Source organism: Equus przewalskii, chromosome 3 (genome assembly GCF_037783145.1).
Source record: "Equus przewalskii isolate Varuska chromosome 3, EquPr2, whole genome shotgun sequence".
NCBI lineage: Eukaryota > Metazoa > Chordata > Mammalia > Perissodactyla > Equidae > Equus > Equus przewalskii.
Genome location: NC_091833.1, coordinates 78,044,975 through 78,115,972, shown reverse-complemented (window position 1 = coordinate 78,115,972; position 70,998 = coordinate 78,044,975). Strand labels below are relative to the sequence as shown.

Genomic DNA, 70,998 nt, shown 5'->3' with positions numbered 1-70,998 from the left:
AAATGCACACGCCATGGAGGATGAATGCCTCCCAATTATCTGGAAAGTTAATATGGCATTTCAAATGAAAATGGCAATAAATCCTGCTCTTGTTCTCATTTGAATACTTGGTACTTTTCTATTCTGCTCACACACGGAGGATGCTTCCCCTCTCTAGTCCGGTAGGAAAGATATAGTAACGGTTGTCAGATGGGTGCTATTTGATGGAATAGACAATAGAAGGAAATCAGGTCAGCACAAGAGAGGCTGAACATATTTAAGAAAAGAACAAAATTACCAACTTACAATTAATGTATTCTCAAATTTCTTGCCAAGAACACTATTTCTCACATTATCAAATTCTGTCCCTATTGTTACTGAAATGTGAGAATATTTGAAGCATATTCTTTCTCACACTGAATTTACTGGCTTTAGGATCTGAGCCAGCTGATCCTTACCAATCTAAATAATGAGGTAAACTGAGGCAAGCCCAAATGACCAGAAATTGAGTTTATTCAGGAATAGCAGAAGAATTGCAGTTCCAGAAATGCACACTCTAGTAAGCTATAGGCGAGTCTGTAGGGGGTTTGGAGTGAGCTATATTTATGGGTAAAGAGTGCAAAGTCCAACCAGAGTTGAAGCGGTAAGTGTATTAGCTTGAGGGTGGGGAGAGACTCTTGGCGGATGTTCATTGGTCAGGAGATAAGTCTCGGTCTTCTGTAACTCAGGCATTTACGGGAACTCAGTTTCTCAGATCTTAAATTCCATTCTCCTGAGGGTGCACGCTGAGATTCTCCATTACATAACCTCCAGTTCCATTTTATTGTATTTTTTAAGATTGGCACCTGCACTAACCACTGTTATTAATCTTTTCTTCTTCTTCTTCTCCCCAAAGCCCCCCAGTACATAGTTGTGTATTCTAGTTGTAGGTCCCTCTGGTTGTGCTATGTGGGACACAGCCTCAGCATGGCTCGATGAGTGGTGCCACATCCTTGTGAAATTAACCATTCAGCCACAGGGCTGGCCCCCTCCAGTTCCATTTTAAACTTTTTGTTTGTTTGAGGAAGATTATCCCTGAGCTAACATCTGCTGTCAATCCTCCTCTTTTTGGGGAGAAAGACTGGCCCTGAGTTCATATCCTTGTCCATCTTCCTCTACTTTATATGTGGGACACCTACCACAGCATGGCTTGCTAAGCGGTGCCATGTCCGCACCTGGGATTCGAACTGGCAAACCTCGGGCCGCTGAAACAGAATGTGCGCACTTAACCGCTGTGTCACTGGGCCGGCCCCTCCAGTTCCATTTAAGAATGAAATGCATTCACATTCCTAAAGCCTAAACTACTCCCTAGGAATAATTTGACCCTTAGAAAAGGGCATGCCTTCTTGAAGACACGGGTGCTTCCTGGGGATATGAAGGGCTATTTGATTTTTTTTTTTTTTTAAGTATTTCCAGGAATACCCAAACCTTCCCCCAAGGACGAACTCATTTCCCCCTTCTTTAGGAAACCTCTTTGGATTAACCCCAACTCTGATTTTTCCCGAGATTCCTTGCTCATGGACAAGCCCTGGGCTGCTTGTCTGAGTGTTGCTGGTTCATCGCTCAGGCCCACTCCACGTCCACTTTTGGCCATGTTTTTTCTGCGCACCCAGGCATAGCCTCCTTCTTTCAGTGGATGTCAAAACTCCACACTCAAAGATAATATAAGCATTATTTTACTCATAGTCTGAAATAGACTGGATCCATTCACTTGTTCTTTCAATAAACATTTGATGAGTGCCCAGTACATGCCAAGCACTGTGTGCCAGGCACAGAAGCTAGAGAGGTTCCCTGTCTTCATGAACTTTATAGTTTAATGGGAGAGACCAACAGAAAGGAAATAGGTAAATATGTAACCACAAACTGTGGGAGTGCTATGTGATTAGTTCTGTGAAGGGAAGAACGGGAGGGAGTGGTCAGGGGCCTCCTGAGGACAGACTCTACATCTGAGATCTGAAGGGTAGGAAGGAAGCTTGTGAAGAGGGTGAGAGAAAGAGTGGGATGGCTTGAAGTCTTCCAGGCTGAGGGAGAGCTGTGTGCAGGCCCAGAGTAGGAAAGAGATTGATAGAGTTGAAGAAGGAAAGGCCAGGGTAGAAAGAGGGAAAGAGAGTGATATGGGGGTGACACTGGAGAGGTAGGCATGGCCACATTTAAGAGTCAGTCTGGATTTTGTTTTAAATTCAATGAGAAGGCATTAAAGGTCATTTAGTAGGTAGTGACATTGATTAGATTTATGAAAGAGCACACTGCTCATAAGAATGGCTAAAATTAAAAAGACAGATAAACATCAAGAGTTGGCAAAGATACAAAACAAATGGAAAGCTCATACATTGCTAACGAGAGCATAAATTGGTACAAGGACTTGGGAAATTGGCAGTATCTACTAAAGTACTCACACCCCATGACCCAGCAGTTCCACTCTGAGGTATATTCCCAACAGAAATGCGTACATAGGGTCACCAAAAGTCAGGCACGAGATTGTTCATGGCAGTATTAGTCTTGATAGCTAAAAACTGGAAACTACTCAAGTATCCATCAACAGTAGAGAGGGTAAATAAATTGTGGTGAATTCATGCAATGGAATACTTCCCAGAAATGAGAATAAACAAACTACAACTACAAGCAAGAACATGGGTGAATTTCATTAACAGAATGTTGAGTGAAAGGAGCCAGACACAGAAGAGGACACACTGTATGATTCCATTTACATAAAGTTTTAAAGCAGCCAAACCAATCTCAGTGTTGGAAGTTGGGATGGAAGGGACACTCAGAAAGGGGGTAGGGTGGAAGGAGTGTGAGGGGATTTTTGAGATACTGTTGTGTTCATTTTATGGAAAATTGCTGTTATACATTTTATGTAAAATCACTGAGTTACCCACTATGGTTTGTGTTCTTTGTGTATACATGTTATATTTCAATAACATATTTAACTTGCATAAAAGATAAGAGTTTATATCTTAAAAAGAGTACCCTTTTGCTGCAAGGAGAATGGATTGATAAAAGGCACAAATAGATGTAGATAAGCAATTGGAAGGTGATTCCTGGTGAGAGGAATCTCTTGGGACTGAGTGGATGCCATGGAGACATAGAGGAATGGACAGAGTTGAGATACCCTTAGAAGGTAAAATAAAACAAATTCACTAATGGCCTCAATATGGGGCATAAGGGGGAATGAAGGACAAAGTAAACGCCTAGATTTGGGATTTGGGCAACTGGGTGCATGGTGGTGTCATTACCTGAGATGGGAGAGACTAGGGGAGAATCAAGTTTGGGTGAAAATCCATAGTTTGTGAATCAAGACTTCCTACCACCTCTCTAGCGCAAGGTTGATCCGGGGGAAAAGGAGAAGGTCAGTACGACTTAGGCCTCCTAGGCCTTGCCAGTCCTGAAATGGCCTCTCTGGACAGAAGAAGGGGGAACATTTCCATTCACAATGAGATTTTCTCTTCCTAGGATTCCATAGTCTCTCTTTGAATTCCTTTTCACTCCCTTAGCTTTGAATTCTAACAAGCAAACTCCAGCCACCAGAAAGTCAGCACAGATAACCTTATATTCCTCTCTCTTGGCTAGGAAGTAGAAAATTCCCATCTCTTCCCCTTAGGTCATAGATAGAAGCAATTTAAGAAATCACTTTCACTCGGAAAAAAAGGAAAGAACTCCAATACCAATCAAAGAACACAAATGGGAAGGAAAAGTAAAAGAGTGTTTCCTGAGCGTTTTCTAGGTTCTGACCGAGACAACAGTCTGCTGAGAGAGCTGCATGCTGGAGCTGCTGGGTGCAGGCAGAGATGTCCAGGGCAATCCTAGAGAGGCAGTCAGGGACCCTTTATGGTGGGCTTTGTAGCTGTGCCAAGGATTCTGGAAGCTGATCTTATAGTCATTCGGGGACCATTGAAGAGCTTTAAGTGATGGTCCGATTTGCATTTTGGATGGACCACTCTGGCAGTATTGTGGAGAGTGATAAGAAGGGGCGAAGATTACAGTTGGGCAAAGCGCTGAGGAGGCTGTGACCATTCTGCAGGAGAGATACTGAGGACTTGAAATCAGGCCCTGGAGGCAAGAAGGAAGGAAAGGAAAATAAGGTGCCAAGGAAGATTTGGGAGGTCAATCTGGAGGTCTTGGGGACTAACAGATTCAGATGGGGAACGAGATGGGCTAGTCAAAAATAATGTCCAGATTGGAGGGACCATTGGAATTGTGATATCAATAACTGAGAGAATACAGGAGAAGGAGCAGGTTTAGAGTAGCTTGAATTGGATCAATTGTATCCTGACCTGATGAAAGCCAAAATCCTGCTTCCCGAAAAAATCCTTATGGTTCAGGCCATATCTGAGCCCTATCCCCAGTCAGGAAATCACCAACTGCGTGCATTTGTTCATATGCTAATGGTTTGTTTCCTAATGACTAGACTTTAAACTTTTGGAAAATAGCTTTCTATCTCTTGTAATTTCTGTGATGTGTCTTCCTGGTCATCTAGCACTCAGCCTTGCACATAGAAGTATTCAATATGCCTTTTGAGTTTAGTGGCATTTATATAGTGTGAACCATAATAATAGAAAAAAGGCACAGGAGCAGAAAAACCTACCTCACTCAGATTAAAGGAGGAAAAGCACATTTTACTTCTGAGTTTCTTGACTAGCAATTCTATTCCCATTATGTCCACATGAATTATTTCTAATTGCAAAGAGCATGAGGATGGTTGTGGGGAGACCCTTGCTGGAAGCCAGGAGGGTCCCCGTTCTTTCTCTATCTGAGAATGACGCTTGGATACATCAGCAACCTCTCCCGTTCAGTTTCTGTGTCTTCAGGTGGTGATGAACCCCTATGCTTTCAGCCCGTGGCTGTGAAGGGCATCAGATAAGCTTGCATATTCAGAAATGCTTTTGGAAGGAATAAAATGGCTTGGGAGTATGGGGTCATCTAAAATGGGACAGAAAAACTGAAATTAAAGTGACCTGTACTTCCAGTGGTCTGTCTGGATTTTGAAAGTTCAAGATAATTGAAGTATTTATTTTCGCCCAACTTTCAGGTAATATGTAGATCCAGCGGACGTTTCTCCTCTGGATGGTATATGTGACTGCGATATAAGGATGAGCTATTTGTCACGCAGCTTTAGAATGAAGATTGCAACAGCCATGGAGAGGGCTGTGCATTTCAACCAGTCTTCTCGGCATATGACTGTGCTCAAAGACCCAGCACCCATCACACAAGCTCTTCCTCTGTCATCCAGGTGAGGTGGGGGCAGGGAACTCTTGACTGGACAATTCCACTTTCTCAGGTTTTGTTGGTGGCTGGAGGGAAAGCAAACAGCACTCAGACAAGCCGATAAGATAACCACTATCTCAAGTGCGGAGCCTGCGGTTCTAAATTGTCTTTTATTTGGAAATACATCCAATCTCATTTAAATCCCAGGACAAAACTCAAATATTGAAGGGCATAGCTATAGACAATTCATTTATTAAGTGTGCAGAATAAATATATGACATGAATTTCTACCTGCAATAACCGGCTAGTTTAGTAAGCTTGGTATTAGGTTAAACCATATGAATTGCTGACTTTCAACTGTTTTTGGACCTACAGAAACCGCAGTTACATATGGCAGAGTTGTCGAATCTAATCCACATTCTGTCACTGGCAAATTCAGGTGACCCACAGGAATCTTTGACAGAATTTCTCTTAGCCATTCTTTACTTTTTGTGTGTGTGATAGACTGGTGTGTCTCTAATTGTCTCAAGGGGTATTAAAATATATCTTAGATCAAATTTACTTTCACGTGTTTTTCAAATAAAATCATGCATTGCACCTTTATTTAGTAGAATATGGGTTAGTGGTAGAGAATTAAATGTGAAGACCGGACGTCATCACAATCATGCTTGATTTCCACAAGGTTGGGAATAGGTATTAGATCTGAATGATCAAGATTCTTCTTAAAGATGCGCGCATGTGTCAGTCAAATGTTGTGTCTGTTGTACCATGACTTAACCATAAAAACATGAGTCTTTTAGTTGGATAAATCACTGGTTCAATTGGCCTTAATGTTCTCGAGTGGACATAAAGGGGCCGACCCACAGTAATAACATCAGGTTTTCACAGGGCTGCCATGGAAAATTATTTGATGAGAAATATTTTCCATGATGCCTGCTGATTTTAGGGTGCGATTTTAGTGGGAGAGCCTCAGAACGTTAAATCTTGTAGCTCCACCATGCAGCACAGTCTGTCAAAATACTGTTTTTGTGGTAATAAAGGTAAAATTTACTACAACATTCCTTACCAGCAGCTAAGATTTTTGTTTTAATGTTTGGAATTCCAGCAATTGATGCAGACCGAACGTTATGAGGCACTGATAGTCGTTACAGGAGCCAATTTTGGCCATTTTAATTTGAGTTGAACTTAAGTTCAGGTCCTGAGTTCTCTCTTTGAAGTCCCTGGGGCCTGTTGGATTCAAATCTGCTCTAGAGGTTCCTGCAAAGCAGGGCAGCCGGTCCCAGGCCCTGATGGAGCGCATGGCCTCCCTCCCCACTCCGGCCTGGATGCCTTGGCTCCAGCCGGTCCCTCTGCCACGAACTCATCTCCCACCTTTCTCCCCTGGTTATTTCTACTCACTTTTCAAGTCTTAGTCTAGACACTGCCCCTGGAAGCCTTTCCCAACCTCTGAGGTTTGGTAAAGCACCCCAATTCTGTGCTTTCATGGCTTTATATTTGTACCTCTATGTTATCACTGACCTTTTTATGTTGAAATTACCTGTCTACCCAGCACACAGCCTGACAGTTGATTGAGGCTGGAAACCGGCTGTAGTTTTAATTGCATCCTGCGCCCTCCTCCACTCCCCATCGCACTGACACACAAACCTTAGCGTTCTAAGGATGACTCCAGACACAGAGCTTCAAGTGGAACCTGAGGCTTGTTGAGAGCTGGACTGGAACTGAACCAGTTTCTAGGGGTGGCTGGGGAGTCTTAGGGAAGGGAGGGGCCCTGACCTGGTTCCTCTCCAGAACATTTGGGAACACTTGGCTTCGTTTCAGGCGCTAATTGTGGACTCGCCCACGGTGGACTTGGGTTCTGAGCTGGCCTCTCGCGCCCTCTAGTGGTTTAAAATCACAGCGGGGCAGAGATGCAACTCACCAGACAGGTCAGGTTTTCTCCAAGGAGGAACTGGCATTAATCATTTAGACATCCACCACTCAGTGAAGTAATTTCATAAATACACTTAGGGAGAAATAAAATAATTAACCAAATGCACACACGAAAAGGAACTTGGAACATCTTGTGGTATCCTTGAAGAGCCTTGGGTTCCTTATTTTGTAGTGCAAACTCTAATAGGCTGTATGCACCCTGCGGACAATTGAAAATGCGCCTTAATCAAAAGCAGTTACTCTGTCATTGTCAGCCTGTGAAACATTAGCTCAGGACACTGGATGACAGCACATGTTCCTCTTATCTCCTCAAGACGACTCCACCCCCCAGGATGACAGAAGAACTAGATTTGGGGATGTTGGGAGTTTTGGTTACATTCAAATTTCATGATAGCCAATCCCAGGGGACCTGAATTGTCCCTTTTGAACAAGGACAGTTCCTCAGTTGAGTGTGTTCCATCATTTCGTGATTCAGTATCAGAAAATTACAGTTACTTTCGGGCACTAAAAACTGTCATTTCCAGAAACAGGAGAGTGCATTTTGCTATCTTTGCAACTACCCAAGACATGCACTTCTTGTGGGACCTAACTTTCTGAATGACTTAAAAATAATAGCAGAATATAGCTACTTTCCTCAGAATTGTACACAGCTTTAAGTATCACCTCCTCTAGGAAGATTCCTCAAGGCCCTGGACCAGCTCTGGCTTCCCAGGACAGCCTCTCACAGCACCAGATGACAGCAGAGCACTTGTCACCCCAGCCATTTAATCTGGGTTTGTTTTCCGTCTGTCTCCCCCACCAGCAGCTAAGCCCCCTAGTGCAGTGGTCTTGTTTGTTTCTCCACCACAGCTTCCCAGAGTCTAGCACACAGCCTGGCAATGGGTGCTGAATAAACATTGTCGACTGCCTGACACACCCTGTGGGGTAGATGCTGAGGGGGCAGGCCACAGAGGGAAGTTGCTTTTGACTCATTTTAGAGCTATGAGGGACCCCTTCATTCAAATTATGAGCAGAAGAATTGTACGATTACAGACCCAGTGATAGCTGGGTTGGAGAGTTAAGATTAGCACCCAGATACCAACGCACATCTGTAGCTGCATTAGAGCTGAGGGAGGAGAAACTCAGAGTTCTCTCGTGAAGTTCCTGACTCAATCAGGAATCATCATCTCCTCGTCTCGTGGGGCTGCATTTTCCGGCCAAGGGCTGGGGGGAAGTTGGCCTAAACTCCGTGGATGGTTTATCAGCTGGATGGTTTTATTACTTTAAAATGTGGCTGTGAAGTTTACCTTTCTGAAGGTTTTTAAATTTTCTTTTTTAAGCATTAAAAATTAAACAGGAAGGTAAATACGTTGAGGATCTGGTAACAGCAAAGAGAGAAGGCCAGAAGTGTGTGGACGATAAATATAATGAAGGGTAAGAACAAGAACATAATGAAGAAAGAAAATATGAGACCAGGAGGAAGGATATGGAAAAGAGAACTAATGTGCACTTTCTTTTCTCTCCTTCAGATTTCCTTTTGTGTCACAGACTATCCAAAGACAAATTAAGTCGAACGAGCAGCATGTCTGAATCGAGGGTTGTAAAACACACACACACACTCAGAATCCCACAGGAACATCGTAAATGTGAGCACGTCAGTAGAGAGACATCCAGTCTCGGTAGGCTTAATGGGGATGTCACACAGCTGTGTATGTGTTTTCAGCCCTGCTGTCCCCAGACAGTTTTCATTTGTGAGCGAGGGTGGTTGTGTTTGTAGTTAGAACGAGCAAACTCTTTTTGACTTTATGAGTTAGAATCAAGCTTGGCTGTAAGTAACAGAAAAATTCAAAATAAGAGGCTTAAGGAGATAGAGTTTTATTTCTCCTACATTTTCAAGAAGATAGTAAGTAGTTTATCAGCATTTGTTTGGAGCTTCACGGGTCAGGAATCTTCCGTTTTTTTGCACCATCGTGCATGGTTTTCATTTTCAAGGTTACCTCACAGTCTCAGATGGCTGCTGAAGCTCCAGTCATACATCTGCTTTCCATCCAGCAAAAAGATTGAGAAGGATGTGCCCTTTACTATTAAGGACACTTCTTGGTAATTGGACCCACAACTTCCGCTTACATCCCATTGGCCAGAACTTTCCTTCATGACCACATCTAGCTGCAAGAAAGACTATGAAAGGAAGATTTTGTCCTAGGAAGCAAAAAAATCAGAGGCTCAATTACAGAGAAGGAAGGTAGAAGGATTACTGGAGGACAGTATGCAATCTTTGTCACTGGAATCATACATATTGTCCCTGAATGTGAGCCCTGCCTCAGTCTCTCCAGGGCATGGTGAGGGCTGGGAGCGGGGATAGAGAGCTAGTACTGAGTATCCTTGAGACCAGGATGTGGCTTCACCCCTGCTTGGGTCCCTGGGTGATCTGAAATCCAAATGTGGATACAAATGCATATTCGAGAGTATGAATAAGGGAAAAAATAATCTAGTATTATAATATAATCAGATAATCATATAATAATTAAGTTCTCATGTTTTCATAGAACGTTCATAATCACTCATAAAGACTCATAAAGTCATCAGATATGTCTGGCCACAATTTATACTGCTGAATTTAGATGTTAAGTGTAGACAGCTCTTTAAATTCAACCAACTCCCATTGTGTGGATTCAGAGACAATAGCTGAATATGTAGGAGATAAAGCTCCTGGCTCTTCTTTCTCAGCATCTTCTCTGCCCGCAGGAAATGCTGGAGTTACCCAAGATTCTGTTCTGGATTTTCTCCTCATTTTAATCCTCCTCTTCCTGAGCTTTTCCAAATGTATCATGTTTAAGACTGTGCTCATCAATTTCTTTCCCAAATCTATTCCTATTGTTTCTCAACTGACTAAATGGCATCAGCTAGGGCCCAAGCCATGGACCCTACTCTCCCTCACAGCTCACAGTCAATCAGAAGTGCTGTGCAGTCTACTTCCTTCTCTCTGATTCTCTCGCTTTCTCCAAACCCCCTCCCATCAGCCCGGGGCCAGGGAAGCATCCTCTCTTGCTAGATTACAGCAGTAGCTCCCTGCCTCCTGGAACCATCCAGACTGATCTTGCCTAGAATTCAACTCTGCTCTACTCCTGCCCCTCCTTAAACCAATCTTAGTCCTTCCACAGAATTCAGTCCAGACCCTTACATGGCCTGCAAGACCTCCATGATCTGGCCTCCTTCTTGCTTCTGCCCATCTGGACCTTTCCAGGTCCCAGCCATTTCAGACTTTTTTCACTTCTTCTGATGACCTCGTGCTCTCTCTCACCTCCAAGCCCATGCTCGTGAGATTTTTCCCCAACTAGATTCTTATTCCTCTTAGGTTTGCAGAGATGTCCCTTCCCTCTGAGAGGTCCTCTCTGATCCCCAGGTTGGGGTTAGGCTCCTCCGCTGTGCTCTGTCATCACTCTGTACCTCTAACATTTGCTGATAGCACTATAGGAAACTTTATGATTGATTGATCGTTCGCTCAACCAATCTATAAACCCTGTGCAGGCAGCACTGCATGCTTGGCACTTGGCACAGAGTCTTGGGCGTGTGAGGCTCAGTAAGTATTTATTGTCTGGAACTGGATCAAGACAAGCTCCTTCCTGCCCAGCCTGGAGGTCCCAGTTGTGCACATTTCGGAGGGTTGGGGGAGGTCCTGTGGCCCACGATTCAAGACTTTGCCTGGTCTGCCTTCTCCAGCGATCTTCATCACAGTCTCATGAAGAAATGAGTGCAGTCTGGACGGGTGCTCCCTCAGTACTCAGCAGTGAGACTGCAATGGGGGAAACCCTGGTGGTTAGCTGAGAGCAAGAGTCTTCTGGCAAGTTCCTTGAAGTCAAGGACCACATCCATTCTGCCTACTACTGTTCCCTAATACCTAGTACTGAGCCAGACTCAAGGCAGATGCTCCACGAATGTTTCTAGAATCAATGAATCAACTCTCCAAAGCTGAGGAGAAACTCTGGCCCCTGCCCTAAGTTTTTGATGAATTAAAAAATGGAGGCAGAAACTCTTCCAAAACCAAGGTTGGGGGCAAGTCTGTGTGGAGGAAGGTGGCTGTGTGTGAGATGTATGGGACACCTTGCCCTACCAAGGGCATCCTCTCGAAGTCAGGGCGTCTGGTGCACAACCCCAGTGAGACACTCGCAGGGTTCCCTCGCTGGTCTTCGCCCTAGGTTCTCCGAGGCTGAGGCCCTCCTTCCTGGCTTCCTTACAGCCCCCCTGGGTAGTGATGCCAGACCTGTCTTCTGATTTCCATTGCTTTCTCCGATCCTTCCTGCCTGGGGTTCATTTTTTGGGAGGGCCTGAGACATTGAGGGTAATAGCTGGGAACCAAGATGCACCCCATGCACCGTTAATTGACAATATGAAAGAGAAAACTAGACTGGCCTTCACGCAGCTCTTGAGGCCAATTCAAGGGAGCTGGGGATGAGTGTGACAGTGATTGTGCCTGTGGAAAAGCCTGAAGAAGGAAGAGAAAGTGAACATTTATTCAGCTCCTTCCTGGGCTTCATATACATAATCTCATTTAATCTTCACGATCCAGGGACATAATGTAGACATTTGTACAGATGAGGAAACTGAGGCTCAGAGACAGGGCCTGTCTTGACGAGGTCACACAGTAACTGGAACCAGGACATGGTCAGGCAGACCCAGGCAGTGCTGTAGGCAAATTGCTTAACGCCTCTGACTTGGTTTGCTCATCTGTTAAATGGGAGTAATCACGCACAACCCACAGCGTTGTCTCGGGGATTACATAAGATGATATCCTGATTAAATAATGTGGCTCATATTCAGGCTTACGTGCTGTAGTTAACGTAATTGTGGAACCCAGCTTCCGCTGGCTTTCCACTCCACAACACCTTTCTGCTGGAAGCTTTTCTTTCTTTCTCTTTTTTTTTGACATCACAGGGCCCTGCTGTACTCCTGGGACTTCCAGAGGACAAGGCCCTTTCTTCAGTCAGGCTGACCTAAACAGAGCAAGCCCTCCCTCCCCTCCCAAGCCACAGCTGTGTGTTGGAAAGCGGGATGGCTGAGGCCCCTAATAGAGAGCAGACCTCCAATCTCACATTCCCTCCCCCTCCCCTCACATGGGTTTTCAAATTAAAAGTAACTAAAAGCTAAGGCCTAAAGAGAAGGAGGGGAGTAGGAGGCACAGAAATACCCCCAGACCGAGGAAGCAGTGCAGTCTTGCTCTCTCTCTCTCTTTCTCTCTCTCCCCCCCTTTGTTGGAAAAGGGCATCAAAAAATCCAGACCCTGAGGAGGTCCACCTGGACCACATCTTTGCCAGCTCTGAGAGGTGGAGGCCCACCCGGGCTGGGCTGGGCCACGAAACAGGGCTCACAATCTCTGGTCCTCTGTCAGGTCAGTGAGCAGTCTGCGGGGTTAGAAACCCTTGGAGCGGGTGCAGCTGGTCACCAGTCACAGGGGACTACTTTCCACTTCTCTCTGGAGACGCATCTCTGGAGAGAGAGCCTCAAAGAACCCAGAGTAGACGCAGCACCCTTAGATTCATCCAGCAACAGGGAGGAAGAGGAGGTGTTCCAGGAGTCCTGGAGAGAGAACTGTCACCCTAAGGTACCCACGCGGGTCCGGATGGACCCTTCTGGAGAAGGTTTTCTCCTCCTTTTCCAAGACTTGGGCCTCTTTGCATCCTGAGCGTGCGAAGAGGCTCGAGCCTCTTCCAAACCTCAGCTGGGGCAGACCCGAGGCAAGGGCGGAGTCCTCGCCGGTCTCCGCACGGGGACCCCAGGTCTGTGCGCCACATCCACAAGCGTCCTCCGAGCCTTCCCCACGAAGGTCCCTTCGCGGGGCGCAGGGAGGGGGCTCCTGCAGGCGCGGTCAGGAACTGAAGGGGGTGGGGGAAAGGGCAGTAGCGCCGTTTTCTTTTGCAGACCACCAAAAGGCCCTTCATTTTCAAATCAGGAAGCTAGAAATGCGCCCCCACCCCATCAACTTCTCGCAAGTTTGTTTACATGTGATTTTCACAACTAACGGCTTTGATAACTGCTACAACCATAAGTCTTCTAAAGCAAAAAACCTTCTGAATTCTCCGAGGAAAGTAGAATTGGGGGGTGGTGCTGGAGAGCAGGGGAGGAGTAGAGAAGAAACAAAAAGCCAACTCAGCGGGAACGCCCACCGAAGCCGAAGGTGTGACGCCCGGAGCGGCAGAAGCGGTTACGGAGGAGTGGGGGCCAAGGAGGCAGCCCAAGGAGCCAGGCCGCGCGGCGGGGCAGGGGCAGACTTTGTTTGTTTGTTTGTTTCAGACCGTTTTGATTCGGTTGTAACAAATTTGCGGGGCCCTCTTTTGGATGGCTGGCTCTACACATCCCTTTATACCCTTGCACCCAATTTTATGTCTCCTGCGGGCCTAGACGCGCGAGGCCACGCCAGAACCGCCGCTTTCCCCAAACGGCCCGGCCCAACCCCATTCCGGAGTTGGACTTCCTTCCCAGAGGGTTGCAGCCGCCCAGACTCCCGGTTTGGGGAGAAAACTCTCATTCTTAACCCCGTGACGATCCCTCAAGGAAAAACATAAGAGGCTGAAAAACTCAAAACCCGAGTGCAGACTGGGATGCTCGCACAGCTGCCCAGGCCGGCAAAGGTCGCTCCTCGGGGCGCACAGGGCAGCCTGGTCCCCCGCAGTGCCCCGGGCAGGAGCCGAGGAAGACGAGAAAAGACCAGGCGGCGCTTCTCGCCCGCTGCTGCTCCGGGACCACCCAGGACCCCGGGCGTCGGGGGAGCAATCTGGAAGGATCTTAGAACAACACGGGAAGAGCGCGGCTCGGCCCGGCCCACCTCCCCCCGACGCCCGGGCTGACTGATGCGCGCAGACCCGACCGCTCTGGAAGCCGGGGACCAGCGGAGGAGGGCGGACAGCACGATTCAAACCCGCCTATGAGCAGTGGGAGGGGCGGGTGGGTGGGGGCGGCGGGGGGCAGGACTCGTTTTCAGGAACGAACCGCCTCTTTTCTAGGGCCTCCAGCCCCGAGGTTGCTCCTGACCACTGGATTTATTTTGCTTTTGCACGGGAGGAAGATGTTGACCTCTCTCCATCTTTGCTCTGCCCAGACTCGGAGAAATCTTCCCCAACCATTTGCTTCCCTACGCCACCCCCCACCGGTGCGCTTTCCCGGGAGTCAGCTCCCCAGGCCTTTAAACCTTCTGGAATGTCACACATGGAAACCTTTAGCAAATGTTTGTTAATGATCATAACAAAGGCATCATTCAAATTAGGCAGGTAATTACTACCAGAAGGACAACTGGGTGCTCCCTGGCTCATCCATTCCCTCTGCTTTAAACTCGCGAGGAGTTAGGGCTCGAAGACACCCCCGCCCAGCCAGCTCTTCGGGCCCCTTTAAGTGTCTCTGAAATGAACTGTGAAGTTACCATTTGTGGGCGGGGTGCGCTGGGGCCTTGCGTTCGGGAGATCCCAGCGCGACCCGGCTGGCCTTTTCCCGGCAGGAAAGCAGGTCTTCCTGGGTAGGCTCCCTGCCTCGCCTCCTACCCTCTTGGGTACTTGGTATAAAAACTTAGGTCTCACTTGTCTTTATTAACAGCATGAAAGCCCCATCCGCTTTTTCCTATTATTCCGCATTCTGATTTTTTGGGGGGGGTCTTTAGTCCCCGTTCATTATCTACAAACATTACGGTATCCTGTTAGCATTCCGAACAAGGGGCTGTTCATATATTTGCCTTCCATGATTTCCTGAAGGAACATGTGGAAGTAATAGTGAGCAGTGCAGTCGCCCGAACTGAAGATGCACGAGAAGCGGCGCGCAGAAGGGCTGGGGGAATGGGGCCCCTGGCCCAGCCCCAGGCGTCTTCCCGAGCCTGACACCCCAGGAGTCCGTCCCAGTTAAGGACAGCATCCCTCGGAGACTTCTCTGTGACGCTCCCCTGCCGGCTATCCCGTGTCCACCCTCCGGATGACGGAGAAGGTGAAGGCTGTCCGACGTTCAAGTCTCGACCTGGCCGCCCTGGCCATTCTGAGAGTGTGGGGGGTGGGGGTAGGGATAGAGGATGGCCCCCTCCATCCAACAAGAGAATTCAAAATTGGAGAAGGCGGGGAAGGTGAACGCGCTCCCCTCCCCCGCCCTCGCTCAGAAGCCCCACTCCGCCCAGGTCTCGTTCCTGGAGCATCAGCGCCCCCTTTCCTTCGTGACCAGGATCGCTCTCTCCCGGCGCTGTCTGTGGCCCGGCGCCTGGGACACAGGGTTTGGGGTTCCGCTCTCAACCCCAGGGCGGTGGCAGGGTCTGACCCACGCAGCGCGAGGGAGCGCGGGGAGGGTCAGCGTGCACCCTCCCCCTGAACGCGGAGGTGTCAGGCTTGCGGTAGACGATTCCCCAAACGCCCGAGCCTGAGCCTTTTTGTGTGCGTGACAGAAGCCAGGGCAACCTCGCCCAGATAACCCCGAAAACAAAGGCACAACAAGATAAGTGGCTCCAAGGGAGTAAAGGTCGTTCTGTCGGAGGATGTCCCAAACTTACGCAGACCCTCAATTCTTTTACCCTCTTTCAAAACCTTTACAAAACAAAACCCCCCATCATCTTCATATTGGACTCAACAGTTTGCCTAATCCCATTAAAGGATTAGAAACTACACGGCACTTTTCCCTAAAAAAACCCAGGTTCAAAACGACACCACCGCTTGGAGACCTCTCCCGAAGGCCCCACTTCTAGTTGGGCTAGGAATTTCTACAGAAGGGACACTTTTCAATTCCACATTTATATTCTCTCTGGGCATTAACTGCAATTTTACGTGTTCTTTTTTTTTTCCTTTCGAAGAGAATACATAGCAATATAGCAGCGTAGGAAAATATCCTCCATATCAAGAGGCAAACTCATTCTGGAAATGATGGGCAGCTTGTAGTTTCCCCAACCTCTTTCCCGGCAGAGCATCAACACCGCCCCCTTCCACCACCCCCACCCCATCTGGTCTGCTTCTCCCCGCCCCCCAGTTGTTGTCGAAGTCTGGGGGTTGGGGCTGGACCCCCTGATTGCGTAAGAGCAAAAAGCGAAGGCGCAATCTGGAGGCTGGGAGATTCAGAGCGCACAGAGTTCGAGGGAAACTTTTATTTTGAAGAGGCCAAGGGAGGGGGGGGGCTTCATTTCCTGACAGCTATTTACTTAGAGCAAATGATTAGTTTTAGAAGGATGGACTATAACATTGAATCAATTACAAAAAGCGGTTTTTGAGCCCATTACAGTTGGAGCTAGAGGGAGAGAAACAGAGGAGGGGACTCCAGGAGAGGACTGGAGGCCGTGGACACACTTTTTACTCCATATGTAGGATTTTCATTGCGAATTGACAGAGAAGGAGAAGGTAAGGGAGGAGAAAAAATGATTTTTGCTTCTAAGACAAGTCCCTGATCAGGCCCTCTGGGCTGGAAGTGAAGTAACTTCACTCAAACTTTGGGCGATGAGAAAAAAAAAATTGGAATTGAATTCTAGCAGTGTGTCTAGAGAGTAATTTATTTTGAATAAACTTCACTTGGAGGGAAGATAACCATAGAGTTCGAAAGTCTAGGGATTTTAAAAAAACACATTTTCCAGACCTATTTTTAAAAGCAGTGTTTTTCTAACAACTCTATGGCCTCCCAAAGAAATTGTTCAGGCTTACATTTTTGAGGTTTCTTTTAGGGTTGGGGGTGGTATTCGTGTATACTGGGACCAGCACCAAGTAATGCTGGGAGTGGGGGCAGAGGTGTTTGCCCTCTTCTTGGCAGTGGGTCCTGGAAGGCGACAGGTTTTTAATGAGTATTTTCATTCCTCGCCCGCGGTTTGGCGGGACAGCGCTGCAGCCGGTGGTGTGGAGCGCGGCTGGAGGACCGGGGGAGGTGGGGAGAGAGGAGCATCGAGTGGGGCGCGGAGGGGGTTGCGGGGAGAGGAGGCGTGAAAGGCTCGGCTGGAGACGGCTGGACCTTGGGTGCCCGCCGGGTGCACATGGCGCCGGCCGAGGGCGCGTAATTACTGGACGGCGCTGCGCCGGGTGCGAGCTGGGGCCAGACGCAGCACAACCGTGGCGGCTGCAAGATAAGCAGACGCGGCGCGGACTTGGGGAGCTCCCTAGTGGTTTGTGGGATCAGGGAAGTGCGAGGGAGAGCGGGCGCCGGCCCCGCAGTGCGCTCGGGTTGCGCGCCCCAGCGCGGGGGCGACGGCGGCGCGGGCGGGCGGGCAGGCAGGCGGTCTGGAGTAATGACAAACACATTTGGCCTCGAGTAAAGAAGTCATCGTCGCCTCGCATTCCAGCAACTGGGATTTGAGGAATTTCGAACTGCGCTCCAAGGGGCCCTCATTGTGCGCTGTGGTCCCCACCCCCACCCGTCTCGGAGCGCCCCCTTCCTCGGTGAAATCGTTTCTGCAAAGCCCCGGGGCTCTGCTACTGCCCAGTCCCGGCCGCAGGAAGGAAGGAAGGAAGGTCGCCAGAAAAGTGCTGAACTTCTAGGGGAAGTTAAGGACGACTCGAAACGGAGAAACTTGGTTCCCAGGTGAGAAAGCAAGGTGGGAGAGAACCTCCCACACTTCCTCCCTCCAGGCACCCGAGCCCTGGACCCGCCTCGCGTGCCCCTTTCCGCGCGGGGATGCGTGGCACTCGCCGCCTGCGCTCGCCCTGCCTGCTTCATCCTCTCCAGTGCCCCCTTTCTCTATTCCACTCCCTGTGTCGGCCTCCCTGCCCGCTCCCTAGCCGTCTCCTCGCGCCCCTCCTTCCTCCGCCGTCTATCCCCATGGAAATCGGCTTTTACACGTGAGATTAACTTCTCCCGGCAGCGCCAGGGGAGCGGGCGGCGTCCTCTTGGCTCGGAAACTACTGGGATCAGCGGTTCTGTTCGGAAAGGGTCGCGGCCAGCTCTAAGCGAGAGGGAGTGTGGCCCGACCCGAGTGCGGCTGCCCGAGGGGGCCAGGAGCCCCGGCCGCCTGGCCAGGTGTGCGGAGCTGCCAGTGGCCTGGCCTCGCGTCTCTGCTGGGAAGGAATTGCTGGGCTGTCTGTCCGTCCGCTGTCGGTGTCTCCCGCAACCAGAGCGCCGGTCCTGCACTTTGCTCCAGCCCTGGCTAAGACCTCAGGATGTGCAGAAAGAATGCCTGGAAGGACTTGCCACTCACTCCTCCGAGGGTGAGAGGCAAACCTGGGCTGGAGAGGTGGTGTGGATGGCCCTTACCAGGTGCCGACTGCCCCGCGCCAGCCGAGCTGCCTGGAAAAGCCCGGGGCTGGGCAGTGTGGGAAATGGCTTTTTGGCTCCGCAGCCGAATTGCTCAACATTTTGGACCGACTCGCTTCGCCTCTGTCGCTGCCGACCAGAACCAGACAGTCTTTTAGAGCAGAGAGAGCCATCCAGGGCAAACGGGGCACGACAGTCAGCCGCGCAGCTCATCAGACTAACAACTCAGAGCCCAGCGAGACCCCCGGGCGGCTGGAGGGGAGGAAGGGGCGTCCCCGGCGTGCGCACCCCATCCGCTGCCGCGCTGGCTCGGGTTTTTACGTCCACCACACTCCTCCAAACCCCGTCTGACCCGCCCGGACCCTGTTTTGCGTCCCTTTCCTCTTTTCCTTCACCCTCGGCTTCCTTCTTTCCACAATCCTCACGACACAGGGGGCCCTTCCTCCGCTCCCCGACAAGCGAGGGCCCGACAAGCCTCGCTTTGACGATGCCCTGGTCAGTCCCTGCTTGCACAGTCTTGCTTTTGGTTTGACTCAAGTGTAGCTGGGCTCCAGGATTGGAGTCCCGAGAGCGAAGGGGAAGGCAGAAAGAGGAGGTGGGGGGAGGCACCGGGAGGGAGCCCGTAGCTGACCCTCGGCCCTTGCACCAGACTTTAGACAGACCAAGAGGGACCCGAAGCAGAGCCCCGGCTCCTGGCCCCAGGTCCACTTTCCTCCCGGGGCGCGGGCTGGGAGGGGTGTAGGGGGAGGGGCATCGGGCCGGGCTTTCCAGCTGCAAACGCGTCTGGCGCCGAGGCGGGCCCGTTTTGTGCCTCCTGGGGACCGGCCGTGGGCGGCGCGCAGCGCCGAGACGCGTTCTGGGGACGTGGTGGCCAGCGTCTTCCTGCAGATCCCAGCGGGTGGGACTCCCTCTGGCCTCCGGGGAGCTGCGACGGGGTTACATGTTGCTGATGGAAAAGTGGCAATTCTGGGGGAAAAGCTAAAAGCCTGCTCGGTGACCTAAAGGTGCGGCTCTCGGCGTCCCTCGCGTCCAGCCTCGCGGGGTCCGCGCGCAGCATCAGCCGTCGGGGCTAGAGTTGGGGGAGGTCTTGAGGGCGCGCCCCCCGCGTGGGATGTAGGGTCGGGGCAAATTGCTTTTCCCCACCGCGCCCTAGTCCAGGCTCTGCCGGTGCTTGTCTTTTGCTGAAGTGGCTCGGCGGCATTTCCTTTTGTTTTAAACTGAACAGTGAGCCAGGGATCAGTTGGAAATGTAGATTGGAGGGGATAAAGAGGACCTCGGATTTGGGGCGCTTCCTTCCCTGCCTGCCGCAGTTTTCCGCTTCCCCGTGAAAGGGGGGCGAAGGGCGCAGGCAGGCGCTAGTGGGCACTGGGCAGCCACGGCAGAGGCGAGCGTCGGGCAAGCGGGGGGCACCGGGGATGCGGGGTTCTTAAAGCCGAAGGGGCGCCGTCTCGGCTCGCCCCGGCCTTCTCCGCTAGCAGCTGCCCGCGGCTGTGTCGCTTTCGGGCCCATAGGAGGCGCTGGCGCGCGACTGTAACCCTAAACCCCCCCGGCCCCTCTCCCTCCACCCTGCCCGGCCCCTCTCAGGTCTCAGCTGAAAACAATACAAACGCCGAGCGTCGCGCCTGGGGCGCAGCGGCCGCTGCAGCTCTGAGGCCAGGACCGCGGCGGGCAGGGGCGCGTGAACCCCGGAACGGGCGGTCGTCGCCACCACCGCGGAGGGGACCGAGCCGCCGGGGGCGTGGAGGCGGCGGGAGGGGGAGCGGCCCGCGCCGTGTTCGTGGGGGTGTGGCGGGGCAGGAGGCCGAACGGGGCAGCGCGGAACCTCCCCGGCGGAGGTGGGCGAGCGGCGGTCCCGGCTGCGCTGTCGGGGACCCGGAGGCTGAGCGGCAGGCGGGCGAGCCAGCGAGCGAGCCGGGTAAGATGCGCGGGGCGGCCGCGCCCTCTAGCGGGCTCCCGGGGCGCGGTCCCCTCTCCGGCAGCCTCGGGCGGTCGGCGCCGCTGAGGAGCGCGGCGCAGAGACCCGGGGGCTCAGAGCCACTCACCTGGGTCACCTTCCCCTCTTCGGGAGACCTCGAATAGACGCCTCGCAGGCACTGTGTGGGCCCAAGGGGCGCTGGGTGGGCGAGAGGGGGGCGGAGGTCCCCGGGTTTGGGGATGAGAGAGGGGGTGTCATAACCATTAGATGTGGGAGAAGCGGAGGAGGCGGAGGTTGGAGGGTCCCGGGCGCTGTCGGAGGAGGAGTGGCCGACTTTTGTTTCCAAGCCCCTCGCACGTTCTCCTGCGGCGCAGGCGGCCTCTTGCTGTTTGTTTGTTTACGACCCTGCCTTATTGTGCAACGGGAACAGTCGTTTCCAATCAGCCCGCGGTTCTCGGGCTGCGCAGCCGTCGCGGCCCCCGCCGGGCGGGTTTACGAGGGGTGACAATGGTGTGCGAACAGATTGGGCAGCGCGGCCGGGCAGCGGCGTCGCGGCCCCCACCCGTCGCGGCCCAGGTGGTCTCCCTCCTCCGAGTGGGCGGAAGCTCCGAGAGGGGCAGAACCCTGAGCACCCCCAGCCTCCTCTTGAGCGGCTTTTCCTGCTGACCTTCTGCGGCCTGGAATGGCAGCGTCGCTTTCCTGGCTCCCGAGGCCCCGCTGCCCCAGCGGATCCGCTCCCAGAGAAGATGGTGATGGTGATGGCGATGGTGTCTGTCCCTCGCCGAATTCTCCTGGGGCCCCGCGGAGAGAGAGTTAAGCATTTTCGGCAGCAGTTTCCCTATTCCTGCTTCCATTCTGCGGGCTTTGAACTGAGGTCACCACGAAGCCTAAAAGTACAATCCAAGAAAGGAAGAGATTGGAAGTTAAGATTTGGGACATAAATTTTTAGCACAGAACTTCTGCGGCGTTGCGTCCCCGCAAACTCTGGGTCCCAGGTCCTCGGGCCAACACTGCCATCTGCTGGTCATACCTGAGAACTGCAACGACCCTCTGCGGGGAATGGGTCGTGGCGTCAGGAAGATGCGGTTTTTCGCCAGCTAGGACCAAGTGACAGATGTTGACTGGTGTTCTTTTCCTATGAAGCTGCGAGAATCATTTATTTTTGTGGACTTTCGTGTAGTCTTTCGCGTTAGTTGTTAATCCTTTGCATTTATGTAATGAGCAAAGCGCTGATCTACCACATCCGATTATTTCTGAGGGTACTTGCATTTCCCTTTATGACTGAAGTCCCAGTGTCAGGGGCTTGGTGATCTGGAACTCAAGTCTACTAAAAGCTGCTGCACCTAAGGTTGTCCCATTAGGAGCCACACCAGTTTGGTGACAATTAAAAGAAGTGTCACTTTAGTCTCCCATGGTTAAATATCTGGTGCGGGGAGAGCAGAAGGGTTTATGAGCTCAGATTGTCCCATAAAATGCTCCCGTGTAAAAATACTCCAGCCCCCACCCATCACTGGAATGTCTAATGGAGCTCAGGGAGCTCAAAATAACAGAACAGGCTCTGGTGGGGTGCAGATCCTGGTAAACACAGCCTCGGTGAAGTTGCCACCAGTGTAGACCAGCATTTGGATCCCCTGGGCTGAAGTTACGAGACTGAGGAGAACATTTGTCACAGGGAAAAAAACAGGATATGTAATTTTCACAGTTAGAATTAACTTAGGAGAGCTGAAATTAACTGACCCTCGGAAATCTGAATCCTGGAGTCATCAGTGGCTTTGGGACTGTGAGAGAGTCTCGTGTGGCCTTTAATCATGCCAGGGTGGGGTGAAATTCAATATTCAGTGGCTGTGCAGCAGGATGCATTGTGCGGTTGGTGATCGGGGAGCTGGCTCTCTGGGTTCATGCGAAGAATGTTGTGCTCTTACATCTGGAAATTGCTCTCGTGTCGCTTGCTCTCTGTTTACTGTCTAGCATGTTGTCTTCGATGATAGAGTCACGATTAATGGCTCTTCACTTCTGTTTGCAGGGACAGAGATGGCAACCTGTTAGTGGCTGCAAACAGATTTGTTTCTCTGTTTATGTGACTGTATCTTGTGGTTCAACTTAAAGTAGTCCTGATAGCTACACCAGGCTGTCACAGAATCCGAGTTCAGATCTGCTTCTCCACTGTGCAAGTGATGCAGAGCAAGTCGAATGGCCTCTGGGGCCTGACTTTCTCAGTAGGTAGAAATTGAAGTAGCCACTCTGAGGTCCCTCTCATCTAAAACATCTTAGGAGGCTGCAGAAAAAAGAGTCTGTATGAAAACCAATAGCTGCAGTTTCTGAAGCACTTGCCATGAAGCTATGTAATGTAGTCTTTACAACATTGTGGTAAGGCAGGCCAGGACGTCAGGCGTTATTGGTCCTGATTTACAGAAGAAGAGACTGAGGTTCAGAGAGGTGGACTTGTCAGATATGAGATCAGAGCCCAGTCCGATGCCATGTTCATCATATCTTTTGAGAGAAGGACAAGAGAATGGGGGACAGAACCACAAGTCACTTGCCTGAGGGTGGACGTGGCAGAGATCTCTTCCCCCTTTGTGTCTCTGACTTGTGGCAATGCTTTCTGAGTTGTGATTATAGAGGAAGTCCAACACAGATTGGCATGAGAGAAATGATGATTTTTTTTTTAGAAAGCTTTGGATGAAGTCCATCGTTCCTCCGTGCAAAGTGGTTTGTTCTTGCTGACTCATGAAGTGCCGTGTGTCTCTGAAGTTGTAACCTCAGTGACTTATATTTGCACATCTGACTTTTGGATAAGCTCCAGGATTGGGGTTCCTGATTAACGATGAGCTTTTACTCCTAGAGGAGAAAAGAGCTGGGAAATAGCAAGACGGACTCCTAAGAGTCTCTCTACAGGGCCAGTCGGCAGGGAAGCCTCTCTTCTCTCCCATTGTTTTCCATCACCTCCCTATAGGGCAACACTGCAATTATTCACCAGTAAATTGTCAGAGTTACAGATGAGTAATGACGTGGAACTTCACAAATACGCCTGGATTCCTAGCCAGGGAACCACTCTTATCAGAGAAGGGAGTTTGAAATCTTGAGCAAACACATGCTGATTCTCAGTATTCGCACCATTATCGCTCGCTCTGAGGCCCTGTTTTCATTGCCCACTTTGGATGTCAGTAAATAATCCTTGCTGGCAGCGGGTCCACCATATCTGGATGCACAGAAGGAAATCTGGTGGGGCCCAACCAGGGCAGAAAACACCTCAGAGCCGGCCCTGTAAGAGCAGCGAGCCCCTCTCTCGAGCTTGGGAACGCTTTAGAGACGTTGTGTTGGCAAACCCTGCTGAAGAAATAAGGGATATAAATGTGATAAAACCCCAGCCATCGAGCTGGCTCTGGAGGGTTCCTTTGAAGTTCGCTAAGTGGATTATCGGTGGGAGGCTGATATTTATATGTACAAACACACAGGCCCTTACTGCTAATTGTGGTAAATCAGCCTGGCCAGCCTGGCTCTGGGGCCTGCTGTGCCCGTCACCGCAGCGGTGGGGACACCCTGCATCCCGGGCACATGCCAGGATCTGCAGAAGCCGCCAGCCAGCCAGCCAGCATTGTGCAAAATACATTTGCGTTCACAGCACTGCAATTGTGCTCCTCTCACTATGCTGAGCAGAGAAGGAAAACAGGGCCCCAATTTGCATTAGGAAATAGTTTGGCGGGGTGGGGGTGGGGGGACAGGGGAGCACACACACAAGGCTGAAACACTGACCTTCTCTTGAGAGAGACCATATGGTGGATTGGAGAGAGCAATGGCTTTTGCCTCACACAGGCTTCGGGTTAGAATCCTGGCTTAACCACCAGCTGTGTGAATTTGGGTCATTTGCTAAACCTCTCTGAGCCTCAACTGGCATTTCTTAAAATCAAATATGTCACAGTTTTATTATTAATAAACATGGCATACATGTGAAAACTTTGGCTTAGTAAATATTGGTTTCTCATTCCTGTCTTGGAGAAAACAGAATTATCATTGTGTCCTGTCCAACCCACCCCCTGCCTGGTTACCAGCATTCCATCTTACACTCTGCCTTTCTTCCTCCTCCGTTTTCCTGGTAGAATTCATTGAAGCAGAAAGCTGATTTCTGCAAGCAGGGCGCCTTGCCACCTGAAAGCGACATTACGTGATCAGGCTCCACCAGGAACTAGTGGGCTGTTATCTACTGGATCCTCTCCAACCAAAAAAAAAAAGGGAAAAAAATGAGGGCTAAACACAGGCACACATTAAATTCCTCCCTTTTTGTTTTGTTTTTTCGACAGTTTACTCAAGGATCATGTACACACAACTTAGTTTCCAAAGTCAGAGAGGGAACAAATTAAGTCTCACGAACTCATTCCATTGCATGAGTTGGGCCTTTGAACAACTCAGGGATCCAGTACGTCCAGGCCAATGCTTACGTGATTTTTTATGGGTTATCTTAAAGCTTGTGCCCCTGCCTGGGCCCCTCAGTGGGGCCTCTTCAATTAAAACTTGGGTGCTGGGCGGCCCCAACACCCATAAGCCGCTTTACAGTTCCTTTTCCTTGACTTCGGTAAGATGAGTTTATCAGTGACCTCAGTGGGCCTTTGCAGAGGGCCGACCAGAATGGCTCTTCAGTGGTTTTTCCACAGGGCAACCTGGGCCCCTCTTTAATTTTTCCCTCCTTTAATTTTCCTTATCCTTCCTTCCTTTCTTCTTGCCCACTGCGTTCCCTGTTTGTGTCTTATGGACATTCAGTTTCGATCTCTCTCTCCCCTTCTCTTCCATTCCCCAGGTTTTGTTGCAGGAAATCAGAGTTGAGAACGTGGTTTCTGCAGGTACCTTTAACCCTAACGTGAAAACGAGTCATCAGTCTGCCATCGAATGGGAGCCTGTGGTCTCCCTTTGGAAACTCAGGAATGGAGTCACACTTTCCTCTCCCCTGTCCTCTCCCTTCTTCACTTTCTCTACCGCTCTTCCTTCCATGCCTGTGCCCTGGGCTTTCCGGCCTTGGCCTCGATTAACCAGATTGTGAATGCAGCAGGTCCTAGGAGAAGGTGGCTGGGAGTCCAGGCCTGAGCCTGGGATGGGCCTACGGACCACAGAGTGACATCCTTTAAGTGACCTTTATCAGTGGGACTTGCAAAAACTTTAGATGTTTGTTGCATGGTGCCAGCCTGGTGGTGTAGTGGTTGAGTTCGCATACTTCGGCAGCCCAGGGTTTGTAGGTTCAGATCCCGAGAGTGGACCTAGCACTGCTCTCAATTCAAGCTGTGGTGGCATCCCACATAAAATAGAGGAAGCTTGGCATGGCTGTTAGCTCAGCAACAGTCTTCTGTAAGCAAAAAGAGGAGGATTGGCAACAGATGTTAGCTCAGGGCCAATCTTCCTCACCAAAAAAAAAAGATATTTGTTGTAGCCAAGCATCTTTTCCAAAGGTTGTAGAAGATGTGACCTTCATGTACTTTCTGTAGCAAGACGCGAAGCAAATGACAACACATTTTGAGCAAAAACAGCTCAAGTTTGGAAGTTGAGTAAATACATATGTTTATTTGTTTTTCACATTCTTAATTTAAATGGTTTAAAAGGAACAATCCTTCTGTACTCTTGGACACATTCCAGGACAATAAAGTGAGACTTTGGAATTTGCAAGCTGCATGCAATCAAAAAGGGTTTCAGCTTCAGATGGCTCCTGTCATGATCTGGGGGGCTATTCAGGGCATCTGATTCTTTCTTCTTAGGCATCTTACTGTTTTAACTATGAATCTTAAACTAGGATTTTTTTTTTTTTTTGAAGTTCATAGCTAAAGATTTTTTTTTAAATTGAGTTCATAATAGTTTACATCAATGTGAAATTTCACTTGTACATTATTTCTTGTCTCTCACCGCATAGGTGCTCCCTTCGCCTCCTGTGCCCATGCCCCACTCCCCCTCCCCTGGTAACCACTGAACTGTTTTCTTTGTCCATGTGTTTGTTAAACCGGTATGTTTTGGACTACAGTGATGCTATCAACATTCCCATAGTGCAAGCACACAGAGGACTAGGCTCCCAGGTGTTTTACTGGCTAACACTGTTTCTTTTTGACTTTTGACTTTTGCAGTTTTCCAGAACTATGGGGACTTGCCATCGGGCACTCCTGGTCTTAGGCTGTCTCCTCACAGGTATGGGTCCCAGTCCTGTCTGAACTTGTTGTCCTGGGGGAAGCCTGATCCTCTAAGTTCTGTGTTCGGGGGGCATATACTGCATATACCATCCAAAAGAGTGAAGAGAAGTAGACAATTATAGGCTATTATCTAAAGTGACCACAATCCTTCAGTTCCCTTTGCACTAATTCCATTTCAAAAAGAATGCTTTCTAGGGGCCAGCCCCATGGCCAAGTAGTTAAGTCCGTGCGCTCCGCTGCGGCGGCCCAGTGTTTCGCTGGTTCAGATCCTGGGTGCGGACATGGCACAGCTCATCAAGCCATGCTGAGGCGGCCCTCCCCATGCCACAACTGGAAGGACCCACAGAGAAGAATATACAACCATGTACCGGGGGGGCTTTGGGGAGAAAAAGAAAAAAAAAAAAAAAAGAATGCTTTCCAGTGGCAGTTTTAGTAGATACATAATCCTGGCGTTGGAATGTTGTTCGAAATAATAGTCTAAATTCACCCACTACCCTCTTCCGCTGTCTAGGACTTGGGTTTCCAGTAGAGGTGGGTCAGAGAAATTCAAGAATGTCCAAAGGAAATAAATCATGGAGAATTCTTTTCTAGGAACTCATACCTGTCTTGTCATACCTGTCTTAAATGGAAGATGCTTAAATTGCTGAAAAATCTGAGAGCCACCTGTTCCCTTGGAATCTGACTGGTAGAATGTTTGACTCCTGGGGGAATATTACTCTCTCTCTTCTACCAGGCGGAGGCCACTGGGGCCATTTGTTGAGCTACTTACTGGGCATTGCAGACGTTACCATGAAACCAATGTTTTTCTAGTCTGAGGAGTTAACTTAAGCCTGTTAGTGTCTGCAGGTCTTATCCACATGGCTACGGTAGAATTGAGCGAGGTCAGTGATTTAGTAGTTCTAAACCCCGCTAAATATACCCCATCTACAAGATGATCGTGGCCCAGATGCGCTCACAACTTGTATCTTAACACGCTGCAGGAAGCACAGTGGGCACACGCTGAAGTCGGGTGGGATTCCCACATTGGGCTCCGGGGGAGATTAGAAACCGTAAATGAATAATTAATGAAGTCCCGATATCTGTTCTGTCGGTTTTACAGGCAGGGGAAGCCACACTGCAATTTTCGGTTCTAAGATGAACTTTCAGGTTTCCACTCTAGGGTTTTAGTTATTCTTACTTTTGAATGAAAATCCACAGCGTGCAGCTTGGGTTTCTGGAAGTCATTAGAGAGAAGGCATGCCAGGGCGTCGTAAGAAAGGGAAGATGTGTAATTCCTGAGCACAAATCTGCTTTGTGCTTTGTTCGGTCTGCCTCTCTGCCCCTGTTCTCAGCCCATTTCTAGCTGAGGGAGATCTCTGGAGGGAATGTGGACAGTAAAGAAGCCATGTGGACTTGAGCTTATGCTGTCTTGGGATATTTTATGGTCACCCATAAGAGTCTAAAATCTGGAATTGGAATTAAACGCCCTCCATCCATTTGAACGTTTGGAGGGGTGGCTCTCGGGGGCTTGGGCGGGGGGTGCTGTTGAGGCCTCTGGAGCCTTTGCTGCCCTCAGCAGATGCGGTGGCTGTTATAATGGGGGGCCTTTCATGGGCTTCCAGGCTAACGGATTTTTGCGTAGAAATGGCCATTGTTCGTATAAGCTGCTGCTGTCGCTTCCCTCAGTTCTCTGGGTGAGCCCGTCCCTTCTGGCGGCATCCTATTCAGAGTGTGTTTCCTTTTACAGGGCCCAGCCTAAGCTTCTGCCAGCTTTCATTACCCTCCATCCTCCCAAATGAAGATGAAAAGGTTGTGCAGCTGAACTCATCCTTTTCTCTGAGATGCTTTGGGGAGAGCGAAGTGAGCTGGCAGTACCCCATGTCTGAAGAAGAGAACCCTAACGTGGAAATCAGAAATGAGGAAAACAACAGTGGCCTTTTTGTGACGGTGCTGGAAGTGGTCAGTGCCTCAGCAGCCCACACGGGATTGTACACTTGCTATTACAACCACACGCAGACAGAAGAAAGCGAGATCGAAGGCAGGCGCATTTACATCTATGTGCCAGGTGAGCTGGCGGCATCCCCTGGACCAAGCTCCTTGTTGTCCTGTCTCTGCTGTTAACTGTGTTAAAGTTTTTTAAAGATATAAAAATAATAAATACTTATTGGAGAAAAATCTGAAAAATTCAGCAGAAGACACAAAATTAATTCCAGATCATTTATATTGTCATTATCAAGAAATTCAGTATCAACATTTTGGGACTGTATTAAGTTTTGAAAATCATTTTTATTATGGCATGTCTTTTATTGGCATTGTGCAAAAAATCTGAAATGCGCTAATTTCTGTTCAGTTCAGTCAAGTTCAACAAATACTTCCTGTGCATTTACTGTGTGTCAGGCACTGCTAAGTGGTGGGGACATAAAAATTTATTAGGTAGGCCCTCTCTTGGAGTTGCTTATAGTTCATTATAATGGCTTCTAAATAACCATGCTGTTTTTCAGAGTTCGATAAGACATATATTTACTCCTGATGAATTGGAAGGGATTTTTTTGTTTTGTTTTAATTAAAAGTTGGGGGAAGTCCCATACTAATGATGTTGTCTCCTTTCTTCTGGGAAGCAGATGCCAAGATAGGAGTAAGATGGGGTTAGACGTGCAAGGGTTTTATTAGGGGAGAGGCTTAGGAGAGAAAACGGGAGGGACCCAGCAGAGGCTGGGAGACCCATCTGAATGCGTGGTATGTATGATCATGAGTGAAGGAGAGCGGGAAGGAGAGCTGGCAGATGAGGCCTAGAGCTCTGTGTAAAGAAGGTCTGGGAATCATCCAGCCTAAGGAGCCCCCGTTCCCCACTGTCAGTGGCTGGAAGCATCCCTGGAGGGCGTGGCCTTGGGTTGCGATGGATTTCAGAGCCGCCCCTGGAGTTGGAGGGATGTGTGGTGTTTCTCATAGCAGCCACCCTGGCTGACTAGGCGTAGTCCTCACCTTGGGATGCATATGGTCTACCGCCCACCTCACATTCCCTGTGTGCTCTTTTGTAATGATCTGTCTCTGTCTCTGTACCTGTATCTCTATCTGTATCTGTATATATTGGCTTCTACCAGGGACAGTTGTTAAAAGAAGGCCCATGATGTTATTTAAACATTGCATAGACAGTGCATGGTGGTGGGGAAGACTTGCATTTTGAAGGAAGCCCTGGCTGATGTGTTGTGGATTTCAGACTCTCTATTTTAACCTGAAATGAACTCGCAGCTTTATTTGCTGGAAGCTTTGCTAACAGAGTTCAAGAATTTGGAACTTGAAACACAAATTCAAGTAATGACAATTTTAGTATGTGGATAGATGAATTAAAGCGAGCTACAGCTAGAGGACTTGGTTTAAAACAAATAAACATATACAAACCATTCACAACTGTCTCCATGCTTGTTGTCTTGGCAGAGATGGAGGAAGGGGATTTCTGAAGTGGGTCTTCCTGCCTCTCCGCCTTTTCTTTTCAAGCTCTTCTCATTGGGTCCTCGTCTTGCTAGACCCTCCTTGCTTTCATGACACTGATCTAGATGAACCTTTCTTCCTAAGAATAAAGAATTTTTTTTCAAAAGGGTAGATATTTAGAATGTCACCTCAACTTCATTCACACATCAATGTCCCCCTGCTGTGAAGAGAATGGTAGGAACGTGGGTTTGTTGAGGTGCATGAGTCTTGGAGTTTGGATCCTCCGAAGATTGTCGGAAAATTCTTGTTCCTCCCTCCCCCCAGCACAGACACCATCCGAGCAGGCCCTGCAGTGTTGTCACACAGTCCGTCTTTCTATTTGCAAGAATGGAGAGGGAGGGGCCCTTTCTGAAACTGACGCTTAAGACTGTCAGTATTTCTTACCAGAGTAGCTTAAGGAGCTGGTTTTCTTTTGAAAAGGAAATTCTCAGAAAATTATAAATTTTATTTATTACTTGAGAGATTATTTTTCAGTAGCTAGGTTTCTGTACTACTTTTCAATAACACTGACTATAGGCCATAGGAATTTTAGAAAGAAGTATTTCATAATTTAAACATTATGAATTTTTCTCTCTTTTTGAACAGAGTTGCTTATTTTATTGGCCATTTTTTGTTTTTAATAGTTGTTTAAATGTTGATTTCAGTTCCTGGCTAATATTTATATTTATCATCAGTATTTTTTATTAGGGTGCAGGCAATTTGGTATTGTTCATACTTTAAATTACCTTCCAGCTGTGATAATGACTAATGTCAGTGGGGTGATGCCGCTGGATACATGTGTGAAGGTAAAATTCATACCTAATGTGATCAGTGACAGTGGGCTAATTTTTCTGCATATATTCGTAGAGGTGAAATTAATGCCTCATATGTTTTTCTTTCTCTTTTAAACCACAGACCCTGATGTGGCCTTCGTACCTCTAGGAATGACAGACTATTTAGTCATCGTGGAGGATGATGATTCTGCCATCATCCCTTGTCGCACGACTGATCCTGAGACTCCAGTGACCTTACTCAGCAGTGACGGGGTGGTACTCGCCTCCTACGACAGCAGACAGGGCTTTAACGGAACCTTCAGCGTCGGGCCCTACATCTGCGAGGCCACCGTCAAAGGGAAGAAGTTTCGGACCATCCCATTTAATGTTTATGCTTTAAAAGGTACTTGCACCCTTTCCCTCCTTCTTTAAATAAGAGTTACAAGCAAAGTAATCAGATGCAGGTAGGATTTTTTTTTTAATCGTAGTCCCTGGTGATGGAGACCCTGAACCTTTGAGGATTCCAGACCCCACCTGTACCATGCACTGTTGGGCTGCCCTCTGTGGCAACAGTAATACGAGGCTTAGCATGACGAAAGGCAAACGCTTTCTCACCCCTGTAAGATTTCGTGTTTCATCAGTTGACTTCAAAATACTGTAAGGAATTCTTTTCTTGCATAAGCCTCTTATTGTTTTACTCACATTCCTGACTACAGAGGCCCTAAAAACAAACACACACCTGTGGAGGTTGGACGCCTTGTTTAACTTCAGTAACTTAAGAAAACTGATTTCGATTTTAAGAAAAGCTTGTAGTTGTAGACTTCTTCCCTTTGATGTGAGCGGTTAATGTGAATGAGAAAATATAATCTGTGTTTAGGTCAGCAGATTTTTTGAACAGTTCCATGAAGGTATGGCAGCAGCCGAGTATGCCCTTAACTCTCATTAAGGGTTTCTTTATGCCAGGCACTGTGCTAGGTTCTAGAAAAGTGCTGAGAATAACTGGGGAGCAGAGTGGGAGAGAAGAGGAGAATAAATGACGGGGGAGGAGCAGAGTACCTGGAGGAGTGCTGGTCTCGAAAGGTTCGTTGATTAAATGAACAAATATGTCGGTAAGGTGATTGCGAACGAAGATAGCCATAATCAACCCAAATACTCAGGAGTGTGGTGTTCTGTTTAATTGGAATTTATTTTTACTGTTATTATTTTTGTGTGTGTGTTTGTTATCTTGTATTGTAACTAAATGCCAAATTATGTATGCCAACACAAAATCAAGGCTTCTGAGATTTTCAAAATTTGATCTTGATCAAAGTGGTTTGCAAATTATTTTTCAGTAGTTTTCTTAAAAAAAAAACAAAAACAAAAAGCTGAACCTGTAAGATCCTAACTATACTATGGATATTTAGGTCCTTGTGTTTGTTCTTTTCTTAATAGCAACATCAGAACTTGATCTAGAGATGGAAGCTCTTAAGACTGTGTATAAGTCGGGGGAAACGATTGTGGTCACCTGTGCCGTCTTTAACAACGAGGTGGTTGACCTTCAGTGGACTTACCCTGGAGAAGTGGTAGGTACCCTCAAGTCTCCTTGTGGCATGGAGTGGAGCACAGCAGGGTTCAAAAGACCAGCCACCGATGGGCGCATCACCGAGCTTCCCATCTCTACAAGAAGCACATTTGACTAGATGACTTTATGGCCCTTTGAGCAGTGGGAGAGTTTGCGGTGACAAAAGCTGGACCAGGACCTTCAGAATGCATGAACGTTGTATACTGAGCCTTCTTTTTCATAAGTCAGAAAGAAATAGGAAGGGTCTATGGCCACAAGATAACAACAAAAAAAATTAGAAAACCAAAAAACTAATGGGTTTTAAAATTTTCTAATTGCTGAGAGTCATTAGTTCTCATTCTTTTGGCTCCCATGCCTTTGGGTTTTGAGGCATTTGATAATGTTGATTGCCTGCCCCCCTTCCATTTCTGCTTCGTTGTCACCCAGGACACTTCTGCCTCCTCCCTGCCTGGTCTTTCTTTGCATGGCTCACGTTCAGTGAATCATTCAGCAAAGACTGAGTGATGTTTGCTAAATCCCAAGCACTCTGCTAGATGCTGGCCCGTGCACAGAAGGAGGAAGAAGATGGGAGGAGTGGAGATGGAATTGGGGAAAGGGGGCCACATGGCATCTCTGGTCACTGGGGATTTACACTGGGGATTTCTCATTCATTCTGATGCATTATGGTAGGTATATAAGAGAACCAAGTGTGAAAGGCTGTGGTGGACCAATGCAGAAGTGATTCACGATGCTTAATACAGCAGCCTCAGGGGGAACAAAAACCATATATATATATTTTTCTCTTCACTCCTGATTTGTAAATAACAGCTCCCTGCTCTTTTTGGCATTTGATGGCTTTTCTTCTTTTATCTGTTTCTCTCCCACATACTTTTGCTGCCTCTTTCTTTCTCTCTGGGGCATCTAATTGGAAGTTGGGCATTTTCAAATATTGCCTCATGAGCCTCATTCATAGTCCAATATATGTACGTTTCCCTGAAATATGAAGCTATTTGATTTTTTTGTTTATACTCGATTGCTTTTAATCCTTAAAACATAAACATTTCTTTTTACTTATTTATTTATTTTTTCCTTTGCTGAGGAAGATTCGCCCTGAGCTAATATCTGCTGCCAATCTTCCTCGTTTTGTATGTGAGCTGCTGCCATAGCATGGCCACCGACAGACGAGTGGTGTAGGTCTGCACCCGGAAACTGAACCCGGGCCGCTGGAGTGGAGTGTGCTGAACTTAACCACTAGGCCACTGGGGCTGGTCCTTCATTCACTGAAGATCAATTTTTTTACCCCCAAACCAAAGTACATGCTATTTGGCCCAAAAGTCTATAATCAAAGGATCATTTTATATAACACATTTTTTTGTCTAATAATAAAAGTAATGCAGGTTTATTGTTGTAACTTTATAAAGTTTAGAGAAACAGAGGAAAAGCCATTTCCCAGAGCATCACTGTTAATATTTTAGAGAGATAAATCCTTTAAATACTTTGTATACATAGATAAATGTAATAATTAATAGGTATCATACTGTAAATAGTACTTTGTTATATCCTTTTTCCTTTGGCAGTATTGCACAACCCCTTTACTATGTTATTAAACATCCTTTTAAAACATATTCTAAGGAACTGGCTTAAAAAAATTTTTTTTTTATTAGACTTTGTTTTTTAGAGCAGTTTCAGGTTCACAGCAGAATTGAGCGGAAGGTACAGGGATTTCCTGTTAGCCCCTGCCCTCCTGCATGGACAGCCTCCCCCATTAGCAACATCCCCACAGGTGGTACGTTTGTCGCCATCGAGGAACCTGGAGTGGTTCATCGTCGTCACCCACAGTCCATAGTTTAACGAGGGTCACTCTTCAGAGCCAGCTTTTTAAAGTCGCTTTTCCTCCCTTCTGCTGTAGAAAGGCAAAGGCATCACAATGCTGGAGGAAATCAAGGTCCCGTCCATCAAATTGGTGTACACCCTGAGCGTCCCCGAGGCCACGGTGAAAGACAGTGGAGATTACGAATGTGCTGCCCGCCAGGCCACCAGGGAGGTCAAAGAAATGAAGAAAGTCACCATTTCTGTCCATGGTACAGTCTGCTTTCTGAAATGTCAGTTGTCTGTACTGCTCGGGATCCGCTGTGCGGGAATCATTATTTAATGGAAACTCTTCCCTGTGCAGAGAAAGGCTTCATTGAAATCAAACCCAACTTCAGCCGGCTGGAAGCCGTTGACCTGCATGAGGTCAAACATTTTGTGGTGGATGTGCAGGCCTACCCGCCTCCTAGGATATCCTGGCTGAAGGACAACCTGACTCTGATCGAAAATCTCACTGAGATCACCACTGACATAGAAAAGATCCAGGAAATAAGGTAAAGAAACAGCGTTCCCTAGTCTGCTTTTTCTTTTTATTGTTTATCCCTAGATAGACTATGGTTCATGTGTGTCTTACATCCCAACCCAAGAGTCAGTCTAGAAAACTGAGCATCTGAGAAAGGAGATACTTCAAATCAAGCACCTTTCATGATAACATTGCAGTGTGGTAATAGTATGTTGGTAAGTAGTTAACGATGAAATAAGAAGAAAGACGAAGTGAAAATCTCTGCTCCCAGTGAAAGACAGGTTCCTGGATCCAGCCAGGGGTGGAGGAAAGAAAGTAAAATCTGGACCCACTTGGGTTGAATATATATATTCCGTGATAGCCATCATCCATATTGCAAGTAGACATGCATGGCGATTCCATTGGCAAGTCAATTATCACATGAACCCACTTGAAAGAAAACTTCATTGGCTTAACTTGAAACATTTGCGCTAGTGAGGCCTCCACAGGAAATAAGAGTGGCGTCTGGTTAAATTTGGTTAGGAGAGAACGTACAGTGAATAGCTGGGACCTCTGCCCTTTTAGTGGACGGTAGGCTGCTCTCATCTCTTAACTAGTGCTGGAGTTCTGGGTCAGTCGCCCTCAGCCTCAGTTTCCTCATCTATAACGTAGGGTTAATCACACCTATGTCCTTCAAGGCAGGGGTTTGGGTCAGATGCTGTTCTGAGGACTCTTGCAGTTTTGAGCTCTGATTAGAATCCAAGAGCAGAAAGGATATCTTGAAGGGCCCGGCTAATCCAGCCCTGCGTCCTTGACAGACAGCATCCCTGAGAGACAAAAGCCAGTCTTCTATGTCAAGGCTTCAGGGAAGAGGAGACAGAACCTCTCTTGTCAGTTCACTTCACCTCAGGATTTGCTTTCTTCTTTCTGAACTAAATTCCACGTGTCATTGAGAAGCGGCGTCTGAGAAAATGGAATTTTACAACCTCTGTAGAACAGTGATAGAAAAAGAAGTGGAATACTGAAGCTGGAGGGCTTTCTGATGATGCGAAATGAAGGCGCACCGAGGTGGGTTGTGCCGAACTTTCCACCAGGCTGTGAGGCCAGAGAGGAGCGGGGTGATCGTGGCACAGCCCACTCTTCAAACGCTTGTGTGAGCGCTGTCTGCAAGCTATAATTATTAGTAACAACAGCACAAGGCTCGCCAAGTGAGTGGTTCAGGAGGGCGGCCTGTGAAGTGTTTCGAGTCCCTCCAGCAGATAGTCCTCTAGCTCCCATTATGGGCCGGGGAACAGAAGGATGACCACAATGGCTCGGGGATGTGGCTTCCTGGAGTGTAGAACTAGTGGATCCTCCGGCTTTCTTGGCTGAACGAGTGTAGAAAATGAACGCCAGAGGATTGTGTTAATAATCAGCACCTGGTGTGCCTGAGGAACTCCAGTCCTGAAGCCGGTCAGTGTGGGGCAGCCGGACAAGACCAGCCCAGCATGCTCTCCTCCCAGGTCCTAGTGCCTGGTGTCTTGGGCTAGAAGACTACGTTTGCCGGGCACTTTTGAGCCTATGAAATGCTTTCACATGTGTAATTTCACTTAGTTAATTCTCAGGATGACTGTGTGCTATGCATGCTGTTATCCAATGCTACAAATAAGGAAACTGAGGCACGGAGAGTTTCACTGGTGCCCAAGGTTCTCTCACTCCATGCCCAGGGCTCCTCCTCTCCACTCCAGCTGCTTTTCCACACTGTGATGTTTCATAAAGAAGGACAATGGAATGGACAAATATTTCGGTGATGCACACACACACACATAGACACACACATGTGTGGCCAAATGTCATTGTCAATACGTATAAGAAATCTTTTGCGGAAACTTCCCTTTAATAAAGTATGAAGAAATATACTTTTCTAATTTATTTTTTTTCACTAGCTTATGGAATCCCGTGCTTTAAAAACATTCAAATATACAGAAGGTACATTTTCAGAAGCCTCACTCCATTCCTGTCCCCGTCTGTCCAGGTTACCTCTCCTCCTCACCCACAGGGAAATACTTCCATTGGTTTCATTAGGTTCTTATGAAACCTTCCAGAATTTCTTTAAGTGAATACAAGCAGGTAGAAATGTTATATCCTGGTGGTCTTTCCATATCAATACACAGACAGTGTCCTTGTTCTTTCTTCCAATGATGTTCCATTGTTTGGCTGGACCATCTAAATGATGGATATTTAGGGGAAGCAAGTATTTTTTAAAAAGATAAAAATCAAGGGTTTAAAAAAATGGCAAGTTGGGATGTGTTTATTCCCATTCAGGAGCCAGGCCTGACCACCGCTGATTGTTCCTGTAACCCCCTAAGTCATTGCTCATCTGAAAATGTCTGGTCTTCTGTTTAAGAATTCAGTGTCTACAACCCGGACCTTCACCATGTAGAAAGTGACATATCAAAAATCCCAGAAAAGCGATGATACAGACAAGAAAAAAAGATATTTTTATTTTTTACAAAACTAAAGTTTAAGTTGAATATGGTAATTGCTTAAACGTTTGGAATTTATTTGGCTACTACTTGCTGAAACAAAGTTCTCTTCTCTTCAGGTACCGAAGCAAATTAAAGCTGATCCGTGCAAAGGAAGAAGACAGTGGTCATTATACTATTGTAGTTCAAAATGAAGATGATGTAAAGAGCTATACCTTTGAACTCTTAACTCAAGGTATGTGAGGGCGGTATTAAGATACTGCTAGCTCAGTGAGTGAGTGTCTCCCAAGGAAAGCCTGGCACTTTTCTCCCAGGTCATTGGAGGGAAAAGCAACACTTTTCATGAGAAGCAGAGACTGGAGATGTCACATGTCAGGGATAACTTTGTTGGACTTGTGAATTCGCATAATTCTGGGAGGTTCCAGGCTACTCTAGAATAGTCTGACTGGGAATTCCTAGGCTCCAACAACTTCCTTACCATCTGCTTCTCAGTCTGGCACCTTTATTTCTGGGAAGAGTGAAATGATGCTTTTTGGTCCAGATGAGTTTAGATTGTTCCAGAGAGTTTTGGGCTTTTTGCTTAGCTTCTCTTGTAGACGTTCATTGCACAATGGCCTTACTAGAAGGGAGTGCCCAAGTCTGTTTACACTCAGGGTCAGCACCTATTTGCTGAGTACCTGCCACGTGCCAGGTACTGTCTCAGGTGGGCTCATTTGACCCTCACAGTAAATCTGTGATATAGGGATTAGTGTATTTCTAACTTATTTGATGATGGATTAAAAAACATCTTTAAAACCTAATAATATCCCACAGATGCACTGTGGTAAATGATGCTGTAGATTACACTTTAGCTGAATCTGTTAGTTGAATCCCAAGCCATAATATAATTAAGAGTCTCCTTGCTTTTCAAGCCAAATAACCACAGGGGCTGTTTGCTTTCCTACTCCAGATTTGAAACACCACAGGGCACAGATCCCAAAACACTGAAGCTGTGAAAATGCTCTTAACCAAATGGGTCTGTCCAAACTGGAGTGTGATTATGCGCCCAACTCATTTCAGCTGTCTCTCGGGTGGTTACTTGATTTGTGGGTTCGAGTGCTACGTAAGGCAGTTCTGAGCTCATATTCCACTTTGTAGTTCCTGGAAGGGTGGGGACACGGACCACTCAATTCCGACTTCTTTCCACCTCTTGCAGTTCCCTCATCTATTCTGGACTTGGTCGACGACCACCATGGCTCTACCGGGGGTCAGACTGTGAGATGCACAGCTGAAGGGACCCCTCTTCCTGACATTGAGTGGATGATTTGCAAGGATATTAAGAAGTATGGAAACCAGATGTTCCTTTTTCATTTGTGGTCAGAATGTTTCTTCCTTGACGCAAAGTACCTCAAATGCATTTTGTTTCTTTTACTGGCCCTTTTTTGTTTTTGTAATTCTTATTTGGCCTAAGTCTCACAAACTACAAGATAGGGTTCCGAACATGGACCTTGTGTGTGTGCGTGTGTGCGCGCGCGCACGTGTACTTGTGTGTACATGAATACTTGTAAGGAGAAGGTCCATGACTTTTATCAGATTTTCAAAGGGTCTCTAATCTGAAAAGAAGATGAACTTAAAAAACTGCTGCTGTAAGGGGATATCTACTACCCCGGCCCACATTTTCACCTCCCATTTCTTATATGGTGAACTTTGTTTGCTGGCTAGAATGGCATGTGAACATAAATGAAAATACTGCCCATGTGACTGCTCACTACCTCATTTGCCTACCTGCTTTTTTGGTGGCAGTTAACTCATCAGTTCCTCCTTCGTCTCCCATTCCTCAACCTTCTCAAATGGGCACATGAGCGACGTGTTCTCACTTCCGCCCATGGCAACTGTGTTCAGAATCCTCGATTGCTTCCCCCAAAGGCTGAGACTCCTAGACCTACCCACTCCGAGGGCTAAGGGACCAGACTTGGATCTTGACTGGAGTTGGAATCTAGGTCTCATAGCTCAGTCAGGGGATTGCTCCAACCCAAGTGACACCTTAGGGGCTCTTCAGAGTGTGGGTGGAGAGAAGGGAGGGCCCCAAGACTTTTTGAAGGGGTGGGAAATTGGGATAAACATTCTTGAAATTGAGCTGTTCAGTTTGCTTATGGTTCAAGGCTTAGGTTTGGTAGTTCCATTAGATTGAACTTGTTTATCTCTGCCTCACCTTCATAAACAGTTAATTTTCCAGTTATCTACCTGTAGGTTATTCTCTCTTGGGTGTGTGCAAACTAGTTTTAATGTTAATATGCACATAAAATAAGAAAATCAACCTGTAGCATCCCCAAATGTAGACGAGGTCAGAACTGCTTGCCGTCCTAGATCATTCTCACTGCCCCACTCGCCTCCATTACTCCCATTAATTGGCTCTATATTTATGTCCTTTTGTTCTCCAGATGTAATAATGAAACTTCGTGGACGATTTTGGCTAACAACATCTCAAACATCATCACGGAGGTCCACCCCCGAGACAGGAGTACTGTGGAGGGCCGAGTGACGTTTGCCAAAGTGGAGGAGACCATTGCCGTTCGGTGTCTGGCTAAGAATCTCCTTGGGGCTGAGAACCGAGAGCTGAAGCTGGTGGCTCCCAGTGAGTTGCTCCTCAGTCATCAGCTGAGCCCTTTCTCCCTCAGGCAGGACTTTGAATCCTAGATGGGGTCCGATAGGAATGAAGGTCCCAAGGCAGAAATTCAGCTTTGAGTACTCTTGAAGGGCCTCCTCTGGGCACCTGTGTGGGAGCCCTTTCTTTCAGATTCAGATTCAAAACTGCATCTTGCAGAGGCCCCTGGGTACTTTGCTTGTCCAACAGTGTAGCTACCCGGTCTCTTAGTGTGAGCATGAGGAGGGAGAATGAGGAAGGAGGATCTTCTGCCTTGTTGCTCCTTGCAACAGTTGAGACAGGTTGAATTCTTAAAATAAATAAATAAATAATGAAGCTGAAACAATGTAAACAAAATGCAGCCTTTCAAAATAAACTGAAGTTTTGGAACTTCCAGGAGCTCTCAATCTTGTTTATCAGTCTTTGTATTCCAATTCACATTCTGTCTGGGAGATTAATGTTGGAGCACCTTTGGAAAAAGTATTGTGTTCCCAATGGAATTTTGTCCCTTTCTCATCTAAGGGAAGAGTTGCAGTGATTTCATGGGTGTGGATAATTGAGAGATGGTATTGCCCGTCGCTAAAATGCGCCAGGCAGCTCTCATGCTTCGCCCCACCTCTTATTGAGAGATTTCTGGCCCAGAAACAGCCACCCTGCCTTCCTGCCCTCCTGCATGTTCATGCGAATTCTCCACTGTGCCTCTCTCTCGTCCTCTAGCTCTACGTTCTGAACTCACAGTGGCAGCTGCGGTCCTGGTGCTGTTGGTGATTGTGATCATCTCACTTATTGTCCTGGTTGTCATTTGGAAGCAGGTAGATATTTTCTGAAAGAACTAAAAATCTTTGAAACCAATAAGAACGAGAAGAATAGCAACGTAATTCAGTGCTTAGCACAGAGAAGGAGCTCAGTAATTGTATGTTGAGTGAGTGTTGTTGGATCCTACTGTATCCAGTGGCTTTGCTGCTGCAGTTAAGCTCTGGTGCATTGCAACTTTGGGGATTCACCAGTTCCCTGTCCTGGTCGTTTATAGAAACCGAGGTACGAAATTCGTTGGAGGGTCATTGAATCAATCAGCCCTGATGGACATGAATATATTTATGTGGACCCGATGCAGCTGCCTTATGACTCGAGATGGGAGTTTCCAAGAGATGGCCTCGTGCTTGGTAAGCTCCTCCCGGGTGGTCTCGCAAGGCTCCCTTTTGATTTGTACACAACTTTACTCTATATGCCTGGGGAGGAACAGGGACCTGAGCTGGTGATGAGTGAGAGCGAGGGAATAGAAATTGGCTTCCAGAAATACTTTTCTGTCTTGAAAATGAGTTCACTGAATCACTGAAATGATTTTTTTTTAATCTCATTCTATAGCAAATTATAGTTAAAGAAAATTTTACAAAGGGAGAAGAGAATTTGAGGCGGGCTGCCACTTCCAATTTGCTTTGGAAATGACACAAATTGAAAAGGAGGTGAATTTCTGTGACTGAAAAGAACAGATGAGAAATGCATGAGGATAACCACAAAATATATTTTTATCCAGTACATTCTGAAGATGTATGATACTTCTTTAGAATATATATGTTTAGAATATAGAATATAAAAATATAGGTGCATTTTAAAGCAAAAACACGTAAAAATAATCAAGCCAACTTATGACACGCTTTTCAAATATTTCAATCTTGGGCTGAGACCAAGTACATAAACTTTAGTCCAGGGGATTTTTTTCTTTTTTAAATCACATCCTGAATGAATGGAGACAGGACAAAGACAAATGAAAGTTAGAGCTATGAATATTCTAACGGTATGTACTTTGCAGGATGCCAAAGGCGGTTTTTAATTATCCGCTTGTCTCATTCCAAAAAACAGCAAGGTTAGGTCTTGTAAAGAGTTACTTAAACTGAAATCAAACAAGACACCCGAGCTGCTCCCAATTTCAAATACTTATACCTGGGAACTAAGCTTTCTTTATTATATTTTGCCCCGATTTACCAAAAGGAATGAGGTGCTTAGGGAAGTTAAAAAGTAATAAAATATGGGGAAAAAAAGGGCAACATCCCTAATCTGGCAGGAGGCATTTCTGTGTCTTGCTGCTCCTGTGTATTCGCAGGTTGCTATGGAAGCAACTCCTTTCCAGGTACGGTTTCCAGCAGTGCAGACAGGCAGTCAGAGGCAGTGTTGGCTGTTCGTGTCCCCTGTGAGCTGAGGCTGCCCTTGACTTGGCTCTCCATGGTGAGACTGACCACTATGGGAAATGTTCCTTTAGACTGTTAGCTTTTTGAGAATGGCGGCCACAGCTTCCATTTCTTTTTGTCTCTCCCAACATGTAGCAAAGGGCTGTGCTTCCAGGGCGTGTTGAGTCTTTGCTGTTTCTGCTCTCCCTGACAAATAGACAGTGAGGACACCAGCTGGAAGTTTATTTCATCACTCCTTGGAATCAGGGCTATCTCGAATACTGAAGTATTTCCAGTGGATAAGGATTTACTGATGCAAAAGATGCCCCTGTTTGCATGTGGAAAACAGAAGGGTAGAGACCCAGGAGGTTTGGGCAAGAGCCACAGAAAGCAAGTACAAGGAGCCCACGGTCTAGCTCAGCACGCGAACTGGTAGACAGAGTGCTCACACCGGGGAGGGCTGCACCCTCCTTTCCCCCCCGTCTGTTTTCCTTTCCCTTGCAAATGTTATTTGACAAAAGCAATTATACTAATTTCCTTCCCTGTGGGTTCAATTCTGGTTTTGACATGATGACTTGGAGGAATCATTATGCTTACACCGTACAGGAAAAACACCGCCCAGCTGTGCACCCCCGATGCTGGTAAATAAAGCTGCTGAGACGCCTGACTTCTGTGTATGTTAATGGTTCTGGTTGCCCACAGGTCGTATCCTGGGATCTGGTGCGTTTGGGAAAGTGGTCGAAGGAACTGCTTATGGATTAAGCCGGTCCCAACCTGTCATGAAAGTAGCTGTGAAGATGCTAAAACGTAAGTGCCCCTTCCTGGGGATTTTTTGAACATGGAGCTATTAAGTGAATTGCTCAAAATCACACAGCCAGTAAATACCAAATTTAACTAGATCTTGCTTCTCTTGAGTCTAGGTTTTATGTGTATTTAGACTCTTTCATCCATTAGGTTTATGTAGCTTGTTCTTGTTGCCTGTATGTTGGAAAATCAAGAATTGTTATTTGTAGTGATGTCTTTTTATCCTAAAGACTAGAGATTAGTCATGAGAGTAACTATCTGTTTCTCTTTTAGACTCTTTTCAAATAGAATAATAATCCAGTCACAGGATTAGCCAGGTTTTGGCTTTTTCTAGGAAGTAAGTAGCTCAGTTGAGCTGATATGTGATTTATTTCTTCAACAGCCACAGCCAGATCTAGTGAAAAACAAGCTCTCATGTCGGAACTGAAGATAATGACTCACCTGGGGCCGCATTTAAACATTGTGAACTTGCTGGGAGCCTGTACCAAGTCAGGTAGGCTTATTGACCTGGGAGTGAGGGTTGCCTGTGGCTGTGAAAACTGTTGAACCAGGCTTTTTAAACCCCTGTTCTCTACCTCTAAAGATGCCAGCAAATAGAAGTCCCTTGAATGGAGTTGACTGGATTCCACTGAACTCATGGAAGCTCATTGTTTTTGAGCAACATCTCTTGCCAGTGCAAACATAGCCATTCATGGCTTTTCTCTTCTTCATTTTCATACTCATCTCCTAACGGGTTTTGGTCTCCACAGGCCCAATTTACATCATCACGGAGTACTGCTTCTATGGGGATTTGGTCAACTATTTGCATAAGAATAGGGACAGCTTCCTGAGCCGCCACCCAGAGAAGCCAAAGAAAGAGCTGGACATCTTTGGATTGACCCCTGCTGATGAAAGCACACGGAGGTGGGTGCAGAGCGATGTTGCTGTGAATCGTGGTCTTACGAGCCTCACCAGTGAGGAGAACGCTTGTCCTGAGAGAGGCCACACCTGCAGATTCGGTGCCAGGATGTAGCAAGACTTAGAGTCCAATTACCCTGCCCCTTCATCCCTGAGATACATGATGCCTGCTGGCGTTTGGACTGGGCTGTCACTCAGGGAGCCTTGCTGATAGGTTTGAATGAGAGCGAGAGTTGGAGTCATTCTGGGAGCCATTCTGCTGTTGATGTGTGGTTCACTTAGGACCTATAAAATGCACCTCTGACCAGGGATGCCTCGGAGCTTGTATCTTGTGAGAAAGTGTCTGAGCATCTCTAAGCTTGATATGCTGGTCCTTGCTGAACCTGGGCCAGTAAATTAAGCCAGTGATAGTGATCCCCACTGTAGAAACCTGTCAGTGGCTATAAAGATCTCTGTAGATAGGAAGTTCTGTAACATCAGAAAGTCCAATGAGTTCCTTCATATTAAGTTACTTGATGGCCACCAAATGGGTGCTAAATGGGTGCTAAATTTATTGAGTAGCAGGAATTGTCTGCCCAGGCTGCATGTCACGTAGCACAGGTTCATGGCCTGTGAATTGAAAAACAGAAAGAATAACGATGGACGTAATGTAATGTAATTTTCAAACTTTAAATGTAATAGACATAAAATTTTATAAGCCTCTGGGAGCCCCACTGTCTTGGATTTGGCTCTTCAGGATGTCTATGCTCCTGCTGAAGATGTGCAGGACACTGACACTGAAAGCAAACAGGTAAATAAATAATAATAATGTTAGGCAGCTAACATTTGTGGCGCCCCTGTGCCAGGTACCATTCCAAATATCCCCCGAGTCTTTCCCATCTTTGTAAATGGGATTCATTCTACATCCTCAGAGAGTGCTTCCTTAGCCCCCAGATTGGGTCGTTTTCCTTGTCTGCTGTCAAAACCTTCCTTCCTTCACAGCACACCTGAGTTGAGATGCTTGTTGATTAGTGCTCATCTCCCCAGCAAGCCTACCCCACGTGAAGGGTGTGGGTTGGTTTTGCTTTTGCTCACCCCTGTTGCCCTGCACACTGTAGGCACCTGGTCATCATCTGCTGGATGTTGAATGACTACTCCAGAGGGGGACCCCTGGTAAGGTTTCTTTTTCTGTTTTTACAGTTATGTTATTTTATCTTTTGAAAACAATGGTGACTACATGGACATGAAGCAAGCTGATACCACACAGTATGTCCCCATGCTGGAGAGGAAAGAGGTTTCTAAATATTCGGACATCCAGAGGTCGCTGTATGATCGCCCAGCCTCATATAAGAAGAAAGCTATGTTAGGTAAAATGTCTGTGCTCGCTCTTTGGGTGTTGTGATCTTCCAGTGGTTTACTATGATGTGTAAAATACTCAGAAGAAAGCGAGAAGCGTGGTAAGCACAACTACCAGTCTGCATGGTCCCTAAAGGCAGGTCTGCACAACCAAGTCTGTGACATGTTTTCACAGGTTTGTAGCCTGTGGGTTGAAAAGAAGAAAAAGAAGAAAGAGACTTCATATAATGAATTTTTCAGACTATAATGTAGTCATTGTAAAGAATTAGTTATTCTGATAGAATGATCTTTCTTTTTTGGTGTTAACGTTATGTTTTTCTTTTGTTTAATGAGAGTGTGGTGGTAATTGGTGTTTTTTCTCTCAGTGCCCTTATTTGGCAAAATTAAGAATTGGCAATCTTATATTGGTTCCTAATATTATTTTTTAAATTTAGTTTTATACCTCTGATATCTATGAGTTCAATAGCCCCCGCTTTTAGCTTTGCCAGTATCCAATTTGTGATAGAAACTGGAAAGCAGATGATTTGAGGTTTTATTTTCTGACAGGGGCATTGAGTGTTTCTACTGGATGTTGTTTGAAGGAAGATCCATCTGTTTGCAAAGCAGATGAGCATGTGGCGGGGTTGAATTGATTGATAAACTCCGGGGAGCCTAGCTGATGCCCAGACCAGATGGACTGTCCCACATCTGCTGGGAGGTGGCCCCTCCAGGGTTCTAGCCTCATCACAGGCTTGGAGGGGGAACGGGAGGGTGCCTACTAATGAGTCTGATGTTGACTTGTCCCTGCTCTTGTATTATTGGGTGTGAGCCCTCCCTTTGGTCACTGCAAAAAAATGTTGAGCTGCTATAGAAATTGTTTTGGAAATCACTAATGCGCTCTGAATGCTTTCAAGGTTCTTAAGTGAAAGGTACAATCCATTAAAAAAAAGAATGTGCTTGTTTTGCAAAGCTCAGTACGCATTAATATTTTCCACTGCTGCAGTTCCAAGTTCCACGCACTTCCCATTGCCAAGTGGGTAAGCTTCCAGGCCCTTTTTAAAGATTAGCCAATGAGAGTTGTCGGAACCAGTGCTTCCTCTCCCCTCCTGTGTTGTTAAAAATAGTTTACATTGCTTCCCAGGCTGGACCTGGCTCTGGACTGCAGGGGAAGCTGATTCATGCACAGCCCAGGCCTGCTGGCAGGCAGACTGCTGCTTTCTGGCCTTCCCCTCGCTGGCTGGAAAAATGTGAATGGCTGCAGCTACTCTTGACTTGCCTGAAAATTTTCAAAAAGAACTGAGAACTGCTGGCCTGGGTTGCCTTCTTCCTCGAAAACCCTGGGACCCTTCCAGATGGGACTAACCGGGGAAAGTGGACACGTTAGAAACAAAGGGAACTAAACACAAAGTCATTGGCACTGATCTTTAAGATTGCTACCTCAGGTCTGACTGGTGGGTGATTTTATTCACAAAATAAGTCAGCTACGAGGAAGGTGGCTTTAAAAAGAAAAAAAGCAATTCCTGGAAGCTACTTTTTCAAAGGGCCCTCATGTACATTCATCATGGAAGATTTTAGTGTGTGTGTGTAGTTTAAAGGTGGCTGAAGTGATTTGCTAACTAAAAAATTTGGAAGGCAAACAACAAAATATGTGTGAGACCCCGGTAGGTTGGTTCTTATGGAGATATATGTTTTTTAACCAGATATGTGTTTCTGCTGATACATTTCTTTTTTAAGATGGAACCTTTGCATAGTTTAGATACCCACCTGTGTGGTCTAGAAATTGTATAAAAAATAATTTAGATGTTTTTTGGACAAGCCTCAGTAGCCTGACAAGTGGCCCATCCCTACGAGAGTGTCACAGGGGGTGATGTTTCATGGGATTCACTGGGACCAACACACTTAATTCCTTTTCTGCAGACTCAGAAGTCAAAAACCTCCTTTCGGATGATAACTCAGAAGGCCTAACTTTGCTGGATTTGTTGAGCTTCACTTATCAAGTTGCCCGAGGAATGGAGTTTTTGGCTTCAAAGAATGTAAGTGTGTTCAAGATTTTAGATCTGGGCCACAGATCTCAGAGTGAGGTTTGCGTGGAAGGTAGATCTTGGAAGACCAGTAGCAATGGTTGCTTCTCTCTTTCCTCTTCTCCAAAGCAGAGCAGGGAGGTGGACATCCTCTGGTGTCTACTTTTCTCCAGAGCTTTCTCCCTCTTGGGAGTGGTTGGGATGAGAGCCTGGGGGAGGTGAGCTCTTTGTACCAGGACAGCCTCACTGAGGTGTGCCAGGCAGCTCCGTGTGCTATCATGAAGTGGCCCCCGGCAGGGGTGATGCTGTCTGGAGGCAGGTAGATTGACCCTGACATTGTTTCTTCTCTTTCTGGGCAGTGTGTCCACCGGGACCTGGCTGCTCGCAACGTCCTCCTGGCACAAGGGAAAATTGTGAAGATCTGTGACTTTGGCCTGGCCAGAGACATCATGCATGATTCCAACTACGTGTCCAAAGGCAGCGTACGTGCTCTCTCCCCTCATTTGGCATTGTCACGCTCCCTCGCTCGAATCTCTGAAGTCAGGTGTTGCTTCTAGCCACTTGGTGCCCATATTTTTAACATCGAGTCCATGAGACTCATGAATGGGCTTCAGGGGGTCAGTGTGAAGCACAGACTCTGTGGCCAGACTGCCTGGGTGTGAGCACCAGCTCCAGCTCTCACAAGTGTGGGATTTGTGGCAAGTTACTTAACCATTCTGTGCCTCGGTTTCCCTATTTGTAGCTGGGAAGTGATAACAGTACCTATCTCCTGGGTTGCCATGGGATAATAAATCAGTGAAATCATGTAAAATGCTTAGGACAGTGCCTGGCACAAAAAGCACCCAATAAGTGTTGACTATTAATATGTAAATTGTTTGGTGTGTGTCCATACGTGCATTTCCAAGGAGGGCATCTCTAATTTACCGAATTTTCAAAAGGTATCTCTGACCTCTAAAAATGTTAAAAACATTTGAGTTAATATATCTTGGAAGCATAATTTCCTTAAAGATAGCCATTCTTCCTTATACCTGAGCCTTTCTCCCCACCTCTTCCACCTCTAGGCAGATAAAGTCACTTGGGCTACATCTGCCCTCTTTTGGTACCATTCTAACCACCCCACTGCACTGGTCCTGAGACACCTATGGGGTTGCTGCATCTGCCTAGAGAAGGATGCTGACCTGTGTCCATGCTCTGTGTGTTTCATGTACTGTGTGGCCATGACCTGTAGCTTCAGGCACTCTGAACAAACCAATGGACTTTGGTGGTGCCAATTTCTCACCCGTCCGTAAAGGTTATGAATCTCCGTTATCTCCTTAGCCATCTCAGAGGACCGAAGGCGCAGCTCCTTTATGTGTCTGCTTCAGTTTACTATTTCCACTGAAGGTTGGACCAGCCTCGCAAAAGAGGCTGCAGAATTATCATACTGTCGCGCTCTTTGTAGTGGTAGGAAATGACCACTTCATAAAGTTCAAAAACGTAATTGACTTTCAGATCACTGGATCTGTTTCTTAGTTTTATTCTTAGGAACACCTGAAAAGAGAGGACAGGTCCATTCAGGGCTCACACTTTTGGGTCGAAATTCAGGGTTAGATATTTTTGGATGTTATTCCTTTGGAGGACATAGAGGCAACATCGCCCATTCATCACTCGTCAGATATTTATCGGGCACCCACTAGGATGCCAGGCCCTCCTCTGCATGCTGAGAGTACAGCGGTGAACAACACACACAGGAGACGCTTGTGTGGGGCAAGGCTATCACTGCAAGTTGTTACTAGGCCTGAGAGAACCCCGTCCCACTTCTGCTGCTGTGGATCCTGGTGTGTCCGCTGGGTTTAATGTCCTCCCTCCCTCCCCGCAGACCTTTCTCCCTGTGAAGTGGATGGCTCCTGAGAGCATCTTCGACAACCTCTACACCACGCTGAGTGACGTCTGGTCTTACGGCATTCTGCTCTGGGAGATCTTTTCTCTTGGTATGGGCCTGACATCTCTGCTTGTCTGGGTTGTTCTGGAAGAGCACTGGAAGGGAAACACTGTGTTTTTCCAAGCTCCAGGAATGTAAACAATGTGAAAATACCCGGTGTGACGCAAGTGTGCTGCAGCCCATTTATGTCACACATTGTACACTCGTGATGTCTGGGGTGTGCCCATGAGGACTGAGATGGGGGTCTTGGGGGGCTGTGCCCTCACCCCTAGCCTTTGCCCTCCCTCTCCTTTGGGCTATGCTAGAGTGACTTTCTCCCACTGGAAATGCTCCTGTTGACATCCACACACCAGCTGCTCTTTCATCTTGGACTTTGGGTTAATGGGTTCACCAGTGCAGAGCTGCCCACCCCCTCACCTTATGGTGATCACGCTCACATGAAACTAGTGTGGGGACGAAAAGGGCGTGACTCTCCTTCCTGGTCATCATTCTGGAGGAGAGAAAGCTCCCATTCATTCATTCAGTCAGTCAGTCAGTCAGTCACCAGGTACTAAACAACACAGGTGCCCCATGCTGCCAGGCGAGGGCCCGAAGAGAGGGGTGAATTAGGACCCCGACCTGCAGACAGTTCATCTGGGGAGATGAGACTTACATACTTACTGATACACTGTGTGGTCCTAATTTAAAATTGTAGCGGGAGTCCAGAGGAAGGAGAAAGGAGTCCTGGACTAGTTTTGGAAGGCTTTAGAGAGGAAACTAAACTTGACTTGGCTTTGACCATAAAAATGTGAACTATTTCATGAATTTACTGTCATCCTGATGTGATAGTGAAGGTCCTACCTGCCTGGTCTCCTTTTTCTGTCTTAGCTCTCTCTCCATGGATGTCACGTGGGTCAGCCCAGTGTGTGCCTTCACTGAGTCTCACACTCCCTTAAGAGCAGAGAATTATCTAGACATTTCAGACCCCAACTTTGACTTTTGCTTTAATTGTTTGAGCATTTCTGGTGAAAATGACTCTTTTGGCCTCTGATTCAGAATTTCTCTTGCTTTTCTCTTTTGGTTTGTATGTGTAGATCCAATTGTCAGAAACATTGAAAAACGCTTCTATCTTTTTCTAAAGATGTAGAATTTTTGCCTAGGGTGCCTGGTCTTGACCAACTTAGAAGTCCTGGTTAAATTTAAGATCTGGGCAGGCTGTGAAATCAAGAGGATGATAACACTTAGTTTCCAAGAAAAAATCACTACTTCAAGGTGGGGATCCACAAACGTTTTCTAAAGGTGCTGTATGACCCCAAGTGTTTCCATGGTGTCCCACACACGTTAATCCTGGGGGTTTTCTTCTTTGGCTTCCAGGTGGCACACCCTACCCTGGCATGATGGTGGATTCTACTTTCTACAATAAGATCAAGAGTGGGTACCGGATGGCCAAGCCTGACCATGCCACCAGTGAAGTGTGAGCCCCTCCCCATCCCGTGGGGCTTATGGTTATGCCCAGTGGGTCTGTGGTAGTTGGGGGTGGGGGTCCCCTGACGCTCCTCCCTGCACCCACTCTGAGTTGTGCTCTTCTCCAGCTATGAGATCATGGTGAAGTGCTGGAACAGTGAGCCGGAGAAGAGGCCCTCCTTTTACCACCTGAGTGAGATTGTGGAGAATCTGCTGCCTGGACAATATAAAAAGGTTTGTCTGGGCCTCTTAAGATGGGTGGAAAGGAATGGACAAAGAGAGAAGATAGTAGCTGGTAGTTAAGCCAGTGAGAAGCATTGTTCAACACTGTTTTAAAAGAACATTTTCAAAGGAGGATAAAGATTGTGTGATCCAGTGGCCGGGCTTCAGGGAGGGCCCCGCGGGCCCCTGGTAGTGATGATGAATGAAAACCCTCCCCTGCCCGCAGGGCTCCCGTTTCATCTGAAGTGTGCAACACCTGGAAGCACTTTAGTCTCCAGATGTTTGAGTATCTGAAGCGACTGTGCAGTTGGAAGTCTCAGGGCATCCACAGCCATTAAATCTCTAATTTGAATGCCCTTAAATCCATGCAAAATTGGCTTTTACCAGCTGACTGGAAGGAACAACCTCAGCTGTTATCTGTGGCTCCAGCTGGTTTTTTTGTGGAATAGGAAGCATTGTTCAAAGGAACAAATGTAATTTCATGGAACCAAGCAGGATATGTTAATGAATGAAACAACTTCCTGTGGAGATGCTGAGAAGGAAGCCCAGATGCACTTGTATAATAAACTCAACTTCTTAGATTCAGGTTCTTCACTGTGTAGACATTTCATCCTTATTGCTTCTCTTTCTTCTCAAGGAGGAACAGTGCTAGGAGGTTGCACGCTGAACTGGAAGTTAAATACTTTTGTCCGTTGATTATCTCACTGCCCATTACAAGTCCATAAGTGAGGCAGTGAGGAGGCAGGAGGAAATTAACTGTAGGTCAGTCACAGATACTCTGGTTGGTGAAGATGTGTTGATGGGAAGAGACTAGAACTATTGTTGGAAATGCAGACCTTTTTAGATCAAAGGTCTCTAAGTTTTGAGTTCGATTTCTCCAATGTTTAAGGATCAGGAAGGCTTCAGGTGTGCTGTTCCCAGTGGAAGTCCTTGTCATCTCTTATCGGGGCCCATCCAAGCCCTGGAGAGATGGTGTGATGGGGGCCGGAGGGTCGGTGCTAGTCCCAGAGCAGGGAGTGTGTATGTATGGGGCACAGCTGTAGCTACTGACTTGGAGAAGGGGCTCTTGGTATTTTAAGATCTACCAGCAGGAGATCTCTGCCTTTGGTGGTCCTTTTTTCATGTTCCACATCTCTAGGAACAGTTGACATCTGACACACCCTCAGGTGTCTAAATCCCATATCTGTGAGGTAGTTTGGAAACACAGACAGTTAAAAAATAGTAAGTTCTGAGCACCTGTATTCTTTTTTGCAGTTTGGTCAATAATACTTGATTAACTATGTGACATGAATGTTTGCAGAGTTATGAAAAGATTCACCTGGACTTCCTGAAGAGCGATCATCCCGCCGTGGCACGCATGCGCGTGGACTCTGACAACGCCTACATTGGCGTCACCTACAAAAATGAGGAAGACAAGCTGAAGGACTGGGAGGGTGGCCTCGACGAGCAGAGGTTGAGTGCGGACAGTGGCTACATCATCCCTCTGCCGGACATCGACCCTGTTCCGGAGGAGGAAGACCTGGGCAAGAGGAACAGACACAGGTAGGTGTGGGCACAACCTCAGCTTCCCATGGTGCTCACCTGTGCCTCCCCCAGCACCCCAAAGGAGAGGGGCCATGGCTGCAGACAATGAGGCTCCCCTGGTGATGGATCTGTTCTAGGGGAGTGGGCAGACCAATCCCCAAGGGGTCAGTTCAATTTTGAAAATGCTTCCCAGATGATTCTATTATGTGCCCCCTGGGCCTGAGGGAGGTGTAGGGTGGGGAGGGACATGCTTCCCTGGTGAAGAATCTTTGACCTCAGGTAAGTCCTCAGATAATTTGATCAAACTGACAGAGCAGCTGTGGTTGAGATAATAGAAGCCTCTCTTGCTGTTTTCTTAGTCAGTCATCAAACTGAGGAGAAAGTTGAGAGAGAGGCTGGACCGGGCTATTTGATGCTACCTCAGTGGTTCTTCACCTTAGCTGCAAGTTGGAATCACCTGGGGAGATTTAAAAACTACTGATCTACAAACTTTACCCAGACCCACAAATTAGAATCTCGGGGAGTGGGGCCCAAGCGCTCCCTGGCTGATTTGTTCTTTCTTTCTTTTTAACTTTGTGTTGTGGAAGTTTTCTAACATGCACAATTCAAGAAGTATAGTGAACTGTCAGGCAATGTGTCACTCAGTTTCAGTGTTTATGAATTCATGGCTGATCTGCATGCATGATCACATCTACTCCTCCTCCCCTGCCCGCTCTAGATTATTTTGAAGCAATCCTAGACGTCATATCCTTTCATCCATGGACATTCCAGTGTATATCTCTAAAAGATAAGGGCTCTATTTTAAAAATAGCTACAGTTAAAAAGTTATTAAAAATATCTACAATACCATTATCTCACCCTCAAAAATGACGATAAATCATTAAAAGCATCAGATATCCAGTCAGTGTTCAAGTTTCCATGATTCTCTCACAAATATTATTTTACATTTGGTTTCTTCTATTCAAGACCCAAATAAGAGTCACATGTTGCATTTGGTTGATAGGTCTCTAAGTTCATCATGCCTCTTTTTTGCCCTCTTACGTGTTATTTGTGAAGAACCCAGAGTGTCTGCCTCTAGAATTCCCACATTCAGAATTTTGCTGGTTGCATCTCGTAGTGTGGTTTATCACATGCTTCTGTCTCCTGTATTTGTCGTAAACTGGTAGTTGGTCTAGAGGCTTGATCTGACTCAGCTTGGATTTTTGGCAGGCGTGCTTCAGAGATGGTGTTGTGTACTTCCATCAGGAGGTCCCTACTCTTCGGTTGTCTTTTTGTGACATTGACAATCACTGGTGATCATTATCTAGATGTGTTAATTTATTACCCAGGTGTTGCTAATGCACAGCCAAGACTAGAACCATTGGTTTACGTGGTCCAGATGGAGACCATGCCCCAATTCCCTGCTCTCTGCATAGCCTTTAAACAGAGGCAGGAGAAGGTGATAGGTTTAAGGTCCCCTGGTTCAAGGTCCAGGTTCAAGGTCCAAGTTGCTTATGAGTCTCTTATTTTCCCTCTTTGTCTAGGATGTTGTTTTCTCTTCTTCTTCAGTTGTTCAGTTGACTACATACAATTATTTAGGCACGTTGCATTATTATTTTGGAGGCTTAGAGCTGTGACCTCTCTCAACCAATTTAGGTGTAAGGTATAGACAGCCTTTATTTGTATGCACCAGGTAATTTTAAAAGTACAAAGATTTTTTTGTTTTTGTTTTTTGGGGATGTGTTATGAGATTTGGAGATAGGGCAAAGTGGCCTGTATGACTTACCTATCTAATTATCCTTTGCTCAGGACAGTTTATAAAATATGCTTATATTCCTTATGCAACAGTCTTTCTCCAAGTTTGGGGATCTGTGGTAGAACTGCATGGGGATGGGAGAAGGCTGAGCAGTGGTCTCCGAGCGCTCAAGTCCACATCTGCCATCCATTTGGTTTCTTTGTATTTGTGGGCTCTGAATAATATTTCAGTTGTGAAAAAGAGTTCTGCTTCTAAATAAAGTTAGAAAGTCACATTGGGATAAATAACATAAGAAGGGTCCTCAGAACTTTTCTAGGGGTACACAAGGCTGGAGTGCAGAATTTGATACATCTTCCACAAGGAGGCTCCATGACCGAGAACAATTTTAGTTGATAGGTAGTTGTTGTATTAGAGGAAGAGAACTCCTGAAAGGGTGGTACGTCTGATCTTTGACTTGTAAAAGGTATGTCCCAAACGACTACACCAGGTCAGGGGGGACTGTGGCCCCGACAGGCGGGCTGAGCATGGTGAGTGTCATAGCTTGGGCTGCTGCCATAACACAAGACCACAGACTGGGGGCACTAAATGATAGAAAATTATTGTCTCACAGTTCTGGAAGCTGGAAGCCCAAGATCAAGGGGTTGGCAGGTTTGGTTTCTCTAGTGCCTCTGTCCTGGCTTGCAGATGGCCGCCTCCCTGCTGTGTCCTCACACGGCTTTTTTCTGTGTGTGCATCCCTGGTGTCTCTTCCTCTTCGTATAAAGATATCAGTCCTATGGGATTAGGGACCCGTTTTAGTGACTTCATTTAACCTTAATTACCTCCTTAATGGCCATATCTCTGAATATAGTCCCATTGGAGTTTAGGGCCTCAGCTTATGAATTTGGGGGTGGGGGCACAGTTCAGCTCATAAAAGTGAGGGGAAGCCCGGAGCTGGGATGCTCTGGGTCTAGGCAGGCTAGGAGGAGTCGGCATGGTGGTCCAGAGGAGCCCTCTCCTCAGCCTCAGGATGCTTGGTCTTGGGAGAGGACTAGGCGTGAGGAAGGCAGGGCCTTGCTGTAGAGGGCTTGGTGGTGACAGGTCAGAACCTATCAGAAGCCAAGCTCCAGGCTACAAGGTGGGCACTGTGGCTCAGGAACCAGAAGTAGGCCCAGTCATCAGCTGTAGGACCCACTGCGAATCCTGACAAGCAGCAAGGATGATCTGGTGCTCGTCTCGGTGGAAGTCAGCTTCTTCTGTACCCACACCCCTGTCTTTTCTCTATGAGATGGACTGACAGAGAGAGAAGTATGCCAGGCCCAGGAGGTGAGTGCCAGGGGGACTGACTCTACTGTAGGACTCAGCTGTAGAACTCGCCCCCAAGGAGAGGGCCAGCAGTTCAAATCACAGCATCCAAGGAAGTGTCATAAACGCAGGTCCTAGCTGGGTTGGGGTCAATATCCAATGGTTGACTCAGGCCTCCAGCCATTGGCCAGGACCCCAAGAACCAGGTCTGGCCTCCTGGGGAGAGGGGCTCTTAGGACTAGACAGTTCTCAAGAGGAGCCAAGGGGCCGGCCCTGTGGCCAAGTGGTTAAGTCGAGTGCTCCACTTTGGCGGCCCAGCATTTTGCTGGTTTGGATCCTGGGCACGGACATGGCACCGCTCATCAGGTCACACTGAGGTGGCATCCCACATGCCACAACTAGAAGGACCCACAACTAAAATATACAACTATGTACTGGGGGGGCGATTTGGGGAGAAAAATCAGAAAAAAAAAAAAGAGGAGCCAAGTGGACTAGGGTTCACAAGGAGGCTCCATGACCGGGGTGTAAGTCAGGGGTAGAGTGGAATACAAACCAGGAACTGAGGCAAAAGCTCCATCACAGGGAAGGGCCGAGTCTGTGGGGTTGTGAAGGGAAACCTCAGTTCAGTAGCCCTGTAGGTTCTAAGAGCTCTCTGAGCCACAGGGGCCTTGGGGTGGGTGGCAGCAGGCTGTTTCCTGTAGGCTTCTACTTGGCCGGGTTCAGTCCTCTGCTTGGAAACTGAATGGAGAGGAGGAGAGAAAGGCTGAGGAATCAGACCTGGCCTGATAGGCAGGAAACAACTGCAAGGGCTGAGAGCCCCTGTTTGGTATGTGGGCACAAGATTCCTTCCTCTGGCTGGCCAGCCAACAGTGTAGTTTATGTGCTATGTATATAGCCCAGTGCTACAGCCTCATAGTGAGGAGGAGAAGCATAGTCCTGCCTGTCAGCAGATGATGCTCTGCTTGGAGCAAAAAGATATACATAAAAATGTAGCACTCGAGCCAGCCCTGGTGGCCTAGTGGCTAAGTTCAGTGTGCTCCGCTTTGGTGGCCCAGGTTCGGTTCCCAAGTGCAGAACCACATCACATGTCTGTCAGTAGCCGTGCTGTGGTGGCAGCTCACATAGAAGAACTAGAAGGACCTACAAATAGAATATACAACTATATACTGGGGCTTTGGGGAGAAGGAAAAGAGAGAGGAAGTTTGGCAAGAAATGTTAGCTTGAATGTTTCTCAGCAAAAAAAAAAAAAATGTATCAGTACAAGGCAAGATAACAATAAGACAGTAGGAGTTCAGAGAAGGTAGAAGACACAGGGAGTTGTGACAGGCTAGAGACTTTCGGGAAGATTATGTTCCAAAAATTTTTGTGAAAAATTTTAAATATTGAGAAAAATTGAGAGAATACATCTACCATGTAGATTGAGCAGTTGTCACATTTGCTGTAAGATATAATAGGTGTATCACTCACACACACACACTCTCATAGTTTTTTTTCCTTACTAAATCATTTGAAACTCCAGCACACATTTTGTTGGAATAAGGATACTCCCCTCCATAACCATAATAGCATGATCACACGTAAGCAAATGAACAACTATCCCCTGACATCATCTAATAACCAGGCCCTATTTAAATTCAGGTAAGAGTTTGAATAATAATAGCTAACATTTATTGAGCTCTTATTATGTTCTAGGCGCTGTGCTCAGTGCTTTATGGTTCTTACCTTATTGAATCACCCTGACAGACAGGAAAATTGTCAAGCATTACTGTCATTCCATTTTATAGAGTTCATGGGGTTCAGTGACTTGTGTGAAGTCCCACAGCTAGTAAGTGGTGGACCATTTCAGACCTAAGGCTTTCTGACTCTAGAACGCACCTTCGCAGCCACTAGTCTAGTAAGTAAGGAGTCTTCACATGCCCTTTTGATCGGGCATTGCTGATTTTCTCTCCCATTAGGATTCAGTAGGGAAAGTAGAGATTGTTGCAGCCTGTTAGCAACTTCGATGAAAAATTTGGCAGAAGAGAAGGAAAGCTGAAGTGTGGAGATGACCTGTGGATCTGGGTTTTCCATGTGGACCTCTGCAGTGCAACAGATGATGAGTAGCTGTCTGACTTGGTGGCAGAATCTTGCCCAACTAAGTAGACTGAATTTGAAAGCCAAAGGATCTTACAGGAAGAGCTCCTTTGCCTTTGGGGGGCCACCTTAGAAACGCCACCGTGGTCTAGTTGGTCTGTGCGTGGGCCATAAGCTTTCCTATTCTCTCCCTCCTCCAGCTCGCAGACCTCTGAAGAGAGTGCCATCGAGACAGGTTCCAGCAGTTCTACCTTCATTAAGAGAGAGGATGAGACCATTGAGGACATCGACATGATGGACGACATTGGCATAGACTCCTCAGACCTGGTGGAGGACAGCTTCCTGTAACTGGCAGATTCAAGGGGTACCTTCCACCTCTGGAGCCACCTTGGATCCTTTCACGAAAACCACTTTACTGCAGTGCAGAGTTTCAGAGGAGGACTTGGATGACGTGTAAAGAGAAGTTCCCAGCCAAGGGCCTCAGGGAGCCTTCTAAATATGAATGGATGAGATATTTTGGAGTGAACTTTTTCAGCACTGCCTCTTGGCAGTGCTTTAGTAGCATCTCAGCGGTGTGTGAAGTTTGGAAGTAGACGGACAAGGAAATAATAGGCCGTGGAAGACGAACTTTGTATTTCAAGGGCATTGGTGAGATTCCAACATACACATTTTTTACTGCAACAAAACTCCAGCATTGTAATTATGTAAATAACTCTAACCAAGGGCGTGTTTAGATTTGTATTAACTGTCTTCTCTGGACTTCTGAAAAGACCACTCAACCCATCCATGTACTTCCCGCTTGAAACCTGGTGTCAGCTGCTGTTGAAATTTTTTATGAAGTACATGCAAAACCACTTTTGAACCTTAAAAGGTACTGGTACTATAGCATTTTCCTTTTTTTTTAGTGTTAAAGGATAAAAGATAACAATTAACCGAACTCATTTGATAGATTTGGGTCATTTAGAAGCCCAGCAACTCATTTTTATACTATAATCTATGTTTATAATAATACTACTGTTATCAGTAATGCTAAATGTATAATATGTAACACGTTTTCCCTACAGAGAAAGCACAATTTTTAAAAATCCTTACTAAGTAGGTGACAAGTTTGACAGTTTTTGACATTTATATTAAATAACATATGTTTCTCTATAAAATATGGTAATAGCTTTAGTGGATTAAATTTAGTTGAACATAGAGAACAAAGTAAAAGTAGTGTCTTCCAGGAAGTCAGAGTTTTTAACTGTGTACTGAGTAGGTTCCCTAGTCCCTTGTACTAAACAATCAACTGCCCTCTGAAGTAATGGGATTCGAAAAGCAAACCAACCCCCTAAATCCTAAACGTTCTCAATAGAAAGGCAGGCCTATGCCTAACAGGACTTCTCATGTTGTTACCAATGGAAAATATGGTCATCAGCAGAAAGACTGGATTTGCAGAGGTTTTTTCATGCCTAGTGATAACTTTGGTGGGCCCCAACATACATAGTTTTTAAATTCTACAAACCCTACAAGAGTTGGAAGGATGCCCTGCACATCAGCTGCCTTCCTTCATCTCTTACCCCAAAGAGGAGTAGTTTGAAACCCTGAGACTATAAAGGCATTGTTTAGTGGAGGCTGTGTGTGCATGAGCCTGGATCCTTGGTTCCCAAATGTAACTGGCAACCAGAGTCCCCAGATCCTAGGTCCCCATCCCAAAGATTCCGAATCATTAGGTCTGGTGGGGAGCAGAAACCTATGTTTTTATAAACTCCCTGCCTGTTCTGATCAGCCAGGTTTGGGAAACACCAGCTTGGGTTACAGGAAGTTGCCATGGGAAAAAAATAATTTGAAATGTGGAACTGGGCTGGAAGTCAACCATATAGGAAACCTACCATTTGAATCCTTGGCGCTGGGTCAGTTGACATTTAATGCTATCTATCTAGCAATTGCTACCCTTAATTGAACTTTCCAGTCTTAGCTGAGGCTGGGAAAGCTAAATCTTGGTTTGGCAGGTCTTCTAAAAGTAAAGACACTGCTTCTCTCTGAATGGGGGAACTGAACTTGCCCTCCTCCCCCGGAAAAGGCGTGAACACAAAGGACGCACTTCTGTGTGCTGAGTCTCTGTGTAACCAGGTCAATCTTTGGGTGAAAAAAATTTAAAAGTTTTACTGAAATTTTGGTGTTAATGGGAGGACAAATTGTTGCATCCATCTAAACAGTCACGCTGGTGGGTGTGAGCTCATTGGCATTCTTTGCAGTATGGCTTAACATTGCTGACACCATATGAATGAAACATGGGCATGATTACTGCAATCACTGTATGTGCTCCTGGCAGGTGATGCTCTGGAAGATGGAGAAGCAATAACAAGGTACTTGACTACCTACTGGTGTAATCTCAATGCAAGCCCCGAATTTCTTATCCACCTTTTTCATAGTAAGTGTGAAGACTGAGCCAGATTGGCCAATTAAAAAAGAAAACCTGACTAGGTTCTGTAGAACCAATTAGACTTGAAATACATATGTGTTTCTAGAATCACAGCTCGAGCATTCTATTTACCACTCACTCTCCCATGTACAGCCTTCTTTTCTTGGTGCTTTGCATTTTGATGTTCCTTTGAGTCTTGTGTGACATCATGAGGCTGGATGAAAATTCTCAGACCAGCAGGTTCCAGTCCTAATGAATGCTCCCACCTGAGTTTGTATGTGACTGCATTTTTTTTTTTTTTGGAGGTGAGGAAGATTGGCCCTGAGCTAACATCTGTGCCAGTCTTCCTCTATTTTGTATGTGGGATGCCACCACAGCATGGCTTGCTGAGCGGTGTGTAGGTCCATGCCCAGGATCCGAACCAGCGAACCTTGGGCAAAGCAGAGCATGCAAACTTAACCACTATGCCACCAGGTGGCCCCTGCATTTTTTTTTTAAACAGTGTTTTCAATGCATCACAGATTCGTTTTGTTTTTGGCCTCCTGCAAAGCCCCCGGATGAAAATTTACCAATCCTTCCTGCTTTCTATTTTTATGAAGACAATCAAAGCTGGCCTGAGAAACCCAATTTGTGACTTTTTAAATGATCAATGATGTCCTTAAAAATGTGGTCTGCCAATCTGTACAAAGTGGTCCTGTTTTTGTGAAGAGGGACGTGAGATAAAATGATGTTATACATCAATGTGTATATATGTATTTCTATATAGACTTGGAGAATACTGCCAAAACGTTTATGACAAGCTGTATCACTGCCTTTGTTTATATTTTTTTAACTGTGATATTCCCCACAGGCACATTAACTGTTGCACTTTTGAATGTCCAAAATTTATATTTTAGAAATAATAAAGAGAAAACTACGTAAGTGTTCCCAAAACAGTGGTGTGGTAAATGTGTGAGAAGAACTAACTCGATAGGAAGGGTCTACGATACAAAATGTATTACAAATACTCCTGTTCGTGTTTTTGTTTTAAAACGTGTAAATGAAGATCTTTATATTTCAATAAATGAGATATATATATAATTTAAAGTTATGCTAAGGTTCCAGGATTTTTGTCTTTAGTTGGATCGTATAGATTAAAGCAATCCTATTCAATTTATTTTGTTAGCAGCATTCCAGGAGGACTCTGTCTTATTTATTTGAGCTAGTTCGTTTTCAGACCCAGCATTTGACTTAAAGGATGACTGGCTCTTGGCTCATCTTTGATCCTATCATTTAGTTTGTTTGTTATAATAGCGTTTTATTGTGTGGTGTTTTTCTCCCCTTCAGAAGACATACGAGACTGCATTTACTCTGGACAGCACTCAAACATTGTAGAAGTTCCTAAAATAAAAGGTTAAACGCCTTTTCCACCATCTCTTCTTTGCTGCCCCTGTCCCATTTCCCAGAGGCCGCACTGCAGCATTTGGTGTGTGTTCTTTTATCCTTTCGGCCCCCTCTCTGTGCATCTGCTTATATGCATATACACACATCTCTATTTTTACTTCATATTTTACCTAAATGGGATTGTACTTTATGTAATGCTTTGTAATGTACTTTTTCTTTTCTTTTTTTTAAATATTTTTTGGGGAGGAAGGGTGAGGAAGATTGGCTCTAAGCCAACATCTGTTCCCAATCTTCCTCTTTTTGCTTGAGGATGATTGTCCCTGAGCTGACGTCTTTGCCAATCTCCCTCTATTTTGTACGTGGGATGCCACCACAGCATGACTTGCTCAGGGGAGTATAGGTCTGCTCCCAGAATCCGAACCTGTGAACCCCAGGCTGCTGAAGCGGAGCATACGAACTTAACCACTATGCTACCAGGCCAGCCCCTAGACTTTATTTTTTAGATCAGTTTTAGTTTCACAGCAAGATTGAGTGGAAGGTACAGAGATTTCCCCTCTATCCTCTGCCCCTACACATGTACAGCCTCCCCCATTATCACCATCCCCTGCAGAGTGGTACGTCTGTTATAACTGATGAACCTACGAGGACACATCATTATCACCAGAGTCCACAGTGCTCTTTTCTTTTAATGCTCTGTTTTAGAGATCTCTGTGAGAAGTATATATGGATAGACCTCCCTTCCTTTTCATCAGCTGTGTATTCTCTCATTATGTTAGTGTACTATAATTTATGGAATCACGTTCCTATAGATGCATTTATAGTTTCCAATTCTTTGCTGTTAAAGGACTTCATGAACATCCTTGCATACATATCCTAGTGCACACGTAGTTTTGTTAGGATAGATTCCTAGAAATAAAATTGCTAGGCTAAAGTGTGTCCAGACATAAATTGATATGGAGCCCAAGCCTGCAGATATGATTGTCACAGGAAGTTCTTGAATATCTGCACACGAATCACCTGCTTTGCAGGTTATCTGCAGCTACCCAGGGTTTCCTCTGCCTCACCTGCTAACTGTGATGTGATATGTGTGGGAGGATGTGGGTTTTGCGTTCTGAAGCATGCTGAATCAAATGACTTTAGGAATGAAAAAGAAAATCATACAACTCGCCTTGTTTTCAACTCATCCATAGTGGAAATTTGTTATGTTGTTAATAGTCGAATAATTGAAATGTAGCACCCTATTCCAATGTAACTCCTATTACCCAAACTTAAACAGCCTGCATATCAAAGCACACCTCCCTGGCGTTCAACGGAAGGAGCTCGCAGGTTGGGGATCGGCTCCGCCTCAGTCCCAGCCCAGGAAGGAGACAGATCATCGAGAACAGCAACCTGCCGATTAAACAACAGATGCTTAATCTAGCATCCAGGCCGTGCTGCAAGCCTGTGAGAGATCTCTTTGTCCTCCTTTTAATGTATAATTCTACCTCTTAATACTCCGCAGACAATTATGCCTACTTTATCTCATCATGACAATAAAAAAATGACTTATACTACTGGAGGGTTTTAAAACTTTTTCAAAGATCCTTTTCACATTTACTTATTTTGGTTTTTACAATAGTCTCCCTTTGAGACAGGGAAGACATTTTATAGACGAGGAAACCAAGTGACTTTTAAAAAGCACACAACTGAGTAATGAGAGCACTGGGATGAGAAATTCCAAGTCTACTAATTCCAATGCTGTTTACAACAGAGCATGGAAAATCAAGAGAGACTGGGAAATGTCAGTGTTCAGAAGTAGGTCGCTTTGCTTCTTGAGATATTTCAAAAGACAAGTGATGGACTAGTCGGCCTGTAGAACTATTTGATGCATTCGTAATAAGAACAATTTCTTTTCAGGCTATAGTACAATAGTTCTGATAATGGATATTGTGATTTTAATAGCTATGTGCTTCATAAAATGCAGCTCAGGAAAATGGCTTAGAATATATGAATCCATCATAAACGAGCAATTTTCCCTGGGATAAATAGGGCAATAGAAATGCTTCATTATCTCCGACTCCAAATACATATAAGGATTAAGCCCAACCACATTGTTGTGGGAGAATTAATATACTGTGTTTATAACAGACACTCCTGCAATTAAAATACATGTGAAAATACATATGCGGCCTTAATTAGCACATTCTGTTCCACCCGGGTACATAAATAGCACCTGTGTCCTAAGGAATAATGAATGCATCCTCCAAAATATATTCATACATGGGTAACGTTCCTATCACCCACATTTTAGTCTGCATATAAAGAGATGGAGACATCAAGGACACATGGTCTCGCATGGCATGGGGAGCATATTTGCTCCCTGTTTCTGGTGTATAGACTAATTGGAATTTTAAAAAGATTTGCCACATTATCCTGGCAGATGGTATTTTGCTTTATTATTATTCATGGGTATTAATGACTTCCCTTTGGAGCATGTGTATCCTGTCTATTTTCAATTTCATTACATTTCATGCTGACTGCTCCAAACAGAATCGGATCCAGTATTTTCTGTGTAGTGCTTGAGCTGCAGATCGTTTGGGTGGTCAAAGTTTTAGACTTGATTTAAGGAATTAAGTAAGTCTTCGAAATGGAGAAAACCTTTTTCTTCTCTGTCCTGAGTATTCCATCACATTTCTCATTTTGTTCAGCTTGCTATCCCGCAGGGCTGCGTGTAATATCTGGTGTGTATGAAGGCAATTCCAGAGTGGATGCCTCTTTTTGTTAACCTGAGATTATTCAACATCCTTTCTTTCTTTCTGGAAAGGTTGGGATTTGGTTTCCTAATGGAGAAAATGCACGAGAACATGAGGCAATGACCTTGGCACAGAAAGTCATTTTTTAATTATTCCTTCAACAAATATTTTGTACAGAACAGCCTCTTCTTTGTTTACTGGATCTCCAGAATGCTTAAGCCTAAGTGAGGCAGCTGGCAGAGTTGATTTCAACCAGCTAATTACCTGAGGGGAACATTACGTCACAGAGCAAAGCAGCACAGAGCAGAAAATTGTGGTAGATGGAGGCCACAGTCCTTACTTGGGAATCACAAAAAGCCAGAGGAGTAGGATATAGAGCACCGCTTACTGGAGCCTCCTGATGAAACGAAAACTTTTCTGCACCAGAGGACACAAAGTGTTGTTGGAACATTTGAGAATGGGGAGCAATGGCTGGAGTGGCCAGAGCTGGTGCCCTTGCTTCCTGCAGCCCCTGTCCTTGCTTGATTCTAGACACTTCCATGGCTGCCGTAACATCCATCCTCCCAAACTTTTATTCTTCTATTCTTCAATGTTGTTGAGCTAGGCACTGTTTTAGGCACTGGGATTCAGAAATTAATCCAACAGACAGGATCTCTACGTCATGGAAGATAGATTTTCTCTCTAGAGCAGAGGGAAGAATTGTTTCATGTGCAGCATAATGAAGACAATGTCTCTTTCTGAGACAAAGGTTGGTCTGATTTGCTTGAAGCCTATTATAAAAGACTGGTGTTTCCTAAGCTTAGGGTTCTTCAGCTGTGACACAAACTCATTGCCTGTGTAGCATCTACCCAGGCCATTTTGCATTGCCCCCACAGGGCTTGGGGGACAAGAACTGATATAAATATAAAGTTCATGCTGTTTACTGTACCGTGAGCAGTAAAGTCCTTTGTTTCTGACCTGGGAGTCTTGGCAGCATCCATGAACCTAGCAGGCTAACTTGTTAACTTGCAAGGAGGATGAACTCTCAGACCCTTCGTGGTTTTTGACACTAACTCAGCACAGTACCAGTCGAGTAAGATCTCTCTTATCTCCTTACTTTTTCCCCAAATGATACGCTCCTTAACCCTGGAGGGATCAGAGGCAACCGAGTGAGTAGAGAAGGAATGAAAAAGCTCTAGCTGGGGAAAATAGAGGAGAAGTTGACCATATTCATCTCTTTACTCCTGCAGCCTCTCCCTCTTCAGTAGGTCCAAGGTGGGGAAATAGAAATGAAAACTTCATGTGGAGTTCAGAGTTTATGGTTACTATACTGGAGGAAATAGAGAACGTTTTATTATTTAAGCGTGACAAGAAATGTCAACAGGTTGATTCTAAATTTCATCCAAATGGAAAGGAAGAATGAACTCTATAGAGTAGGTGTGTAGAATTATGGGACAATAATTAATTGAGATTATTTTCTATTGTTATGCATGTTCAATCCAACACTATATCTTAATTCTTCAGAAAACAGGATGGGAAAAATGGCAATTCCCCACTCCTAGCAAGAATCATGTTGAGGATATTTTGGTGCTGCCATCCAGCTCTTGTCATAAGTCCTTTTCAACCAGGAGTGAGACTGTGGTGATGGTAGAGTCTCAGGGAGGTGGATGTTGAGGTGACATTGTCACCATAGGGTAAGGTCCTGACACTCTAGTTGTGATTTTGGAAACAAGAATCCTTCCAAACTGAAATATAAGTGATCTTTGGCACACTTTTCTAAGAAGATGCTTATTTAGTCATCGTTCAACAACCATTTCCCATGGATTATGTTAAATCCAAGGGATGGTAATATCACTAATGTTCAGTGACCATTGTGGTAAGTCGAATTATACCTCAGAACTATCTTCCTCCTCCTCTCTTTTGTAGGAGAAGTAGACAGTCTCACCTCATTAATGTTGGACTTGGCCACGTGACTCTCTTTGACTACCAGGATGTTAACAGACACAATACAGTAGATATTTGAAATTTGCTTGTGTTGAAGGACTTACACTCTTCACTCTTAACAATATTGAGTATTCCAGTCTGTGAACATGGTATATCTCCCCATTTACTTAGGTCTTCTTTATTTTATCTCAGTAATATTTTGTAGATTTTAGGATACTTACTCTTTTTATGCTTTTTTGTGTGTGTGTGAGGAAGATTGGCCCTGAGCTAACATCTGTGCCAATCTTCCTCTATTTTGTATGTGGGATGCCACCACAGCATGGCTTGTGGAGTGGTATGTAGGTCTGCACCCAAGATTTGAATGCACAAACCCCAGGCCACTGAAGCAAAGCATGTGAACTTAACCGCTATGCAACCAGGCCTGGCCCTGTTTTGTAAGTTTATTTCTAAATATTTCATTTTTTTGATGCTATTTTAAATGGCATTTTTTTCCATTGCTTAGTATATAGAAATGCAATTGGCCTTATTTTCTGCAATCCTGTAGATTCCTTAGGATCATTTTTACAAAAACAATGATGTTATCTTTAAGTAAAGATAATTTTACTTCTTCCTTCCCAATTCGGATGCCTTTTTATTTTATCGAGGTCATAATGATTTACAGCATTGTGTAATTTCAGGTGTACATTACAATTTATGAGTTTCTGTATAGACTGCATCATGTTCACCACCAATAGTCTATTTTTTTTTTTTTGAGGAAGATTAGCCCTGAGCTAACATCTGCTGCCAATCCTCCTCTTTTTGCTGAGGAAGACTGGCCCTGAGCTAACATCCGTGCCCATCTTCCTCTACTTTATGTATGGGATGCCTGCCACAGCATGGTTTGCCAAGCAGTACCATGTCCGCACCCAGGATCTGAACCAGTGAACCCTGGGCCGTCAAAGCGGAATGTGTGAACTTAACCACTATGCCACCGGGCTGGCCCCACCAATAGCCTAATTTTTATCTGTCACCATATATAAGTGCCCCTTTATCCCTTTTACCCACCTCGCATCCCCCTTCCCCTCTAGTAACCACTAATCTATTCTCTTTATCCATGTGTTTGTTTATCTTCCACATATGAGTGAAATCATGTGGTGTTTGTCTTTCTCTATCTGACTTATTTTGCTTAACATCATACCCTAAAGGTCCATCCATGTTGTCACAAATGGGATGATTTTGTCTTTTTTAGTGGCTGTGTAGTATTCCATTGTATATATATACCTTGTCTTCTTTATCTGTTCATCTGTAGAAGGGCACTTGGCTTGCTTCCACATCTTGGCTATTGTGAATAATGCTGCAATGAACATAGGGGTGCATAAATCTCTTTGGATCATTGATTTTAAGTTCTTTGGATAAATACCTAGTAGTGAGATAGCTGGATCATTTGGTATTTCTATTTTTAATTTTTTGAGAAATCTCCATACTGTTTTCCATAGTGGCTGCACCAGTTTGCATTCTCATGTCTTTAGGTATTTTTAAATTTCTCCTTTGATTTCTTCACAGATCCAGTAACTGTTCAGTAGCAGTTGTTTGGTGTCCACATATTGATGACTTTTCTAGCTTTTTCTTATAGTTGATTTCTAGTTTCATAGCATTGTTGTCAGAAAAGATGCTTTATATGATTTCAATCTTCTTAAACTTATTGAGGCTTGCCTTGTTTCCCAACATATGATCTGTCTTTGAGAATGTTCCATCTGCACTTGAGAAGAATGTGTATTCTGCTGTTTTTAGATGGCGTGCTCTCTATATATCTGTTACATCCATCTGCTCAAGTGTTTCATTTAAGTCCACTGTTTCCTTGTTGATTTTCTGTCTGGATGGTCTATCCATTGATGTAAGTGGGGTGTTGAGGTCCCCTTCTATTATTGTGTTGCTGTTAATTTCTTCCTTTAGGTCTGTTAATAGTTGTTTTATATACTTTGGTGCTCCTGTGTTAGGTGCATATATATTCATAAGTGTTATGTCCTTTTAGTGGAGAGTCCCTTTTATCATTATATACTGTCTCTCTTTGTCACTCATTGTCTTTTTTATCTTGAAGTTTGCTTTGTCTGATATAAGTATGGCAACACCTGCTTTCTTTTGTTTGCCATTTGCTTGGAGTATTGTCTTCCATCCCTTCACTCTGAGCCTACGTTTGTCTTTAGAGCTGTGTTTCCTGGAGGCAGCATATTGCAGGGTTTTGTTTTCTAATCCATCCAGCTACTCTGTGTCTTTTGATTGGAGAATTCAATCAAATCATTTACATTTAGAGTGATTATTGATATCTGAGGGCTTAATACTTCCATTATCTCATATTTTCTGGTTGTTCTATATTTCCATTGTTTCTCTTCCCTTGTATTTCTGACTGCCATTTCAGTTTTGGTGGTTTTCTGTGGTGGTTTTCTCTTTATTTTTGAATTGTGGCTCTGCTCTGATTTTTTGTTTAGTGGTTTCCATGAGGTTTGTATAAAAGATCTTGTAGATGAGATAGTCCATTTTCTGATAGCCTCTTATCTCCATTAGCCTAAGTAGGTTCCATCCCTTTTCTCCCTTTATTATTGTTGTCACAAATTATTCTGTTTTGAGTTGTGCATCTGTGTCTAGACTGAAGTGTTTATAGCTATTTTTGATGCTTTCCTTCCCTTTACCTTTTATGTTATAAATTAAGTGTTTGCTAAGCTGTTCTGATAGAGAGCTGCAGTTTTCTGATTTTTTTGTGTCTATTTATCTCCTTGCTTAAAGCTTTATAGAACTTTGTCTTTTTGTTTCAGGTATGAATGCTTCCTTTATCATTTATTGTAAGGGAGGTCTAGTGGTGATGAACTCCCTCAGCTTTTGTTTACCTTGGAGAGCTTTTATTTCTCCACTGTATCTGAAGGATAGCTTTGCTAGATAGAGTATTCTTGGATAACAGTTTCATCTTTCTGTATTTCGAAAATATCATTACATTCTCTCCTAGCCTGTAAGGTTTCTGCTGAGAAATCTGCTGAAAGCATGATAGGGGTTTCTTTGTAGATTATTTTCTTCTGCCTTGCTGCCCTTAGTGTTTTTTTCTTTGTTGTTGACTTTTACCAGTTTCTATCATATGCTTTGGAGAAGGTCTTTTTCCCTTGATGTAATTAGGAGTTTTATTGACTTCATATACTTGTAAGTCTAACTCCTTCCCCAGGTTTGGGAAGTTCTACCTATTATTTCTTTGAACAAGCTCTCTGCTCATTTCTCCCTCACTTTTCCCTCTGGAATACCTATAATCCTTATGTTGCTTTTCCTAATTGAAGTGAATATTTCTCAAAGAATTCCTTTATTTTTTTAAAATCTTAGTTCTCTCTCCTCCTCTACCTAAAGCATTTCTATACTTCTATCCTCTAAATCACTAATTCCGTCCCCTATAATGTCAGCTCTATTTTTTAAGGATTCTAGATTATTTTTTATCTCATTGATTGTGTTCTTCATATCCAGAATTTCTGGGGTTTTTTTTATAGTTTAAATGTTTGTGGTGAAGTATTCCCTCTGCTCATTAATTTTATTCCTGAGCTCATTGAACTGTCTTTCTGGGTTTTCCTGTAACTCACTGAGTTTTTTATGACAGCTATTTTGCATTCCCTGTCATTTGGATTGTAAATTTCTGTGGTTTCAGGGTTGGTTTCTGGAGACTTGTCATTTTTTGTCTGCTCTGAATTGTTACTGTAGTTTTTCATAGTGTTTGATGAACTAATCCTTTGCTGGTGCTTTTATGGTAGCAGATTCCACCTGCTACAGCTGAGGGGAAGCGGGAGCTGTGTTTCTGATCCCACCCCATCTGCTGGAAGTTGTGCAGGTATGATGTGTGCTCCTGTAGGCTGGGATAGCATTTGCACATGCTGGATTGCTGCCACCTCAGCTTATATTTGCACTGGCTGCTGTGCTTGGTGGGTGGGGCTTTGTTGGGGAGTCTGAGCTGGGGCCACTTGTTAGGGCTGTGGCGGTGTGGTGGACATTCCTGCCAGCAGAGAAAGCATTCATGTGTGCATGCAGCCTGCTGCCTCCTCTTCCTAGTGTTGTGCTGAGGAGTGTTCCCACTGGCAGGGCCGTGGTGCTACAGTGGGTGTTCCTGCTGGCTGGGATAGCATTCACCTGCAGTCCGGGCTATCCCTGCCTCCTCTTTTTTTAATGCAAATTTTTAATTTTTTTTTGGTGAGGAAAATTGGCCCTGAGCTAACATCTGTTATCAACCTTCCTCTTTTTGCTTGAGGAAGATTGTTGCTGAACTAACATCTGTGCCAATCTTCCTCTATTTTTTGTATGTGGGATGCTGCCACAGCATGGCTTGGTGAGTGGTGTGTTGGTCCATGCCCAAGATCCAAACCTGTGAATCCTGGGCTGCTGAAGTGGAGTGCATGGACTCAACCACTACACCACCAGACCAGTACCTCCCTGTCTCCTCTTAGAGTGGTGCCAGCCATTGTGTGAAGACCCATGACCCAGCTTGTTACTGCTGGGAAGGTGTGGGGGAGTGCTCATCTATCTCCACTGCTTCCAGGGGACTCAGTCTATCCACCTTCAGGTGTATAGCTGTACGGGTCTCGGGCATCCTGTTGTGCTGTGTGGGTATCCTCCACTGGTCAGTGAATGTCTATTTAGTTGTAATTCAGAGGGAGAGAGATAAAGAGAACAGCTCACTCTGCCATTTTGCTGATGTCACTCCCCCAATTTGGATGCCTTTTATTTCTTTTACTTATCCTATTGCACTGGCTAGGAATTTCAGTACAAAGTTGAATGGAAATGGTGAAAGCGGCATCCTCACTTTGTTCCTGACCTTAGGGGGACGTATTCAGTCTTTAACCATTAAGTATGATGTTAGCTGTAGGCTTTCATAGGTAGCCTTTATCAGGTTAAGGAAATTTCCATCTTTTCCTAGTTTGGTGAGGATTTTTATCTGGAATGGATGTTGGGTTTTGTAAAAATCTTTTTTCTGCATCTATTGAGAATATCATATAGTTTTTCTTTTTTCATTTTTTAATATGGTGAATAATACTGACTGATTTCCAAACACTAAGCAATCTTGCATTCCTGGGTTGAAATCCTCTTAGATTTATTTTCCTCTTCATATATTGCTGGATTCAATTTACTAGTGTTTTGTTAAGGATTTTATAATCTATATTCATGATAGATATTCACCTGTAGTTTCCCACTCCTGTCATGTCTTTGCCTTGGTTTAGTAGCAACGTAATAATCGCCTCCTAGAGTAAGTTGGGACATGTTTCCTCTTCCTCCGTTTTCTGGAAGAGTTTGTGTAGAATTGGAATTATTTCTCCTTAAATGTTTGTATAATTCACCATTGAAGCCACCTGGGCCTGGAAATTTCTTTGGAAGGTTATAAATTATGAATTCAATTTCCTTAATAGATATAGTGATATTCAGGTTATCTATTTATTCTTGAGTGAGCTGGGTAGTTTTGGTTTTTGAAGGAATTTGTCCATATCAATTATGAATGTGTTAGCAAAAGTTATTGAATTTACTAGCATAAAGTTGCTCACATTCCTTATTATTCTTTAATATTGTAAGATCTGTAGTGTTGTCTCCTCATTTATTCATGATATTAATAATTTG

At 45.8% G+C, this 70,998-nt stretch overlaps 1 protein-coding gene across 5 annotated transcripts; it reads left to right on the top strand.

The window, feature by feature from the left end:
- Positions 1–16,179: 16,179 nt before the first annotated feature.
- Positions 16,180–60,443, top strand: PDGFRA (platelet derived growth factor receptor alpha). Of its 5 annotated transcripts, none has more exons than XM_070612895.1 (24): positions 16,264–16,478; positions 17,405–17,643; positions 26,326–26,386; positions 28,115–28,432; positions 30,751–31,011; positions 32,040–32,170; positions 34,058–34,229; positions 34,322–34,511; positions 37,044–37,159; positions 38,120–38,246; positions 39,345–39,538; positions 40,265–40,359; positions 40,578–40,710; positions 42,415–42,519; positions 42,899–43,009; positions 43,266–43,419; positions 44,593–44,759; positions 46,645–46,760; positions 47,108–47,230; positions 48,607–48,718; positions 50,023–50,122; positions 50,241–50,346; positions 51,635–51,876; positions 57,150–60,443. In XM_070612895.1, the coding sequence occupies exons 3-24, from the start codon at positions 26,338–26,340 to the stop codon at positions 57,295–57,297; spliced, it is 3,270 nt and encodes a 1,089-aa protein (XP_070468996.1). In that variant the 5' UTR covers positions 16,264–16,478; positions 17,405–17,643; positions 26,326–26,337; the 3' UTR covers positions 57,298–60,443. The 5 variants fall into 5 exon arrangements, with proteins under 5 accessions (XP_008520420.1, XP_070468996.1, XP_070468997.1 ...); XM_070612896.1 differs by having other exon boundaries at positions 16,308–16,478; positions 17,380–17,643; XM_008522198.2 differs by lacking the exon at positions 17,405–17,643 and having other exon boundaries at positions 16,180–16,478.
- Positions 60,444–70,998: the final 10,555 nt, after the last annotated feature.

What these genes read in the sequence shown, in the direction of transcription:
- PDGFRA (XM_008522198.2), top strand. Translation starts at nt 26,338, where the DNA reads ATGGGGACTTGCCATCGGGCACTCCTGGTCTTAGGCTGTCTCCTCACA. An exon ending in GGACTTACCCTGGAGAAGTG is followed by an intron (nt 32,171 to 34,057) that starts GTAGGTACCCTC and finishes CTTCTGCTGTAG; the next exon opens with AAAGGCAAAGGCATCACAAT. An exon ending in AGTTTTTGGCTTCAAAGAAT is followed by an intron (nt 46,761 to 47,107) that starts GTAAGTGTGTTC and finishes CTTTCTGGGCAG; the next exon opens with TGTGTCCACCGGGACCTGGC.